Consider the following 72,089-nt stretch of genomic DNA (forward strand, 5'->3'; position numbering starts at 1 on the left):
ATAACGGCTAGGATTGGTCCTACAGTAAAGAATGACTTATTTATCTAAATTCTTAAATGAAGCGCTGCCACAGCGCCCAGTGTAATCGCTAAGTTCCGGCAATCATGTCAAATTAGGAAGAATGTTATTTCTTGGAGACCAATGGTCTCACTTATAACATTTTTAAGATCACAGTCCATAATCAGTTCAATTAAGTCCCACAGTCAATTGTTTCACTGTTAAAAGCCATACAACCTAGTAGTACCGGAAAAATATCGCTAAATACATGTTGGTACGAATATGTAACTCAACCGTTGTAACTCAAAAGGATTGATACTGTTAGAAAGACAATGAAATGTAGTTTTTGAAGCTGTCGCTATTTCTTCAGCGCGCTACAACAGCTAGGATTGGTCCCACAGTAAAGAATGACTTTTTTATCTAAATTCTTAAATGAAGCGCTACCACAGCGCCCAGTGTAATCGCTAAGATCCGGCAATCATGTCAAATTAGGAAGAATGTTATTTCTTGGAGACCAATTGTCTCATTTTAACATTTATAAGTTCCGGCAATCATGTCAAATTAAAAAGAATGTTATTTCTTGGAGTCCACTTGTCTCACTTATAACATTTTCAAGATCACCGTCCATAATAAGTTCAATTAAGTACCACAGTCAATTGTTTTACTGTTAAAAGCCATACAACCTAGTAATACCGGAAAAATAGCACGAAATACATGTTGGTACGAATATGTAACTCAACCGTTGTAACTCAAACGGATTGATACTGTTAGAAAGACAATGAAATGCAGTTTTTGAAGCTGTCGCTATTTCTTCAGCGCGCTATAACGGCTAGGATTGGTCCCACAGTAAAGAATGACTTATTTATCTAAATTCTTAAATGAAGCGCTGCCACAGCGCCCAGTGTAATCGCTAAGTTCCGGCAATCATGTCAAATTAGGAAGAATGTTATTTCTTGGAGACCAATTGTCTCATTTTAACATTTATAAGGTCACAGACCATAATCATTTTAATTAAGTCCCACATTCAATCGTTTCACTGTTAAAAGCCATACAACCTAGTAGTACCGGAAAAATATCGCTAAATACATGTTGGTACGAATATGTGACGCAACCGTTGTAACTGAAGTGGATTGATACCGTTAGAAAGTCAATGAAATGTACTTTTTGAAACTTTCACTATTTCTTCAGCGCGCGATAACGGCTAGGATTGGTCCCACAGTAAAGAATGACTCATTTATCTAAATTCTTAAATGAAGCGCTACCATAGCGCCCAATGTAATCGCTGAGTTCCGGCAATCATGTCAAATTAAAAAGAATGTTATTTCTTGGAGTCCACTTGTCTCACTTTTAACATTTTCAATATCACAGTCCATAATCAGTTCAATTAAGTACCACAGTCAATTGTTTCACTGTTAAAAGCCATACAACCTAGTAATACCGGAAAAATAGCACTAAATACATGTTGGTACGAATATGTAACTCAACCGTTGTAACTTAAACGTATTGATACTGTTAGAAAGACAATGAAATGTAGTTTCTGAAGCTGTCGCTATTTTTTCAGCGCGCGATAACGGCTAGGATTGGTCCCACAGTAAAGAATGACTTATTTATATAAATTCTTAAATGAAGCGCTACCACAGCGCCTAGTGTAATCGCTGAGTTCCGGCAATCATGTCAAATTGAGAAGAATGTCCGTTCTTGGAGTCCAATTTTCTCATTTATCACATTTATTAGATCACAGTCCAAAGTTTGTTCAAATAAGTCCCACAGTCAAACGTTTCAATGTTTAAAGCGATGCAGCCTAGTAATATCAGAAAAATATCGCTAAAAACATGTTGGTACGAATAGTTGACACAACCGTTGTAACTCAAAGGGACTGACACCGTTAGAAAGTCAATGAAATGTAGTTTTTGAAACTGTCGCTATTTCTTCAGCGCGCGATAACGGCTACGATTGGTCCCGCAGTAAAAAATGACTTTTTTATCTTAATTTTTATGTGAAGCGCTACAACAGTGCCCAGTGTAATCGCTGAGCTTCAGCAATCATTTCAAATTAAGAAGAATGCTATTTCTTGGAGTCCACTTGTCTCACTTATAACATTTATAAGGTCAAAGTCCAAAATCAGTTCAATTTAGTACCACAGTCAATCGTTTCACTGTTAAAAGCGATGCAACCTAGTATTATCAAAACAATATCGCAAAATACATGTTGGTACAAATATGTGACCCAACCGTTGTAACTTAAACGGACTGACACCGTTAGAATCTTAATGAAATGTAGTTTTTGAAACTGTCAATATTTCTTCAGCGCGCGATAACGGCTAGGATTGGTCCCGCGATAACGGCTAGGATTGGTCCCGCAGTAAAGAATGAATCATTTATGTAAATTCTTAAATGAAGCGCTACCACAGCGCCCAGTGTAGTCGCTGAGTTTCGGCAATCATGTCAAATTAGAAAGAATGTTATTTCTTGGAGTCCAATTGTCTCATTTTAACATGTATCAGGTCACAGACCATAATCATTTTAATTAAGTCCCACATTCAATCGTTTCACTGTTAAAAGCCATACAACCTAGTAGTACCGGAAAAATATCGCTAAATACATGTTGGTACAATTATGTGACGCAACCGTTGTAACTAAAGTGGATTGATACCGTTAGAAAGTCAATGAAATGTAGTTTTTGAAACTGTCGCTATTTCTTCAGCACGCGATAACGGCTAGGATTGGTCCCACAGTAAAGAATGACTCATTTATCTAAATTCTTAAATGAAGCGCTACCACAGCGCCCAGTGTAATCGCTGAGTTCCGGCAATCATGTCAAATTAGAAAGAATGTTATTTCTTGGAGTCCACTTGTCTCACTTATCACATTTATCAGGTCACAGTCCAAAGTTAGTTCAATTAAGTCCCACAGTCAAACGTTTAATTGTTAAAAGCGATGCAGCCTAGTAATATCAGAAAAATATCGCTAAAAATATGTTGGTACGAATAGGTGACCCAACCGTTGTAACTCAAAGGGACTTACACCGTTAGAAAGTCAAAAAAATGTAGTTTTTGAAACTGTCGCTATTTCTTCAGCGCGCGCTAACGGCTAGGATTGGTCCCACAGTAAAGAATGACTCAATTATCTAAATTCTTAAATGAAGCGCTACCACAGCGCCCAGTGTAATCGCTAAGTTCCGGCAATCATGTCAAATTAGGAAGAATGTTATTTCTTGGAGACCAATTGTCTCATTTTAACATTTATAAGGTCACAGACCATAATCATTTTAATTAAGTCCCACATTCAATCGTTTTACTGTTAAAAGCCATACAACCTAGTATTATCAAAACAATATCGCAAAATACATGTTGGTACAAATATGTGACCCAACCGTTGTAACTTAAACGGAATGACACCGTTAGAATCTTAATGAAATGTAGTTTTTGAAACTGTCAATATTTCTTCAGCGCGCGATAACGGCTACGATTGGTCTAGGAGTAAAAAATGACTTTTTTATCTTAATTTTTATGTGAAGCGCTACCCCAGCGCCCAGTGTAATCGCTGAGCTTCGGCAATCATGTCAAATTAGAAAGAATGTTATTTCTTGGAGTCCACTTGTCTCACTTATCACATTTATCAGGTCACAGTCCAAAGTTAGTTCAATTAAGTCCCACAGTCAAACGTTTCATTGTTAAAAGCGATGCAGCCTAGTAATATCAGAAAAATATCGCTAAAAATATGTTGGTACGAATAGGTGACCCAACCGTTGTAACTCAAAGGGACTGACACCGTTAGAAAGTCAATAAAATGTAGTTTTTGAAACTGTCGCTATTTCTTCAGCGCGCGCTAACGGCTAGGATTGGTCCCACAGTAAAGAATGACTCATTTATCTAAATTCTTAAATGAAGCGCTACCACAGCGCCCAGTGTAATCGCTGAGTTCCGGCAATCATGTCAAATTGAAAAGAATGTTATTTATTGGAGTCCACTTGTCTCACTTATAACATTTTTAAGGTCACAGTCCATTATCAGTTCAATTAAGTCCCACAGTCAATTGTTTCACTGTTAAAAGCCATACAACCTAGTAATACCGGGAAAATAGCACGAAATACATGTTGGTACGAATAGGTGACCCAACCGTTGTAACTCAAAGGGACTGACACCGTTAGAAAGTCAATAAAATGTAGTTTTTGAAACTGTCGCTATTTCTTCAGCGCGCGCTAACGGCTAGGATTGGTCCCACAGTAAAGAATGACTCATTTATCTAAATTCTTAAATGAAGCGCTACCACAGCGCCCAGTGTAATCGCTAAGTTCCGGCAATCATGTCAAATTAGGAAGAATGTTATTTCTTGGAGACCAATTGTCTCTGTTAAAAGCCATACAACCGAGTAATACCGGAAAAATAGCACGAAATACATGTTGGTACGAATATGTAACTCAACCGTTGTAACTCAAACGGATTGATACTGTTAGAAAGACAATGAAATGTAGTTTTTGAAGCTGTCGCTATTTCTTCAGCGCGCGGTAACGGCTAGGATTGGTCCCACAGTAAAGAATGACTTATTTGTCTTAATTCTTAAATGAAGCGCTACCACAGCGCACAGTCTAATCGCTGAGTTCCGGCAATCATGTCAAATTGAGAAGAATGTTATTTCTTGGAGTCCAATTTTCTGATTTATCACATTTATGAGATTACAGTCCAAAGTTTGTTCAATTAAGTCCCACAGTCAATCGTTCCATCGCTAAAAGCGATGCAACCTAGTAATATCAAAACAATTGTCGCTAAATACATGTTGGTACGAATATGTGACCCAACCGTCGTTCTAACTCAAACGGACTGACACCGTTAAAAAGTCAATGAAATGTAGTTTTTGAAACTGTCTCTCTTTCTTCAGCGCGCGCTAACAGCTAGAATTGGTCCCACAGAAAAAAAATGACTTTTTGTTAGCCTAATTCTTAAATGAAGCGCTACCACAGCGCCCAGTGTAATCGCTGAGTTTCGGCAATCACGTCAAATTAAGAAGAATGTTATTTCTTGGAGACAAATTGTCTCCTTTATCACATTTCTCAGGTGACAGTCCAAAGTTAGTTCAATTAAGTTCCACAATCAATCGTTTTATAGTTAAAAGCGATGCAACCTAGTAATATCAGAAAGATATCCCTAAATACATGTTGGTACGAGTATGTGACCCAACCGTTGTAACTCAAACGGGCTGACACCGTTAGAAAGTTAATGAAATGTAGTTTTTGAAACTGTCGCTATTTCTTTAGCGCGCGATAACGGATAGGATTGGTCCCACAGTAAAGAATGACTTATTTATCTAAATTTTTAAATGAAGCGCTACCACAGCGACAAGTGTAATCGCTGAGTTTCGGTAATCCCGTCAAATTAAGAAGAATGTTATTTCTTAGAGTCCAATTGTCTCACTTATCACATTTATCAGGTCACAGTCCAAAGTTAGTTCAATTAAGTCAAACAGTCAAACGTTTCATAGTTAAAAGCGATGCAGCCTAGTAATATTAGAAAAATATCGCTAAAAACATGTTGGTACGAATAGGTGACCCAACCGTTGTAACTCAAAGGGACTGACACCGTTAGAAAGTCAATGAAATGTAGTTTTTGAAACTTTCGCTATTTCTTCAGCGCGCGATAACGGCTAGGATTGGTCCCACAGTAAAGAATGACTTATTTATCTAAATTTTTAAATGAAGCGCTACCATAGCGACAAGTGTAATCGCTGAGTTCCGGCAATCACGTCAAATTAAGAAGAATGTTATTTCTTGGAGACAAATTGTCTCCTTTATCACATTTCTCAGGTGACAGTCCAAAGTTAGTTCAATTAAGTTCCACAATCAATCGTTTCATAGTTAAAAGCGATGCAACCTAGTAATATCAGAAAGATATCCCTAAATACATGTTGGTACGAGTATGTGACCCAACCGTTGTAACTCAAACGGGCTGACACCGTTAGAAAGTTAATGAAATGTAGTTTTTGAAACTGTCGCTATTTCTTTAGCGCGCGATAACGGATAGGATTGGTCCCACAGTAAAGAATGACTTATTTATCTAAATTTTTAAATGAAGCGCTACCACAGCGACAAGTGTAATCGCTGAGTTCCGGTAATCCCGTCAAATTAAGAAGAATGTTATTTCTTAGAGTCCAATTGTCTCACTTATCACATTTATCAGGTCACAGTCCAAAGTTAGTTCAATTAAGTCCCACAGTCAAACGTTTCATAGTTAAAGCGATGCAGCCTAGTAATATTAGAAAAATATCGCTAAAAACATGTTGGTACGAATAGGTGACCCAACCGTTGTAACTCAAAGGGACTGACACCGTTAGAAAGTCAATGAAATGTAGTTTTTGAAACTTTCGCTATTTCTTCAGCGCGCGATAACGGCTAGGATTGGTCCCACAGTAAAGAATGACTTATTTATCTAAATTCTTAAATGAAGCGCTACCACAGCGCCCAGTGTAATCGCTGAGTTCCGGCAATCATGTCAAATTGAAAAGAATGTTGTTTCTTGGAGTCCAATTTTCTCATTTATCACATTTATTAGATCACAGTCCAAAGTTTGTTCAATTAAGTCCCACAGTCAATCGTTTCATTGCTAAAAGCGATGCAGCCTAGTAATATCAAAACAAATATCGCTAAATACATGTTGGTACGAATATGTGACCCAACCATTGTAACTCAAACGGACTGACACCGTTAGAAAGTCAATGAAATGTAGTTTTTGAAACTTTCGCTATTTCTTCAGCGCGCGCTAACGGCTAGGATTGGTCCCACAGTAAAAAAATGACTTTTTTTAGCCTAATTCTTAAATGAAGCGCTACCACAGCGCCCAGTGTAATCGCTGAGTTCCGGCAATCACGTCAAATTAAGAAGAATTTTATTTCTTGGAGACCAATTGTCTCCTTTATCACATTTATCAAGTGACAGTCCAAAGTTAGTTCAATTAAGTCCCACAGTCAAACGTTTCATTGTTAAAAGCGATGCAGCCTAGTAATATCAGAAAAATATCGCTAAAAACATGTTGGTACGAATATGTGACGCAACCGTTGTAACTAAAGTGGATTGATACCGTTAGAAAGTCAATGAAATGTAGTTTTTGAAACTGACGCTATTTCTTTGGCGCGCGATAACAGATAGGATTGGTCTCACAGTAAAGAATGACTTATTTATCTAACTTTTTAAATAAAGCGCTACCACAGCGCCCAGTGTAATCGCTGAGTTCCGGCAATCATGTCAAATTGAAAAGAATGTTATTTATTGGAGTCCACTTGTCTCACTTATAACATTTTTAAGGTCACAGTCCATAATCAGTTTAATTAAGTCCCACAGTCAATTGTTTCACTGTTAAAAGCCATACAACCTAGTAATACCGGAAAAATAGCACGAAATACATGTTGGTACGAATATGTAACTCAACCGTTGTAACTCAAACGGATTGATACTGTTAGAAAGACAATGAAATGTAGTTTTTGAAGCTGTCGCTATTTCTTCAGCGCGCTATAAAGGCTAGGATTGGTCCCACAGTAAAGAATGACTTATTTATCTAAATTCTTAAATGAAGCGCTACCACAGCGCCCAGTGTAATCGCTAAGTTCCGGCAATCATGTCAAATTAGGAAGAATGTTATTTCTTGGAGACCAATTGTCTCATTTTAACATTTATAAGGTCACAGACCAAAATCATTTTAATTAAGTCCCACATTCAATCGTTTCACTGTTAAAAGCCATACAACCTAGTAGTACCGGAAAAATATCGCTAAATACATGTTGGTACAAATATGTGACGAAACCGTTGTAACTGAAGTGGATTGATACCGTTAGAAAGTCAATGAAATGTACTTTTTGAAACTTTCGCTATTTCTTCAGCGCGCGATAACGGCTAGGATTGGTCCAACAGTAAAGAATGACTCATTTATCTAAATTCTTAAATGAAGCGCTACCACAGCGCCCAGTGTAATCGCTGAGTTCCGGCAATCATGTCAAATTAAAAAGAATGTTATTTCTTGGAGTCCACTTGTCTCACTTATAACATTTTCAAGATCACAGTCCATAATCAGTTCAATTAAGTACCACAGTCAATTGTTTCACTGTTAAAAGCCATACAACCTACTAATACCGGAAAAATAGCACGAAATACATGTTGGTACGAATATTTAACTCAACCGTTGTAACTCAAACGTATTGATACTGTTAGAAAGACAATGAAATGTAGTTTTTGAAGCTGTCGCTATTTCTTCAGCGCGCGATAACGGCTAGGATTGGTCCCACAGTAAAGAATGACTTATTTATCTAAATTCTTAAATGAAGCGCTACCACAGCGCCTAGTGTAATCGCTGAGTTCCGGCAATCATGTCAAATTGAGAAGAATGTTGTTTCTTGGAGTCCAATTTTCTCATTTATCACATTTATTAGATCACAGTCCAAAGTTTGTTCAAATAAGCCTCACAGTCAAACGTTTCATTGTTTAAAGCGATGCAGCCTAGTAATATCAGAAAAATATCGCTAAAAACATGTTGGTACGAATATGTGACGCAACCGTTGTAACTAAAGTGGATTGATACCGTTAGAAAGTCAATGAAATGTAGTTTTTGAAACTGTCGCTATTTTTTCACCGCGCGATAACGGCTAGGATTGGTCCCACAGTAAAGAATGACTCATTTATCTAAATTCTTAAATGAAGCGCTACCACAGCGCCCAGTGTAATCCTGAGTTCCGGCAATCATGTCAAATTGAAAAGAATGTTATTTCTTGGAGTCCATTTGTCTCACTTATAACATTTTTAAGGTCACAGTCCATAATCAGTCCAATTAAATCCCACAGTCAATTGTTTCACTGTTAAAAGCCATACAACCTAGTAATACCGGAAAAATAGCACGAAATACATGTTGGTACGAATATGTAACTCAACCGTTGTAACTCAAACGGATTGATACTGTTAGAAAGACAATGAAATGTAGTTTTTGAAGCTGTCGCTATTTCTTCAGCGCGCTATAACGGCTAGGATTGGTCCCACAGTAAAGAATGACTTATTTATCTAAATTCTTAAATGAAGCGCTACCACAGCGCCCAGTGTAATCGCTAAGTTCCGGCAATCATGTCAAATTAGGAAGAATGTTATTTCTTGGAGACCAATTGTCTCATTTTAACATTTATAAGGTCACAGACCATAATCATTTTAATTAAGTCCCACATTCAATCGTTTCACTGTTAAAAGCCATACAACCTAGTAGTACCGGAAAAATATCGCTAAATACATGTTGGTACGAAAATGTGACGCAACCGTTGTAACTGAAGTGGATTGATACCGTTAGAAAGTCAATGAAATGTAGTTTTTGAAGCTGTCGCTATTTCTTCAGCGCGCGATAACGGCTAGGATTGGTCCCACAGTAAAGAATGACTTATGTATCTAAATTCTTAAATGAAGCGCTACCACAGCGCCCAGTGTAATCGCTGAGTTCCGGCAATCATGTCAAATTAAAAAGAATGTTATTTCTTGGAGTCCACTTGTCTCACTTATCACATTTATCAGGTCACAGTCCAAAGTTAGTTCAATTAAGTCAAACAGTCAAACGTTTCATAGTTAAAAGCGATGCAACCTAGTAATATCAAAACAATTGTCGCTAAATACATGTTGGTACGAATATGTGACCCAACCGTCGTTCTAACTCAAACGGACTGACACCGTTAAAAAGTCAATGAAATGTAGTTTTTGAAACTGTCTCTCTTTCTTCAGCGCGCGCTAACAGCTAGAATTGGTCCCACAGAAAAAAAATGACTTTTTGTTAGCCTAATTCTTAAATGAAGCGCTACCACAGCGCCCAGTGTAATCGCTGAGTTTCGGCAATCACGTCAAATTAAGAAGAATGTTATTTCTTGGAGACAAATTGTCTCCTTTATCACATTTCTCAGGTGACAGTCCAAAGTTAGTTCAATTAAGTTCCACAATCAATCGTTTTATAGTTAAAAGCGATGCAACCTAGTAATATCAGAAAGATATCCCTAAATACATGTTGGTACGAGTATGTGACCCAACCGTTGTAACTCAAACGGGCTGACACCGTTAGAAAGTTAATGAAATGTAGTTTTTGAAACTGTCGCTATTTCTTTAGCGCGCGATAACGGATAGGATTGGTCCCACAGTAAAGAATGACTTATTTATCTAAATTTTTAAATGAAGCGCTACCACAGCGACAAGTGTAATCGCTGAGTTTCGGTAATCCCGTCAAATTAAGAAGAATGTTATTTCTTAGAGTCCAATTGTCTCACTTATCACATTTATCAGGTCACAGTCCAAAGTTAGTTCAATTAAGTCAAACAGTCAAACGTTTCATAGTTAAAAGCGATGCAGCCTAGTAATATTAGAAAAATATCGCTAAAAACATGTTGGTACGAATAGGTGACCCAACCGTTGTAACTCGAAGGGACTGACACCGTTAGAAAGTCAATGAAATGTAGTTTTTGAAACTTTCGCTATTTCTTCAGCGCGCGATAACGGCTAGGATTTGTCCCACAGTAAAGAATGACTTATTTATCTAAATTTTTAAATGAAGCGCTACCATAGCGACAAGTGTAATCGCTGAGTTCCGGCAATCACGTCAAATTAAGAAGAATGTTATTTCTTGGAGACAAATTGTCTCCTTTATCACATTTCTCAGGTGACAGTCCAAAGTTAGTTCAATTAAGTTCCACAATCAATCGTTTCATAGTTAAAAGCGATGCAACCTAGTAATATCAGAAAGATATCCCTAAATACATGTTGGTACGAGTATGTGACCCAACCGTTGTAACTCAAACGGGCTGACACCGTTAGAAAGTTAATGAAATGTAGTTTTTGAAACTGTCGCTATTTCTTTAGCGCGCGATAACGGATAGGATTGGTCCCACAGTAAAGAATGACTTATTTATCTAAATTTTTAAATGAAGCGCTACCACAGCGACAAGTGTAATCGCTGAGTTCCGGTAATCCCGTCAAATTAAGAAGAATGTTATTTCTTAGAGTCCAATTGTCTCACTTATCACATTTATCAGGTCACAGTCCAAAGTTAGTTCAATTAAGTCCCACAGTCAAACGTTTCATAGTTAAAGCGATGCAGCCTAGTAATATTAGAAAAATATCGCTAAAAACATGTTGGTACGAATAGGTGACCCAACCGTTGTAACTCAAAGGGACTGACACCGTTAGAAAGTCAATGAAATGTAGTTTTTGAAACTTTCGCTATTTCTTCAGCGCGCGATAACGGCTAGGATTGGTCCCACAGTAAAGAATGACTTATTTATCTAAATTCTTAAATGAAGCGCTACCACAGCGCCCAGTGTAATCGCTGAGTTCCGGCAATCATGTCAAATTGAAAAGAATGTTGTTTCTTTGAGTCCAATTTTCTCATTTATCACATTTATTAGATCACAGTCCAAAGTTTGTTCAATTAAGTCCCACAGTCAATCGTTTCATTGCTAAAAGCGATGCAGCCTAGTAATATCAAAACAAATATCGCTAAATACATGTTGGTACGAATATGTGACCCAACCATTGTAACTCAAACGGACTGACACCGTTAGAAAGTCAATGAAATGTAGTTTTTGAAACTTTCGCTATTTCTTCAGCGCGCGCTAACGGCTAGGATTGGTCCCACAGTAAAAAAATGACTTTTTTTAGCCTAATTCTTAAATGAAGCGCTACCACAGCGCCCAGTGTAATCGCTGAGTTCCGGCAATCACGTCAAATTAAGAAGAGTTTTATTTCTTGGAGACCAATTGTCTCCTTTATCACATTTATCAAGTGACAGTCCAAAGTTAGTTCAATTAAGTTGCACAATCAATCGTTTCATAGTTAAAAGCGATGCAACCTAGTAATATCAGGAAGATATCCCTAAATACATGTTGGTACGAGTATGTGACCCAACCGTTATAACTCAAACGGGCTGACACCGTTAGAAAGTCAATGAAATGTAGTTTTTGAAAGTGACGCTATTTCTTTGGCGCGCGATAACAGATAGGATTGGTCTCACAGTAAAGAATGACTTATTTATCTAACTTTTTAAATAAAGCGCTACCACAGCGCCCAGTGTAATCGCTGAGTTCCGGCAATCATGTCAAATTGAAAAGAATGTTATTTATTGGAGTCCACTTGTCTCACTTATAACATTTTTAAGGTCACAGTCCATAATCAGTTCAATTAAGTCCCACAGTCAATTGTTTCACTGTTAAAAGCCATACAACCTAGTAATACCGGAAAAATAGCACGAAATACATGTTGGTACGAATATGTAACTCAACCGTTGTAACTCAAACGGATTGATACTGTTAGAAAGACAATGAAATGTAGTTTTTGAAGCTGTCGCTATTTCTTCAGCGCGCTATAAAGGCTAGGATTGGTCCCACAGTAAAGAATGACTTATTTATCTAAATTCTTAAATGAAGCGCTACCACAGCGCCCAGTGTAATCGCTAAGTTCTGGCAATCATGTCAAATTAGGAAGAATGTTATTTCTTGGAGACCAATTGTCTCATTTTAACATTTATAAGGTCACAGACCAAAATCATTTTAATTAAGTCCCACATTCAATCGTTTCACTGTTAAAAGCCATACAACCTAGTAGTACCGGAAAAATATCGCTAAATACATGTTGGTACAAATATGTGACGAAACCGTTGTAACTGAAGTGGATTGATACCGTTAGAAAGTCAATGAAATGTACTTTTTGAAACTTTCGCTATTTCTTCAGCGCGCGATAACGGCTAGGATTGGTCCAACAGTAAAGAATGACTCATTTATCTAAATTCTTAAATGAAGCGCTACCACAGCGCCCAGTGTAATCGCTGAGTTCCGGCAATCATGTCAAATTAAAAAGAATGTTATTTCTTGGAGTCCACTTGTCTCACTTATAACATTTTCAAGATCACAGTCCATAATCAGTTCAATTAAGTACCACAGTCAATTGTTTCACTGTTAAAAGCCATACAACCTACTAATACCGGAAAAATAGCACGAAATACATGTTGGTACGAATATTTAACTCAACCGTTGTAACTCAAACGTATTGATACTGTTAGAAAGACAATGAAATGTAGTTTTTGAAGCTGTCGCTATTTCTTCAGCGCGCGATAACGGCTAGGATTGGTCCCACAGTAAAGAATGACTTATTTATCTAAATTCTTAAATGAAGCGCTACCACAGCGCCTAGTGTAATCGCTGAGTTCCGGCAATCATGTCAAATTGAGAAGAATGTTGTTTCTTGGAGTCCAATTTTCTCATTTATCACATTTATTAGATCACAGTCCAAAGTTTGTTCAAATAAGCCTCACAGTCAAACGTTTCATTGTTTAAAGCGATGCAGCCTAGTAATATCAGAAAGATATCGCTAAAAACATGTTGGTGCGAATAGGTGACACAACCGTTGTAACTCAAAGGGACTGACACCGTTAGAAAGTCAATGAAATGTAGTTTTTGAAACTGTCGCTATTTCTTTAGCACTCGATAACGGATAGGATTGGTCCCACAATAAAGAATGACTTATTTATCTAAATTTTTAAATGAAGCGCTACCACAGCGACAAGTGTAATCGCTGAGTTCCGGGAATTCCGTCAAATTAAGAAGAATGTTATTTCTTAGAGTCCAATTGTCTCACTTATCACATTTATCAGGTCACAGTCCAAAGTTAGTTCAATTAAGTCCCACAGTCAAACGTTTCATTGTTAAAAGCGATGCAGCCTAGTAATATCAGAAAAATATCGCTAAAAACATGTTGGTACGAATATGTGACGCAACCGTTGTAACTAAAGTGGATTGATACCGTTAGAAAGTCAATGAAATGTAGTTTTTGAAACTGTCGCTATTTTTTCACCGCGCGATAACGGCTAGGATTGGTCCCACAGTAAAGAATGACTCATTTATCTAAATTCTTAAATGAAGCGCTACCACAGCGCCCAGTGTAATCCTGAGTTCCGGCAATCATGTCAAATTGAAAAGAATGTTATTTCTTGGAGTCCATTTGTCTCACTTATAACATTTTTAAGGTCACAGTCCATAATCAGTCCAATTAAATCCCACAGTCAATTGTTTCACTGTTAAAAGCCATACAACCTAGTAATACCGGAAAAATAGCACGAAATACATGTTGGTACGAATATGTAACTCAACCGTTGTAACTCAAACGGATTGATACTGTTAGAAAGACAATGAAATGTAGTTTTTGAAGCTGTCGCTATTTCTTCAGCGCGCTATAACGGCTAGGATTGGTCCCACAGTAAAGAATGACTTATTTATCTAAATTCTTAAATGAAGCGCTGCCACAGCGCCCAGTGCAATCGCTAAGTTCCGGCAATCATGTCAAATTAGGAAGAATGTTATTTCTTGGAGACCAATTGTCTCATTTTAACATTTATAAGGTCACATACCATAATCATTTTAATTAAGTCCCACATTCAATCGTTTCACTGTTAAAAGCCATACAACCTAGTAGTACCGGAAAAATATCGCTAAATACATGTTGGTACGAATATGTGACGCAACCGTTGTAACTGAAGTGGATTGATACCGTTAGAAAGTCAATGAAATGTACTTTTTGAAACTTTTGCTATTTCTTCAGCGCGCGATAACGGCTAGGATTGGTCCCACAGTAAAGAATGACTCATTTATCTAAATTCTTAAATGAAGCGCTACCACAGCGTCCGATGTAATCGCTGAGTTCCGGCAATCATGTCAAATTAGGAAGAATGTTATTTCTTGGAGTCCACTTGTCTCACTTATAACATTTTCAATATCACAGTCCATAATCAGTTCAATTAAGTACCACAGTCAATTGTTTCACTGTTAAAAGCCATACAACCTAGTAATACCGGAAAAATAGCACGAAATACATGTTGGTACGAATATGTAACTCAACCGTTGTAACTCAAACGTATTGATACTGTTAGAAAGACAATGAAATGTAGTTTTTGAAGCTGTCGCTATTTCTTCAGCGCGCGATAACGGCTAGGATTGGTCCCACAGTAAAGAATGACTTATTTATATAAATTCTTAAATGAAGTGCTACCACAGCGCCTAGTGTAATCGCTGAGTTCCGGCAATCATGTCAAATTGAGAAGAATGTTCGTTCTTGGAGTCCAATTTTCTCATTTATCACATTTATTAGATCACAGTCCAAAGTTTGTTCAAATAAGTCCCACAGTCAAACGTTTCAATGTTTAAAGCGATGCAGCCTAGTAATATCAGAAAAATATCGCCCAGTGTAATCGCTGAGTTCCGGCAATCATGTCAAATTGAAAAGAATGTTATTTATTGGAGTCCACTTGTCTCACTTATAACATTTTTAAGGTCACAGTCCATTATCAGTTCAATTAAGTCCCACAGTGAATTGTTTCACTGTTAAAAGCCATACAACCTAGTAATACCGGAAAAATAGCACGAAATACATGTTGGTACGAAATTGTAACTCAACCGTTGTAACTCAAACGGATTGAGACTGTTAGAAAGACAATGAAATGTAGTTTTTGAAGCTGACGCTATTTCTTCAGCGCGCTATAACGGCTAGGATTGGTCCCACAGTAAAGAATGACTTATTTATCTAAATTCTTAAATGAAGCGCTACCACAGCGCCCAGTGTAATCGCTAAGTTCCGGCAATCATGTCAAATTAGGAAGAATGTTATTTCTTGGAGACCAATTGTCTCATTTTAACATTTATAAGGTCACAGACCATAATCATTTTAATTAAGTCCCACATTCAATCGTTTCACTGTTAAAAGCCATACAACCTAGCAGTACCGGAAAAATATCGCTAAATACATGTTGGTACGAATATGTGACGCAACCATTGTAACTGAAGTGGATTGATACTGTTAGAAAGTCAATGAAATGTACTTTTTCAAACTTTGGATATTTCTTCAGCGAGCGATAACGGCTAGGATTGGTCCCACAGTAAAGAATGACTCATTTATCTAAATTCTTAAATGAAGTGCTACCACAGCGCCCAGTGTAATCGCTGAGTTCCGGCAATCATGTCAAATTAGAAAGAATGTTATTTCTTGGAGTCCACTAGTCTCACTTATCACATTTATCAGGTCACAGTCCAAAGTTAGTTCAATTAAGTCCCACAGTCAAACGTTTCATTGTTAAAAGCGATGCAGCCTAGTAATATCAGAAAAATATCGCTAAAAATATGTTGGTACGAATAGGTGACCAAACCGTTGAAACTCAAAGGGACTGACACCGTTAGAAAGTCAATAAAATGTAATTTTTGAAACTGTCGCTATTTCTTCAGCGCGCGCTAACGGCTAGGATTGGTCCCACAGTAAAGAATGACTCATTTATCTAAATTCTTAAATGAAGCGCTACCACAGCGCCCAGTGTAATCGCTGAGTTCCGGCAATCATGTCAAATTGAAAAGAATGTTATTTATTGGAGTCCACTTGTCTCACTTATAACATTTTTAAGTTCACAGTCCATTATCAGTTCAATTAAGTCCCACAGTGAATTGTTTCACTGTTAAAAGCCATACAACCTAGTAATACCGGAAAAATAGCACGAAATACATGTTGGTACGAAATTGTAACTCAACTGTTGTAACTCAAACGGATTGATACTGTTAGAAAGACAATGAAATGTAGTTTTTGAAGCTGACGCTATTTCTTCAGCGCGCTATAACGGCTAGGATTGGTCCCACAGTAAAGAATGACTTATTTATCTAAATTCTTAAATGAAGCGCTACCACAGCGCCCAGTGTAATCGCTAAGTTCCGGCAATCATGTCAAATTAGGAAGAATGTTATTTCTTGGAGACCAATTGTCTCATTTTAACATTTATAAGGTCACAGACCATAATCATTTTAATTAAGTCCCACATTCAATCGTTTCACTGTTAAAAGCCATACAACCTAGCAGTACCGGAAAAATATCGCTAAATACATGTTGGTACGAATATGTGACGCAACCATTGTAACTGAAGTGGATTGATACTGTTAGAAAGTCAATGAAATGTACTTTTTGAAACTTTGGCTATTTCTTCAGCGAGCGATAACGGCTAGGATTGGTCCCACAGTAAAGAATGACTCATTTATCTAAATTCTTAAATGAAGCGCTACCACAGCGTCCAATGTAATCGCTGAGTTCCGGCAATCATGTCAAATTAAAAAGAATGTTATTTCTTGGAGTCCACTTGTCTCACTTATAACATTTTCAATATCACAGTCCATAATCAGTTCAATTAAGTACCACAGTCAATTGTTTCACTGTTAAAAGCCATACAACCTAGTAAAACCGGAAAAATAGCACGAAATACATGTTGGTACGAATATGTAACTCAACCGTTGTAACTCAAACGTATTGATACTGTTAGAAAGACAATGAAATGTAGTTTTTGAAGCTGTCGCTATTTCTTCAGCGCGCGATAACGGATAGGATTGGTCCCACAGTAAAGAATGACTTATTTATATAAATTCTTAAATGAAGCGCTACCACAGCGCCTAGTGTAATCGCTGAGTTCCGGCAATCATGTCAAATTGAGAAGAATGTTCGTTCTTGGAGTCCAATTTTCTCATTTATCACATTTATTAGATCACAGTCCAAAGTTTGTTCAAATAAGTCCCACAGTCAAACGTTTCAATGTTTAAAGCGATGCAGCCTAGTAATATCAGAAAAATATCGCTAAAAACATGTTGGTACGAATAGGTGACACAACCGTTGTAACTCAAAGGGACTGACACCGTTAGAAAGTCAATGAAATGTAGTTTTTGAAACTGTCGCTATTTCTTCAGCGCGCGACAACGGCTACGATTGGTCCCGCAGTAAAAAATGACTTTTTTATCTTAATTTTTATGTGAAGCGCTACCACAGCGCCCAGTGTAATCGCTGAGCTTCGGCAATCATTTTAAATTAAGAAGAATGCTATTTCTTGGAGTCCACTTGTCTCACTTATAACATTTATAAGGTCAAAGTCCAAAATCAGTTCAATTTAGTACCACAGTCAATCGTTTCACTGTTAAAAGCGATGCAACCTAGTATTATCAAAACAGTATCGCAAAATACATGTTGGTACAAATATGTGACCCAACCGTTGTAACTTAAACGGACTGACACCGTTAGAATCTTAATGAAATGTAGTTTTTGAAACTGTCAATATTTCTTCAGCGCGCGATAACGGCTAGGATTGGTCCCGCAGTAAAGAATGACTCATTTATGTAAATTCTTAAATGAAGCGCTACCACAGCGCCCAGTGTAGTCGCTGAGTTTCAGCAATCATGTCAAATTAGAAAGAATGTTATTTCTTGGAGTCCAATTGTCTCATTTTAACATGTATAAGGTCACATACCATAATCATTTTAATTAAGTCCCACATTCAATCGTTTCACTGTTAAAAGCCATACAACCTAGTAGTACCGGAAAAATATCGCTAAATACATGTTGGTACGAATATGTGACGCAACCGTTGTAACTAAAGTGGATTGATACCGTTAGAAAGTCACGGAAATGTAGTTTTTGAAACTGTCGCTATTTCTTCAGCACGCGATAACGGCTAGGATTGGTCCCACAGTAAAGAATGACTCATTTATCTAAATTCTTAAATGAAGCGCTACCACAGCGCCAAGTGTAATCGCTGAGTTCCGGCAATCATGTCAAATTAGAAAGAATGTTATTTCTTGGAGTCCACTTGTCTCACTTATCACATTTATCAGGTCACAGTCCAAAGTTAGTTCAATTAAGTCCCACAGTCAAACGTTTCATTGTTAAAAGCGATGCAGCCTAGTAATATCAGAAAAATATCGCTAAAAATATGTTGGTACGAATAGGTGACCCAACCGTTGTAACTCAAAGGGACTGACACCGTTAGAAAGTCAATAAAATGTAGTTTTTGAAACTGTCGCTATTTCTTCAGCGCGCGCTAACGGCTAGGATTGGTCCCACAGTAAAGAATGACTCATTTATCTAAATTCTTAAATGAAGCGCTACCACAGCGCCCAGTGTAATCGCTGAGTTCCGGCAATCATGTCAAATTGAAAAGAATGTTATTTATTGGAGTCCACTTGTCTCACTTATAACATTTTTAAGGTCACAGTCCATTATCAGTTCAATTAAGTCCCACAGTGAATTGTTTCACTGTTAAAAGCCAAACAACCTAGTAATACCGGAAAAATATCGCTAAATACATGTTGGTACGAATATGTGACGCAACCATTGTAACTGAAGTGGATTGATACCGTTAGAAAGTCAATGAAATGTAGTTTTTGAAACTTTCGCTATTTCTTCAGCGCGCGCTAACGGCTAGGATTGGTCCCACAATAAAAAAATGACTTTTTTTAGCCTAATTCTTAAATGAAGCGCTACCACAGCGCCCAGTGTAATCGCTGAGTTCCGGCAATCACGTCAAATTAAGAAGAATGTTATTTCTCGGAGACAAATTGTCTCCTTTATCACATTTATCAGGTGACAGTCCAAAGTTAGTTCAATTAAGTTCCACAATCAATCGTTTCATAGTTAAAAGCGATGCAACCTAGTAATATCAGAAGGATATCCCTAAATACATGTTGGTACGAGTATGTGACCCAACCGTTGTAACTCAAACGGGCTGACACCGTTAGAATGTCAATGAAATGTAGTTTTTGAAACTGACGCTATTTCTATGGCGCGCGAAAACGGATAGGATTGGTCTCACAGTAAAGAATGACTTATTTATCTAACTTTTTAAATGAAGCGCTACGACAGCGCCCAGTGTAATGGCTGAGTTTCGGCAATCCCGTCAAAATAAGAAGAATGTTATTTCTTGGAGTCCAATTGTCTCATTTATAACATTTTCAAGATCACAGTCCATAATCAGTTGAATTAAGTACCACAGTCAAATGTTTCACTGTTAACAGCCATACAACCTAGTAATACCGGAAAAATAGCACGAAATACATGTTGGTACGAATATGTAACTCAACCGTTGTAACTCAAACGTATTGATACTGTTAGAAAGACAATGAAATGAAGTTTTTGAAGCTGTCGCTATTTCTTCAGCGCGCGATAACGGCTAGGATTGGTCCCACAGTAAAGAATGACTTATTTATCTAAATTCTTAAATGAAGCGCTACCACAGCGCCCAGTGTAATCGCTGAGTTCCGCCAATCATGTCAAATTGAAAAGAATGTTGTTTCTTGGAGTCCAATGTTCTCATTTATCACATTTATTAGATCACAGTCCAAAGTTTGTTCAATTAAGTCCCACAGTCAATCGTTTCATTGCTAAAAGTGATGCAGCCTAGTAATATCAAAACAAATATCGCTAAATACATGTTGGTACGAATATGTGACCCAACCCTTGTAACTCAAATGGACTGACACCGTTAGAAAGTCAATGAAATGTAGTTTTTGAAACTGACGCTATTTTTTTGGCGCGCGATAACGGATAGGATTGATCTCACAGTAAAGAATGACTTATTTATCTAACTTTTTAAATGAAGAGCTACCACAGCGCCCAGTGTAATCGCGAGTTCCGGCAATCCCGTCAAAATAAGAAGAATGTTATTTCTTGGATTCCAATTGTCTCATTTATCACATTTATCAGGTCGCAGTCCAAAGTTAGTTCAATTAACGCCCACAGTCAATCGTTTGATTGTTAAAAGCGATGCAACCTAGTAATATCAGAAATATATTGCTAAACACATGTTGTTATGAATGGGTGACCCAACCGTTGTAACTCAAAAGGGCTGACACCGTTAAAAAGTCAATGAAATGTAGTTTTTGAAACTGTCGCTATTTCTTCAGCGCGCGATAATGGCTAGGATTGGTCCCGCAGTAAAAAATTACTTTTTTATCCTAATTTTTAATTGAAGCGCTACCACAGCGCCCAGTGTAATCGCTGAGTTCCGGCAATCTCGTCAAATTAAGAAGAATGTTATTTCTCGGAGACCAATTGTCTCCTTTATCACATTCATCAGGTGACAGTCCAAAGTTAGTTCTATTAAGTTCCACAATCAATCGTTTCATAGTTAAAAGCGATGCAACCTAGTAATATCAGAAAGATATCCCTAAATACATGTTGGTACGAGTATGTGACCCAACCGTTGTAACTCAAACGGGCTGACACCGTTAGAAAGTCAATGAAATGTAGTTTTTGAAACTGACGCTATTTCTTTGGCGCGCGATAACGGATAGGATTGGTCTCACAGTAAAGAATGACTAATTTATCTAAGTTTTTAAATGAAGCGCTACGACAGCGCCCAGTGTAATCGCTGAGTTCCGGCAATCCCGTCAAAACAAGAAGAATGTTATTTCTTGGAGTCCAATTGTCTCATTTATCACATTTTCAAGATCACAGTCCATAATCAGTTCAATTAAGTACCACAGTAAAATGTTTCACTGTTAAAAGCCATACAACCTAGTAATACCGGAACAATAGCACGAAATATATGTTGGTACAAATATGTAACTCAACCGTTGTAACTCAAACGTATTGATACTGTTAGAAAGACAATGAAATGTAGTTTTTGAAGCTGTCGCTATTTCTTCAGCGCGCGATAACGGCTAGGATTGGTCCCACAGTAAAGAATGACTTATTTATCTAAATTCTTAAATGAAGCGCTACCACAGCGCCCAGTGTAATCGCTGAGTTCCGGCAATCATGTCAAATTGAAAAGAATGTTGATTCTTGGAGTCCAATTTTATCATTTATCACATTTATCAGATCACAGTCCAAAGTTTGTTCAATTAAGTCCCACAGTCAATTGTTTCATTGCTAAAAGCGATGCAGCCTAGTAATATCAAAACAAATATCGCTAAATTAATGTTGGTACGAATATGTGACCCAACCATTGTAACTCAAACGGACTGACACCGTTAGAAAGTCAATGAAATGTAGTTTTTGAAACTGTCTCTCTTTCTTCAGCGCGCGCTAACGGCTAGGATTGGTCCCACAGTAAAAAAATGACTTTTTTTAGCCTAATTCTTAAATGAAGCGCTACCACAGCGCCCAGTGTAATCGCTGAGTTCCGGCAATCACGTCAAATTAAGAAGAATGTTATTTCTTGGAGACCTATTGTCTCCTTTATCACATTTATCAAGTGACAGTCCAATGTTAGTTCAATTAAGTTGCACAGTCAATTGTTTCACTGTTAAAAGCCATACAACCTAGTAATACCAGAATAATAGCACGAAATACATGTTGGTACGAATATGTAACTCAACCGTTGTAACTCAAACGGATTGATACTGTTAGAAAGACAATGAAATGTAGTTTTTGAAACTGTCGCTATTTCTTCAGCGCGCGCTAACGGCTAGGATTGGTCCAACAGTAAAGAATGACTCATTTATCTAAATTCTTAAATGAAGCGCTACCACAGCGCCCAGTGTAATCGCTGAGTTCCGGCAATCATGTCAAATTGAAAAGAATGTTATTTATTGGAGTCCACTTGTCTCACTTATAACATTTTTAAGGTCACAGTCCATTATCAGTTCAATTAAGTCCCACAGTCAATTGTTTCACTGTTAAAAGCCATACAACCTAGTAATGCCGGAAAAATAGCACGAAATACATGTTGGTACGAATATGTAACTCAACCGTTGTAACTCAAACGGATTGATACTGTTAGAAAGACAATGAAATGTAGTTTTTGAAGCTGTCGCTATTTCTTCAGCGCGCTATAACGGCTAGGATTGGTCCCACAGTAAAGAATGACTTATTTATCTAAATTCTTAATGGAAGCGCTACCACAGCGCCCAGTGTAATCGCTAAGTTCCGGCAATCATGTCAAATTAGAAAGAATGTTATTTCTTGGAGACCAATTGTCTCATTTTAACATTTATAAGGTCACAGACCATAATCATTTTAATTAAGTCCCACATTCAATCGTTTCATTGCTAAAAGCGATGCAGCGTAGTAATATCAAAACAAATATCGCTAAATACATGTTGGTACAAATATGTGACCCAACCGTTGTAACTCAAACGGACTGACACCGTTAAAAAGTCAATGAAATGTAGTTTTTGAAACTGACTCTCTTTCTTCAGCGCGCGCTAACGGCTAGGATTGGTCCCACAGTAAAAAAATGACTTTTTTTTAGCCTAATGCTTAAATGAAGCGCTACCACAGCGCCCAGTGTAATCGCTGAGTTCCGGCAATCTCGTCAAATTAAGAAGAATGTTATTTCTCGGAGACAAATTGTCTCCTTTATCACATTTATCAGGTGACAGTCCAAAGTTAGTTCAATTAAGTTCCACAATCAATCGTTTCATAGTTAAAAGCGATGCAACCTAGTAATATCAGAAAGATATCCCTAAATACATGTTGGTACGAGTATGTGACACAACCGTTGTAACTCAAACGGACTGACACCGTTAGAATGTCAATGAAATGTACCTTTTGAAACTGACGCTATTTCTTTGGCGCGCGATAACGGATAGGATTGGTCTCACAGTAAAGAATGACTTATTTATCTAACTTTTTAAATGAAGCGCTACGAAGGCGCCCAGTGTAATCGCTGAGTTTCGGCAATCCCGTCAAAATAAGAAGAATGTTATTTATTGGAGTCCAATTGTCTCATTTATCAAATTGTCAAGATCACAGTCCATAATCAGTTGAATTAAGTACCACAGTCAAATGTTTCACTGTTAAAAGCCATACAACCTAGTAATACCGGAAAAATAGCACGAAATACATGTTGGTACGAATATGTAACTCAACCGTTGTAACTCAAACGTATTGATACTGTTAGAAAGACAATGAAATGTAGTTTTTGAAGCTGTCGCTATTTCTTCAACGCGCGATAACGGTTAGGATTGGTCCCACAGTAAAGAATGACTTATTTATCTAAATTCTTAAATGAAGCGCTACCACAGCGCCCAGTGTAATCGCTGAGTTCCGGCAATCATGTCAAATTGAAAAGAATGTTGTTTCTTGGAGTCCAATATTCTCATTTATCACATTTATTAGATCACAGTCCAAAGTTTGTTCAATTAAGTCCCACAGTCAATCGTTTCATTGCTAAAAGCGATGCAGCCTAGTAATATCAAAACAAATATCGCTAAATACATGTTGGTACGAATATGTGACCCAACCATTGTAACTCAAATGGACTGACACCGTTACAAAGTCAATGAAATGTAGTTTTTGAAACTGACGCTATTTCTTTGGCGCGCGATAACGGATAGGATTGATCTCACAGTAAAGAATGACTTTTTTTTAGCCTAATGCTTAAATGAAGCGCTACCACAGCGCCCAGTGTAATCGCTGAGTTCCGGCAATCTCGTCAAATTAAGAAGAATGTTATTTCTCGGAGACAAATTGTCTCCTTTATCACATTTATCAGGTGACAGTCCAAAGTTAGTTCAATTAAGTTCCACAATCAATCGTTCCATAGTTAAAAGCGATGCAACCTAGTAATATCAGAAAGATATCCCTAAATACATGTTGGTACGAGTATGTGACACAACCGTTGTAACTCAAACGGACTGACACCGTTAGAATGTCAATGAAATGTACCTTTTGAAACTGACGCTATTTCTTTGGCGCGCGATAACGGATAGGATTGGTCTCACAGCAAAGAATTACTTATTTATCTAACTTTTTAAATGAAGCGCTACGAAGGCGCCCAGTGTAATCGCTGAGTTTCGGCAATCCCGTCAAAATAAGAAGAATGTTATTTATTGGAGTCCAATTGTCTCATTTATCAAATTGTCAAGATCACAGTCCATAATCAGTTGAATTAAGTACCACAGTCAAATGTTTCACTGTTAAAAGCCATACAACCTAGTAATACCGGAAAAATAGCACGAAATACATGTTGGTACGAATACGTAACTCAACCGTTGTAACTCAAACGTATTGATACTGTTAGAAAGACAATGAAATGTAGTTTTTGAAGCTGTCGCTATTTCTTCAACGCGCGATAACGGTTAGGATTGGTCCCACAGTAAAGAATGACTTATTTATCTAAATTCTTAAATGAAGCGCTACCACAGCGCCCAGTGTAATCGCTGAGTTCCGGCAATCATGTCAAATTGAAAAGAATGTTGTTTCTTGGAGTCCAATATTCTCATTTATCACATTTATTAGATCACAGTCCAAAGTTTGTTCAATTAAGTCCCACAGTCAATCGTTTCATTGCTAAAAGCGATGCAGCCTAGTAATATCAAAACAAATATCGCTAAATACATGTTGGTACGAATATGTGACCCAACCATTGTAACTCAAATGGACTGACACCGTTAGAAAGTCAATGAAATGTAGTTTTTGAAACTGACGCTATTTCTTTGGCGCGCGATAACGGATAGGATTGATCTCACAGTAAAGAATGACTTTTTTTTAGCCTAATGCTTAAATGAAGCGCTACCACAGCGCCCAGTGTAATCGCTGAGTTCCGGCAATCTCGTCAAATTAAGAAGAATGTTTTTTCTCGGAGACAAATTGTCTCCTTTATCACATTTATCAGGTGACAGTCCAAAGTTAGTTCAATTAAGTTCCACAATCAATCGTTTCATAGTTAAAAGCGATGCAACCTAGTAATATCAGAAAGATATCCCTACGTACATGTTGGTACGAGTATGTGACACAACCGTTGTAACTCAAACGGACTGACACCGTTAGAATGTCAATGAAATGTAGTTTTTGAAACTGACGCTATTTCTTTGGCGCGCGATAACGGATAGGATTGGTCTAACAGTAAAGAATGACTTATTTATCTAACTTTTTAAATGAAGCGCTACGACAGCGCCCAGTGTAATCGCTGAGTTTCGGCAATCCCGTCAAAATAAGAAGAATGTTATTTCTTGGAGTCCAATTGTCTCATTTATCACATTGTCAAGATCACAGTCCATAATCAGTTGAATTAAGTACCACAGTCAAATATTTCACTGTTAAAAGCCATACAACCTAGTAATACCGGAAAAATAGCACGAAATACATGTTGGTACGAATATGTAACTCAACCGTTGTAACTCAAACGTATTGATACTGTTAGAAAGACAATGAAATGTAGTTTTTGAAGCTGTCGCTATTTCTTCAGCGCGCGATAACGGTTAGGATTGGTCCCACAGTAAAGAATGACTTATTTATCTAAATTCTTAAATGAAGCGCTACCACAGCGCCCAGTGTAATCGCTGAGTTCCGGCAATCATGTCAAATTGAAAAGAATGTTGTTTCTTGGAGTCCAATATTCTCATTTATCACATTTATTAGATCACAGTCCAAAGTTTGTTCAATTAAGTCCCACAGTCAATCGTTTCATTGCTAAAAGCGATGCAGCCTAGTAATATCAAAACAAATATCGCTAAATACATGTTGGTACGAATATGTGACCCAACCAATGTAACTCAAATGGACTGACACCGTTAGAAAGTCAATGAAATGTAGTTTTTGAAACTGACGCTATTTTTTTGGCGCGCGATAACGGATAGGATTGATCTCACAGTAAAGAATGACTTATTTATCTAACTTTTTAAATGAAGCGCTACCACAGCGCCCAGTGCAATCGCTGAGTTCCGGCAATCCCGTCAAAATAAGAAGAATGTTATTTCTTGGATTCCAATTGTCTCATTTATCACATTTATCAGGTCACAGTCCAAAGTTAGTTCAATTAACTCCCACAGTCAATCGTTTCATTGTTAAAAGCGATGCAACCTAGTAATATCAGAAATATATTGCTAAACACATGTTGGTATGAATGGGTTACCCAACCGTTGTAACTCAAAAGGGCTGACACCGTTAAAAAGTCAATGAAATGTAGTTTTTGAAACTGTCGCTATTTTTTCAGCGCGCGATAATGGCTAGGATTGGTCTCGCAGTAAAAAATGACTTTTTTATCCTAAATTTTAATTGAAGCGCTACCACAGCGCCCAGTGTAATCGCTGAGTTCCGGCAATCTCGTCAAATTAAGAAGAATGTTATTTCTCGGAGACCAATTGTCTCCTTTATCACATTTATCAGGTGACAGTCCAAAGTTAGTTCTATTAAGTTCCACAATCAATCGTTTCATAGTTAAAAGCGATGCAACCTAGTAATATCAGAAAGATATCCCTAAATACATGTTGGTACGAATATGTGACCCAACCATTTTAACTCAAACAGAATGACACCGTTAGAAAGTCAATGAAATGTAGTTTTTGAAATTGTCTCTCTTTCTTCAGCGCGCGCTAACGGCTAGGATTGGTGCCACAGTAAAAAAATGACTTTTTTTAGCCTAATTCTTAAATAAAGCGCTACCACAGCGCCCAGTGTAATCGCTGAGTTCCGGCAATCACGTTAAATTAAGAAAAATGTTATTTCTTGGAGACCTATTGTCTCCTTTATCACATTTATCAAGTGACAGTCCAAAGTTAGTTCAATTAAGTTGCACAGTCAAATGTTTCACTGTTAAAAGCCATACAACCTAGTAATACCGGAAAAATAGCACGAAATACAAGTTGGTACAAATATGTGACCCAACCATTGTAACTCAAACGGACTGACACCGTTAGAAAGTCAATGAAATGTAGTTTTTGAAACTGTCTCTCTTTCTTCAGCGCGCGCTAACGGCTGGGATTGGTCCCACAGTAAAAAAATGACTTTTTTTAGCCTAATTCTTAAATGAAGCGCTACCACAGCGCCCAGTGTAATCGCTGAGTTCCGGCAATCACGTCAAATTAAGAAGAATTTTATTTCTTGGAGACCAATTGTCTCCTTTATCACATTTATCAAGTGACAGTCCAAAGTTAGTTCAATTAAGTTGCACAATCAATCGTTTCATAGTTAAAAGCGATGCAACCTAGTAATTTCAGAAAGATATCCCTAAATACATGTTGGTACGAGTATGTGACACAACCGTTGTAACTCAAACGGACTGACACCGTTAGAATGTCAATGAAATGTAGTTTTTGAAACTGACGCTATTTCTTTGGCGCGCGATAACGGATAGGATTGGTCTAACAGTAAAGAATGACTTATTTATCTAACTTTTTAAATGAAGCGCTACGACAGCGCCCAGTGTAATCGCTGAGTTTCGGCAATCCCGTCAAAATAAGAAGAATGTTATTTCTTGGAGTCCAATTGTCTCATTTATCACATTGTCAAGATCACAGTCCATAATCAGTTGAATTAAGTACCACAGTCAAATATTTCACTGTTAAAAGCCATACAACCTAGTAATACCGGAAAAATAGCACGAAATACATGTTGGTACGAATATGTAACTCAACCGTTGTAACTCAAACGTATTGATACTGTTAGAAAGACAATGAAATGTAGTTTTTGAAGCTGTCGCTATTTCTTCAGCGCGCGATAACGGTTAGGATTGGTCCCACAGTAAAGAATGACTTATTTATCTAAATTCTTAAATGAAGCGCTACCACAGCGCCCAGTGTAATCGCTGAGTTCCGGCAATCATGTCAAATTGAAAAGAATGTTGTTTCTTGGAGTCCAATATTCTCATTTATCACATTTATTAGATCACAGTCCAAAGTTTGTTCAATTAAGTCCCACAGTCAATCGTTTCATTGCTAAAAGCGATGCAGCCTAGTAATATCAAAACAAATATCGCTAAATACATGTTGGTACGAATATGTGACCCAACCAATGTAACTCAAACCAAAAGTTAACCAAACCCAAAGTTAGTTCAATTAAGTTGCACAGTCAAATGTGTCTCTGTTAAAAGCCATACAACCTAGTAATACCGGAAAAATAGCACGAAATACAAGTTGGTACAAATATGTGACCCAACCATTGTAACTCAAACGGACTGACACCGTTAGAAAGTCAATGAAATGTAGTTTTTGAAACTGTCTCTCTTTCTTCAGCGCGCGCTAACGGCTGGGATTGGTCCCACAGTAAAAAAATGACTTTTTTTAGCCTAATTCTTAAATGAAGCGCTACCACAGCGCCCAGTGTAATCGCTGAGTTCCGGCAATCACGTCAAATTAAGAAGAATTTTATTTCTTGGAGACCAATTGTCTCCTTTATCACATTTATCAAGTGACAGTCCAAAGTTAGTTCAATTAAGTTGCACAATCAATCGTTTCATAGTTAAAAGCGATGCAACCTAGTAATTTCAGAAAGATATCCCTAAATACATGTTGGTACGAGTATGTGACCCAACCTTTATAACTCAAACGGGCTGACACCGTTAGAAAGCCAATGAAATGTAGTTTTTGAAACTGTCTCTCTTTCTTCAGCGCGCGCTAACGGCTAGGATTGGTCCCACAGTAAAAAAATGACTTTTTTTAGCCTAATTCTTAAATGAAGCGCTACCACAGCGCCCAGTGTAATCGCTGAGTTCCGGCAATCATGTCAAATTAGGAAGAATGTTATTTCTTGGAGTCCAATTGTCTCATTTTAACATTTATAACGTCACAGACCATAATCATTTAATTAAGTCCCACATTCAATCGTTTCACTGTTAAAAGCCATACAACCTAGTAGTACCGGAAAAATATCGCTAAATACATGTCGGTACGAATATGTGACGCAACCGTTGTAACTGAAGTGGATTGATACCGTTAGAAAGTCAATGAAATGTACTTTTTGAAACTTTCGCTATTTCTTCAGCGCGCGATAACGGCTAGGATTGGTCCCACTGTAAAGAATGACTCATTTATCTAAATTCTTAAATGAAGCGCTACCACAGCGCCCAGTGTAATCGCTGAGTTCCGGCAATCATGTCAAATTAAAAAGAATGTTATTTCTTGGAGTCCACTTGTCTCACTTATAACATTTTCAAGATCACAGTCCATAATCAGTTCAATTAAGTACCACAGTCAATTGTTTCACTGTTAAAAGCAATACAACCTAGTAATACCGGAAAAATAGCACGAAATACATGTTGGTACGAATATGTAACTCAACCGTTGTAACTCAAACGTATTGATACTGTTAGAAAGACAATGAAATGTAGTTTTCGAAGCTGTCGCTATTTCTTCAGCGCGCGATAACGGCTAGGATTGGTCCCACAGTAAAAAATGACTTATGTATCTAAATTCTTAAATAAAGCGCTACTACAGCGCAAAGTGTAATCGCTGATTTCGGGCAATCATGTCAAATTGAGGAGAATGTTGTTTCTTGGAGTCCAATTTTCTCATTTATCACATTTATCAGGTGACAGTCCAAAGTTAGTTCAATTAAGTCCCACATTCAATCGTTTCACTGTTAAAAGCCATACAACCTAGTAGTACCGGAAAAATATCGCTAAATACATGTTGGTACGAGCATGTAACTCAACCGTTGTAACTCAAACGTATTGATTCTGTTAGAAAGACAAAGAAATGTAGTTTTTGAAGCTGTCGCTATTTCTTCACCGCGCGATAACGGCTAGGATTGGTCCCACAGTAAAGAAGGACTTATGTATCTAAATTCTTAAATGAAGCGCTACCACAGCGCCCAGTGTAATCGCTGAGTTCCGGCAATCATGTCAAATTAAAAAGAATGTTATTTCTTGGAGTCCACTTGTCTCACTTATAACATTTTCAAGATCACAGTCCATAATCAGTTCAATTAAGTACCACAGTCAATTGTTTCACTGTTAAAAGCCATACAACCTAGTAATACCGGAAAAATAGCACGAAATACATGTTGGTACGATTATGTAACTCAACCGTTGTAACTCAAACGTATTGATACTGTTAGAAAGACAATGAAATGTAGTTTTGAAGCTGTGGCTATTTCTTCAGCGCGCGATAACGGCTAGGATTGGTCCCGCAGTAAAAAATGACTTTTTTATCCTTATTTTTAATTGAAGCGCTCCCACAGCCCCCAGTGTAATTGCTGAGATTCGGCAATCATGTCAAATTAGGAAGAATGTTATTTTTTGGAGACCAATTGTCTCTTTTATCACATTTATCAAGTGACAGTCCAAAGTTAGTTCAATTAAGTTGCACAGTCAATCGTTTCTTAGTTAAAAGCGATGCAACCTAGTAATATCAGAAAGATAACCCTAAATACATGTTGGTACGAGTATGTGACCCAACCGTTATAACTCAAACGGGCTTACACCGTTAGAAAGTCAATGAAATGTAGTTTTTGAAACTGACGCTATTTCTTTGGCGCGCGATAACGGATAGGATTGGTCTCACAGTAAAGAATGACTTATTTATCTAACTTTTTAAATAAAGCGCTACCACAACGCCCAGTGTAATCGCTGAGTTCCGGCAATCCCGTCAAAATAAGAAGAATGTTATTTCTTGGAGTCCAATTGTCTCATTTATCACATTTATCAGGTCACAGTCCAAAGTTAGTTCAATTAACTCCCACAGTCAATCGTTTCATTATTAAAGCAGTGCAACTTAGTAATATCAGAAAAATATTGCTAAACACATGTTGGTATGAATGGGTGACCCAACCGTTGTAACTCAAAAGGGCTGACACCGTTAAAAAGTCAATGAAATGTAGTTTTTGAAACTGTCGCTATTTCTTCAGCGCGCGATAACGGCTAGGATTGGTCCCGCAGTAAAAAATGACTTTTTTATCCTAATTTTTAATTGAAGCGCTCCCACAGCGCCCAGTGTAATGGCTGAGATTCGGCAATCATGTCAAATTAAGAAGAATGTTATTTCTTGGAGTCCAATTGTCTCATTTTAACATTTATAACGTCACAGACCATAATCATTTTAATTAAGTCCCACATTCAATCGTTTCACTGTTAAAAGCCATACAACCTAGTAGTACCGGAAAAATATCGCTAAATACATGTTGGTACGAATATGTGACGCAACCGTTGTAACTGAAGTGGATTGATACCGTTAGAAAGTCAATGAAATGTAATTTTTGAAACTTTCGCTATTTCTTCAGCGCGCGATAAAGGCTAGGATTGGTCCCACAGTAAAGAATGACTCATTTATCTAAATTCTTAAATGAAGCGCTACCACAGCGCCCAGTGTAATCGCTGAGTTCCGGCAATCATGTCAAATTAAAAAGAATGTTACTTCTTGGAGTCCACTTGTCTCACTGATAACATTTTCAAGATCACAGTCCATAATCAGTTCAATTAAGTACCACAGTCAATTGTTTCACTGTTAAAAGCCATACAACCTAGTAATACCGGAAAAGTAGCACGAAATACATGTTGGTACGAATATGTAACTCAACCGTTGTAACTCAAACGTATTGATACTGTTAGAAAGACGATGAAATGTAGTTTTTGAAGCTGTCGCTATTTCTTCAGCGCGCGATAACGGCTAGGATTAGTCCCACAGTAAAGAATTACTTATGTATCTAAATTCTTAAATGAAGCGCTACCACAGCGCCCAGTGTAATCGCTGAGTTCCGGCAATCATGTCAAATTGAGAAGAATGTTGTTTCTTGGAGTCCAATTTTCTCATTCATCACATTTATTAGATCACAGTCCAAAGTTTGTTCAATTAAGTCCCACATTCAATCGTTTCATTGCTAAAAGCGATGCAGCCTAGTAATATCAAAACAAATATCGCTAAATACATGTTGGTAAGAATATGTGACCCAACCGTTGTAACTCAAACGGACTGACACCGTTAAAAAGTCAATGAAATGTAGTTTTTAAAACTGTCTCTCTTTCTTCAGCGCGCGCTAACGGCTAGGATTGGTCCCACAGTAAAAAAATGACTTTTCTTTAGCCTAATTCTTAAATGAAGCGCTACCACAGCGCCCAGTGTAATCGCTGAGTTCCGGCAATCTCGTCAAATTAAGAAGAATGTTATTTCTCGGAGACCAATTGTCTCCTTTATCACATTTATCAGGTGACAGTCCAAAGTTAGTTCAATTAAGTCCCACATTCAATCGTTTCACTGTTAAAAGCCATACAACCTAGTAGTACCGGAAAAATATCGCTAAATACATGTTGGTACGAATATGTGACGCAACCGTTGTAACTGAAGTGGATTGATACCGTTAGAAAGTCAATGAAATGTACTTTTTGAAACTTTGGCTATTTTTTCAGCGCGCGATAACGGCTAGGATTGGTCCCACAGTAAAGAATGACTCATTTATCTCAATTCTTAAATGAAGCGCTACCACAGCGCCCAGTGTAATCGCTGAGTTCCGGCAATCATGTCAAATTAAAAAGAATGTAATTTCTTGGAGTCCACTTGTCTCACTTATAACATTTTCAAGATCACAGTCCATAATCAGTTCACTTAAGTACCACAGTCAATTGTTTCACTGTTAAAAGCCATACAACCTAGTAATACCGGAAAAACAGCACGAAATACATGTTGGTACGAATATGTAACTCAACCGTTGTAACTCAAACGGATTGATACTGTTAGAAAGACAATGAAATGTAGTTTTTGAAGCTGTCGCTATTTCTTCAGCGCGCGATAACGGCTAGGATTGGTCCCACAGTAAAGAATGACTTATGTATCTAAATTCTTAAATGAAGCGCTACCACAGCGCCCAGTGTAATCGCTGAGTTCCGGCAATCATGTCAAATTGAGAAAAATGTTGTTTCTTGGAGTCCAATTTTCTCATTTGTCACATTTATTAGATCACAGTCCAAAGTTTGTTCAATTAAGTCCCACAGTCAATCGTTTCATTGCTAAAAGCCATGCAAGCTAGTAATATCAGAAAAATATCGCTAAATACATGTTGGTACGAATAGGTGCCCAATCGTTGTAGCTTAAACGGACTGACACCGTTAGAAAGTCAATGAAATGTAGTTTTTGAAACTGTCTCTCTTTCTTCAGCGCGCTCTAACGGCTAGGATTGGTCCCACAGTAAAAAAATGACTTTTTTTAGCCTAATTCTTAAATGAAGCGCTACCACAGCGCCCAGTGTAATCGCTGAGTTCCGGCAATCACGTCAAATTAAGAAGAATGTTATTTCTCGGAGACCATTTGTCTCCTTTATCACATTTATCAAGTGACAGTCCAAAGTTAGTTCAATTAAGTTCCACAATCAATCGTTTCATAGTTAAAAGCGATGCAACCTAGTAATATCAGAAAGATATCCCTAAATACATGTTGGTACGAGTATGTGACCCAACCGTTGTAACTCAAACGGATTGATACTGTTAGAAAGACAATGAAATGTAGTTTTTGAAGCTGTCGCTATTTCTTCAGCGCGCGATAACGGCTAGGATTGGTCCCACAGTAAAGAATGACTTATGTATCTAAATTCTTAAATGAAGCGCTACCACAGCGCCCAGTGTAATCGCTGAGTTCCGGCAATCTGGTCAAATTAAGAAGAATGTTATTTCTCGGAGACCAGTTGTCTCCTTTATCACATTTATCAGGTGACAGTCCAAAGTTAGTTCAATTAAGTCCCACATTTAATCGTTTCACTGTTAAAAGCCATACAACCTAGTAGTACCGGAAAAATATCGCTAAATACATGTTGGTACGAATATGTGACGCAACCGTTGTAACTGAAGTGGATTGATACCGTTAGAAAGTCAATGAAATGTACTTTTTGAAACTTTCGCTATTTCTTCAGCGCGCGATAACGGCTAGGATTGGTCCCACAGTAAAGAATGACTCATTTATCTCAATTCTTAAATGAAGCGCTACCACAGCGCCCAGTGTAATCGCTGAGTTCCGGCAATCATGTCAAATTAAAAAGAATGTTATTTCTTGGAGTCGACTTGTCTCACTTATAACATTTTCAAGATCACAGTCCATAATCAGTTCAATTAAGTACCACAGTCAATTGTTTCACTGTTAAAAGCCATACAATCTAGTAATACCGGAAAAAAAGCACGAAATACATGTTGGTACGAATATGTAACTCAACCGTTGTAACTCAAACGGATTGATACTGTTAGAAAGTCAATGAAATGTAGTTTTTGAAGCTGTCGCTATTTCTTCAGCGCGCGATAACGGCTAGGATTGGTCCCACAGTAAAGAATGACTTATGTATCTAAATTCTTAAATGAAGCGCTACCACAGCGCCCAGTGTAATCGCTGAGTTCCGGCAATCATGTCAAATTGAGAAAAATGTTGTTTCTTGGAGTCCAATTTTCTCATTTATCACATTTATTAGATCACAGTCCAAAGTTTGTTCAATTAAGTCCCACAGTCAATCGTTTCATTGCTAAAAGCGATGCAGCCTAGTAATATCAAAACAAATATCGCTAAATACATGTTGGCACGAATATGTGACCCAACCGTTGTAACTCAAACGGACTGACACCGTTAAAAAGTCAATGAAATGTAGTTTTTGAAACTGTCTCTATTTCTTCAGCGCGCTATAACGGCTAGGATTGGTCCCACAGTAAAAAAATGACTTTTTTTTAGCCTAATTCTTAAATGAAGCGCTACCACAGCGCCCAGTGTAATCGCTGAGTTCCGGCAATCTCGTCAAATTAAGAAGAATGTTATTTCTCGGAGACCATTTGTCTCCTTTATCACATTTATCAGGTGACAGTCCAAAGTTAGTTCAATTAAGTTCCACAATCAATCGTTTCATAGTTAAAAGCGATGCAACCTAGTAATATCAGAAAGATATCACTAAATACATGTTGGTACGAGTATGTGACCCAACCGTTGTAACACAAACGGGCTGACACCATTAGAAAGTCAATGAAATGTAGTTTTTGAAACTGACGCTATTTCTTTGGCGCGCGATAACGGATAGGATTGGTCTCACAGTAAAGAATGACTTATTTATCTATCTTTTTAAATGAAGCGCTACGACAGCGCCCAGTGTAATCGCTGAGTTCCGGCAATCCCGTCAAAATAAGAAGAATGTTATATCTTGTAATCCAATTGTCTCATTTATAACATTTTCAAGATCACAGTCCAAAGTTTGTTCAATTAAGTCCCACAGTCAATCGTTTCATTGCTAAAAGCGATGCAGCCTAGTAATATCAAAACAAATATCGCTAAATACATGTTGGTACGAATATGTGACACAACCGTTGTAACTCAAACGAACTGACACTGTTAGAAAGTCAATGAAATGTAGTTTTTGAAACTGTCTCTCTTTCTTCAGCGCGCGCTAACGGCTAGGATTGGTACCACAGTAAAAAAATGACTTTTTTTTAGCCTAATTCTTAAATGAAGCGCTACCACAGCGCCCAGTGTAATCGCTGAGTTCCGGAATCACGTCAAACTAGGAAGAATGTTATTTCTTGGAGACCAATTGTCTCCTTTATCACATTTATCAGGTGACAGTCCAAAGTTAGTTCAATTAAGTTCCACAATCAATCGTTTCATAGTTAAAGGCCATGCAACCTAGTAATATCAGAAAAATATTGGTAAACACATGTTGGTATGAATGGGTGACCCAACCGTTGTAACTCAAAAGGACTGACACCGTTAAAAAGTCAATGAAATGTAGTTTTTGAAACTGTCGCTATTTCTTCAGCGCGCGATAACGGCTAGGATTGGTCCCGCAGTGAAAAATGACTTTTTTATCCTAATTTTTAAATTGAAGCGCTCCCACAGCGCCCAGTGTAATCGCTGAGATTCGGCAATCATGTCAAATTAGGAAGAATGTTATTTCTTGGAGTCCAATTGTCTCATTTTAACATTTATAAGGTCACAGACCATAATCATTTTAATTAAGTCCCACATTCAATCGTTTCACTGTTAAAAGCCATACAACCTAGTAGTACCGGAAAAACATCGCTAAATACATGTTGGTACAAATATGTGACGCAGCCGTTGTAACTGAAGTGGATTGATACCGTTAGAAAGTCAATGAAATGTAGTTTTTGAAACTGTCGCTATTTCTTCAGAGCGCGATAACGGCTAGTATTGGTCCCACAGTAAAGAATGACTTATTTATCTAAATTCTTAAATGAAGCGCTACCACAGCGCCCAGTGTAATCGCTGAATTCCGGCAATCATGTCAAATTAAAAAGAATGTTATTTCTTGGAGACCAATTGTCTTCTTTATCACATTTATCAGGTGACAGTCCAAAGTTAGTTCAATTAAGTTCCACAACCAATCGTTTCATAGTTAAAAGCGATGCAACCTAGTAATATCAGAAAGATATCCCTAAATACATATTGGTATGAGTATGTGACCCAACCGTTGTAACTCCAACGGGCTGACACCGTTAGAAAGACAATGAAATGTAGTTTCTGAAACAGACGCTATTTCTTTGGCGCCCGATAACGGATAGGATTGGTCTAACAGTAAAGAATGACTTATTTATCTAACTTTTTAAATGAAGCGCTACAACAGCGCCCAGTGTAATCGCCGAGTTCCGGCAATCCCGTAAAAATAAGAAGAATGTTATTTCTTGGAGTCCACTTGTCTCACTTATAACATTTTTAAGGTCACAGTCCATAATCAGTTCAATTAAGTACCACAGTCAATTGTTTCACTGTTAAAAGCCATACAACCTAGTAATACCGGAAAAATAGCACGAAATACATGTTGGTACGAATATGTGACCCAACCGTTGTAACTCAAACGGACTGACACCGTTAGAAAGTCAATGAAATGTAGTTTTTGAAACTGTCTCTCTTTCTTTAGCGCGCGATAACGGATAGGATTGGTCCCACAGTAAAGAATGACTGATTTATCTAACTTTTTAAATGAAGCGCTACCACAGCGCCCAGTGATATCGCTGAGTTCCGGCAATCCCGTCAAAATTAAAAGAATGTTATTTCTTGGAGTCCAATTGTCTCATTTTAACATTTATAAGTTCACAGACCATAATCCTTTTAATTAAGTCCCACATTCAATCATTTCACTGTTAAAAGTCGTACAACCTAGTAGTACCGAAAAAAATATTGCTAAATACATGTTGGTACGAATATGTGTCGCAACCGTTGTAACTGAAGCGGATTGATACCGTTAGAAAGTCAATGAAATGTAGTTTTTGAAACTGTCGCTATTTCTTCAGCGCGCGATAGCGGCTAGGATTGGCCCCACAGTAAAGAATGACTCATTTATCTAAATTCTTAAATGAAGCGCTACCACAGCGCCCAGTGTAATCGCTGAGTTCCGGCAATCCCGTCAAAATAAGAAGAATGTTATATCTTGTAGTCCAATTGTCTCATTTATAACATTTTCAAGATCACAGTCCATAATCAGTTCAATTAAGTACCACAGTCAAATGTTTCACTGTTAAAAGCCATACAACCTAGTAATACCGGAAAAATAGCACGAAATACATGTTGGTACGAATATGTAACTCCACCGTTGTAACTCAAACGTATTGATACTGTTAGAAAGACAATGAAATGTAGTTTTTGAAGCTGTCGCTATTTCTTCAGTGCGCGATAACGGCTAGGATTGGTCCCACAGTAAAGAATGACTTATTTATCTAAATTCTTAAATGAAGCGATACCACAGCGCCCAGTGTAATCGCTGAGTTCCGGCAATCATGTCAAATTGAGATGAATGTTGTTTCTTGGAGTCCAATTTTCTCATTTATCACATTTATTAGATCACAGTCCAAAAGTTTGTTCAATTAAGTCCCACAGTTAATCGTTTCATTGCTAAAAGCGATGCAGCCTAGTAATATCAAAACAAATATCGCTAAATACATGTTGGTACGAATATGTGACCCAACCGTTGTAACTCAAACGGAATGACACCGTTAGAAAGTCAATGAAATGTAGTTTTTGAAACTGTCTCTCTTTCTTCAGCGCGCGCTAACGGCTAGGATTGGTCCCACAGTAAAGAATGACTTATTTATCTAAATTTTTGAATGAAGCGCTACACCAGCGTCCAGTGTAATCGCTGTGTTCCGGTAATCACGTCAAATTAAGAAGAATGTTATTTCTCGGAGACCATTTGTCTCCTTTATCACATTTATCAGGTGACAGTCCAAAGTTAGTTCAATTAAGTTCCACAATCAATCGTTTCATAGTTAAAAGCGATGCAACCTAGTAATATCAGAAAGATATCCCTAAATACATGTTGGTACGAGTATGTGACCCAACCGTTGTAACTCAAACGGGCTGACACCATTAGAAAGTCAATGAAATGTAGTTTTTGAAACTGACGCTAATTCTTTGGCGCGCGATAACGGAGGGGATTGATCTCACAGTAAAGAATGACTTATTTATCTATCTTTTTAAATGAAGCGCTACGACAGCGCCCAGTGTAATCGCTGAGTTCCGGAATCACGTCAAACTAGGAAGAATGTTATTTCTTGGAGACCAATTGTCTCCTTTATCACATTTATCAGGTGACAGTCCAAAGTTAGTTCAATTAAGTTCCACAATCAATCGTTTCATAGTTAAAGGCCATGCAACCTAGTAATATCAGAAAAATATTGGTAAACACATGTTGGTATGAATGGGTGACCCAACCGTTGTAACTCAAAAGGACTGACACCGTTAAAAAGTCAATGTAATGTAGTTTTTGAAACTGTCGCTATTTCTTCAGCGCGCGATAACGGCTAGGATTGGTCCCGCAGTGAAAAATGACTTTTTTATCCTAATTTTTAATTGAAGCGCTCCCACAGCGCCCAGTGTAATCGCTGAGATTCGGCAATCATGTCAAATTAGGAAGAATGTTATTTCTTGGAGTCCAATTGTCTCATTTTAACATTTATAAGGTCACAGACCATAATCATTTTAATTAAGTCTCACATTCAATCGTTTCACTGTTAAAAGCCATACAACCTAGCAGTACCGGAAAAACATCGCTAAATACATGTTGGTACAAATATGTGACGCAGCCGTTGTAACTGAAGTGGATTGATACCGTTAGAAAGTCAATGAAATGTAGTTTTTGAAACTGTCGCTATTTCTTCAGAGCGCGATAACGGCTAGTATTGGTCCCACAGTAAAGAATGACTTATTTATCTAAATTCTTAAATGAAGCGCTACAACAGCGCCCAGTGTAATCGCTGAGTTCCGGCAATCATGTCAAATTAAAAAGAATGTTATTTCTTGGAGACCAATTGTCTCATTTTAACATTTATAAGGTCACAGACAATAATCCTTTTAATTAAGTCCCACATTCAATCATTTCACTGTTAAAAGTCGTACAACCTAGTAGTACCGAAAAAAATATTGCTAAATACATGTTGGTACGAATATGTGACGCAACGGTTGTAACTGAAGCGGATTGATACCGTTAGAAAGTCAATGAAATGTAGTTTTTGAAACTGTCGCTATTTCTTCAGCGCGCGATAGCGGCTAGGATTGGTCCCACAGTAAAGTATGACTCATTTATCTAAATTCTTAAATAAAGCGCTACCACAGCGCCCAGTGTAATCGCTGAGTTCCGGCAATCATGTCAAAATAAAAAGAATGTTATTTCTTGGAGTCCACTTGTATCACTTATAACATTTTTAGGGTCACAGTCCATAATCAGTTCAATTAAGTACCACAGTCAATTCTTTCAATGTTAAAAGCCATACAACCTAGTAATACCGGAAAAATAGCACGAAATACATGTCGGTACGAATATGTAACTCAACCGTTGTAACTCAAACGGATTGATACTGTTAAAAAGACAAGGAAATGTAGTTTTTGAAGCTGTCGCTATTTCTTCAGCGCGCAATAACAGCTAGGATTGGTCCCACAGTAAAGAATGACTTATTTATCTAAATTCTTAAATGAAGCGCTACCACAGCGCCCAGTGTAATCGCTGAGTTCCGGCAATCATGTCAAATTGAGAAGAATGTTATTTCTTGGAGTCCAATTTTCTCATTTATCACATTTATTAGATCACAATCCAAAGTTTGTTCAATTAAGTCCCACAGTCAATCGTTTCATTGCTAAAAGCGATGCAACCTAGTAAAATCAAAACAAATATCGCTAAATACATGTTGGTACGAATATGTGACCCAACCGTTGTAACTTAAACGGACTGACACCGTTAGAAAGTTAATGATATGTAGTTTTCGAAACTGTCTTTCTTTCTTTAGTGCGCGCTAACGGCTAGGATTGGTCCCACAGTAAAAAATGACTTCTTTTAGACTAATTCTTAAATGAAGCGCTACCACAGCGCCCAGTGTAGTCGCTGAGTTCCGGCCATCACGTCAAATTAAGAAGAATGTTATTTCTTGGAGACCAATTGTCTCATTTTAACATTTATAAGGTCACAGACCATAATCATTTTAATTAAGTCCCACATTCAATCGTTTCACTGTTAAAAGCCATACAACCTAGTAGTACCGGAAAAACATCGCTAAATACATGTTGGTACAAATATGTGACGCAACCGTTGTAACTGAAGTGGATTGATACCGTTAGAAAGTCAATGAAATGTAGTTTTTGAAACTGTCGCTATTTCTTCAGAGCGCGATAACGGCTAGTATTGGTCCCACAGTAAAGAATGACTTATTTATCTAAATTCTTAAATGAAGCGCTACCACAGCGCCCAGTGTAATCGCTGAGTTCCGGCAATCATGTCAAATTAAAAAGAATGTTATTTCTTGGAGACCAATTGTCTGCTTTATCCCATTTATCAGGTGACAGTCCAAAGTTAGTTCAATTAAGTTCCACAATCAATCGTTTCATAGTTAAAAGCGATGCAACCTAGTAATATCAGAAAGATATCCCTAAATACATGTTGGTACGAGTATGTGACCCAGCCGTTGTAACTCCAACGGGCTGACACCGTTAGAAAGACAATGAAATGTAGTTTCTGAAACAGACGCTATTTCTTTGGCGCGCGATAACGGATAGGATTGGTCTAACAGTAAAGAATGACTTATTTATCTAACTTTTTAAATGAAGCGCTACCACAGCGCCCAGTGTAATCGCCGAGTTCCGGCAATCCCGTCAAAATAAGAAGAATGTTATTTCTTGGAGTCCAATTGTCTCATTTTAACATTTATAAGGTCACAGACCATAATCATTTTAATTTATTCCCACATTCAATCATTTCACTGTTAAAAGTCGTACAACCTGGTAGTACCGAAAAAAATATTGCTAAATACATGTTGGTACGAATATGTGACGCAGCCTTTGTAACTGAAGCGGATTGATACCGTTAGAAAGTCAATGAAATGTAGTTTTTGAAACTGTCGCTATTTCTTCAGCGCGCGATAACGGCTAGGATTGGTCCCACAGTAAAGAATGACTTATTTATCTAAATTCTTAAATGAAGCGCTACCACAGCGCCCAGTGTAATCGCTGAGTTCCGGCAATCATGTCAAATTGAGAAGAATGTTATTTCTTGGAGTCCAATTTTCTCATTTATCACATTTATTAGATCACAATCCAAAGTTTGTTCAATTAAGTCCCACAGTCAATCGTTTCATTGCTAAAAGCGATGCAACCTAGTAATACCGGAAAAATAGCACGAAATACATGTCGGTACGAATATGTAACTCAACCGTTGTAACTCAAACGGATTGATACTGTTAAAAAGACAAGGAAATGTAGTTTTTGAAGCTGTCGCTATTTCTTCAGCGCGCAATAACAGCTAGGATTGGTCCCACAGTAAAGAATGACTTATTTATCTAAATTCTTAAATGAAGCGCTACCACAGCGCCCAGTGTAATCGCTGAGTTCCGGCAATCATGTCAAATTGAGAAGAATGTTATTTCTTGGAGTCCAATTTTCTCATTTATCACATTTATTAGATCACAATCCAAAGTTTGTTCAATTAAGTCCCACATTCAATCGTTTCATTGCTAAAAGCGATGCAACCTAGTAATATCAAAAAGATATCCCTAAATACATGTTGGTACGAGTATGTGACCCAACCGTTGTAACTCAAACGGGCTGACACCGTTAGAAAGTCAATGAAATGTAGTTTTTGAAACTGTCGCTATTTCTTTAGCGCGCAATAACGGATAGGATTGGTCCCACAGTAAAGAATGACTAATTTATCTCAATTTTTAAATGAAGCGCTACCACAGCGCCCAGTGTAATCGCTGGGTTCCGGCAATCATGTCAAAATAAAAAGAATGTTATTTCTTGGAGTCCACCTTTCTCACTTATAACATTTTTAAGGTCACAGTCCATAATCAGTTCAATTAAGTACCACAGTCAATTGTTTCACTGTTAAAAGCCATACAACCTATTAATACCGGAAAAATAGCACGAAATACATGTTGGTACGAATATGTAACTCAACCGTTGTAACTCAAACGCATTGATACTGTTAGAAAGACAATGAAATGTAGTTCTTGAAGCTGTCACTATTTCTTCAGCGCGCAATAACGGCTAGGATTGGTCCCACAGTAAAGAATGACTTATTTATCTAAATTCTTAAATGAAGCGCTACCACAGCGCCCAGTGTAATCGCTGAGTTCCGGCAATCATGTCAAATTAAAAAGAATGTTATTTCTTGGAGACCAATTGTCTGCTTTATCACATTTATCAGGTGACAGTCCAAAGTTAGTTCAATTAAGTTCCACAACCAATCGTTTCATAGTTAAAAGCGATGCAACCTAGTAATATCAGAAAGATATCCCTAAATACATGTTGGTACGAGTATGTGACCCAGCCGTTGTAACTCCAACGGGCTGACACCGTTAGAAAGACAATGAAATGTAGTTTCTGAAACAGACGCTATTTCTTTGGCGCGCGATAACGGATAGGATTGGTCTAACAGTAAAGAATGACTTATTTATCTAACTTTTTAAATGAAGCGCTACCACAGCGCCCAGTGTAATCGCCGAGTTCCGGCAATCCCGTCAAAATAAGAAGAATGTTATTTCTTGGAGTCCAATTGTCTCATTTTAACATTTATAAGGTCACAGACCATAATCATTTTAATTTATTCCCACATTCAATCATTTCACTGTTAAAAGTCGTACAACCTGGTAGTACCGAAAAAAATATTGCTAAATACATGTTGGTACGAATATGTGACGCAGCCTTTGTAACTGAAGCGGATTGATACCGTTAGAAAGTCAATGAAATGTAGTTTTTGAAACAGTCGCTATTTCTTCAGCGCGCGATAACGGCTAGGATTGGTCCCACAGTAAAGAATGACTTATTTATCTAAATTCTTAAATGAAGCGCTACCACAGCGCCCAGTGTAATCGCTGAGTTCCGGCAATCATGTCAAATTGAGAAGAATGTTATTTCTTGGAGTCCAATTTTCTCATTTATCACATTTATTAGATCACAATCCAAAGTTTGTTCAATTAAGTCCCACAGTCAATCGTTTCATTGCTAAAAGCGATGCAACCTAGTAATACCGGAAAAATAGCACGAAATACATGTCGGTACGAATATTTAACTCAACCGTTGTAACTCAAACGGATTGATACTGTTAAAAAGACAAGGAAATGTAGTTTTTGAAGCTGTCGCTATTTCTTCAGCGCGCAATAACAGCTAGGATTGGTCCCACAGTAAAGAATGACTTATTTATCTAAATTCTTAAATGAAGCGCTACCACAGCGCCCAGTGTAATCGCTGAGTTCCGGCAATCATGTCAAATTGAGAAGAATGTTATTTCTTGGAGTCCAATTTTCTCATTTATCACATTTATTAGATCACAATCCAAAGTTTGTTCAATTAAGTCCCACAGTCAATCGTTTCATTGCTAAAAGCGATGCAACCTAGTAATATCAAAAAGATATCCCTAAATACATGTTGGTACGAGTATGTGACCCAACCGTTGTAACTCAAACGGGCTGACACCGTTAGAAAGTCAATGAAATGTAGTTTTTGAAACTGTCGCTATTTCTTTAGCGCGCAATAACGGATAGGATTGGTCCCACAGTAAAGAATGACTAATTTATCTCAATTTTTAAATGAAGCGCTACCACAGCGCCCAGTGTAATCGCTGGGTTCCGGCAATCATGTCAAAATAAAAAGAATGTTATTTCTTGGAGTCCACCTTTCTCACTTATAACATTTTTAAGGTCACAGTCCATAATCAGTTCAATTAAGTACTACAGTCAATTGTTTCACTGTTAAAAGCCATACAACCTATTAATACCGGAAAAATAGCACGAAATACATGTTGGTACGAATATGTAACTCAACCGTTGTAACTCAAACGCATTGATACTGTTAGAAAGACAATGAAATGTAGTTCTTGAAGCTGTCACTATTTCTTCAGCGCGCAATAACGGCTAGGATTGGTCCCACAGTAAAGAATGACTTATTTATCTAAATTCTTAAATGAAACGCTACCACAGCGCCCAGTGTAATCGCTGAGTTCCGGCAATCATGTCAAATTACAAAGAATGTTTTTTCTTGGAGTCCACTTGTCTCACTTATACCATTTATAAGGTCACAGTCCAAAATCAGTTCAATTTAGTCCCACAGTCAATCGTTTCACTGTCAAAAGCGATGCAACCTAGTAATATGAGAAAAATGTCGCTAAATACAAGTTGGTACGAATATGTGACGCAACCGTTGTAACTGAAGCGGATTGATACCGTTAGAAAGTCAATAAAATGTAGTTTTTGAAACTGTCGCTGTTTCTTCAGCGCGCGATAACGGCTAGGAATGGTCCCACAGTAAAAAATGACTTATTAATCAAACTTTCTGAATGAAGCGCTACCACAGCGCCCAGTGTAATCGCTGAGTTCCGGAAATCCCGTCAAATTAAGAAGAATGTTATTTCTTGGAGTCCAATTGTCTCATTTATCACATTTATCAGGTCACAGTCCAAAGTTAATTCAATTAAGTCCCACAGTCCTTCGTTTCATTGTTAAAAGCGATGCAACCTAGTAATATCAGAAAAATACCGCTAAATACATGTTGGTACGAGTATGTGACCCAAACGTCTCAAACGGACTGACACCGTTAGAAAGTCAATGAAATGTAGTTTATGAAACTGTCGATAGTTCTTCACCGCGCGATAACGGCTAGGAGTGGTCCCACAGTGAAGAATGACTAATTTATCTAAATTTTTAAATGAAGCGCTACCACAGCGCCCAGTGTAATCGCTGAGTTCCGGAAATCCCGTCAAATTAATAAGATTGTTATTTCTTGTAGTTCAATTGTCTCCTTTATTACATTTATCAGGTAACAGTCCAAAGTTAGTTCAATTAAATTCCACACTCAATCGTTTCATAGTTAAAAGCGATGCAACCTAGTAATATCAGAAAGATATCCCTAAATACATGTTGGTACGAGTATGTGACCCAACCATGGTAACTCAAACGGCCTGACACCGTTAGAAAGTCAATGAAATGTTGTTTTTGAAACTGTCGCTATTTCTTTAGCGCGCGATAACGGATAGGATTGGTCCCACAGTAAAGAATGACAAATTTATCTAAATTTTTAAATGAAGCGCTACCACAGCGACAAGTGTAATCGCTGAGTTCCGGTAATCCCGTCAAATTAAGAAGAATGTCATTTCTTAGTGTCCAATTGTCTCACTTATCACATTTATCAAGTCACAGCGCAAAGTTAGTTCAATTAAGTCCCACAGTCAATCGTTTCATTGTTAAAAGCGATGCAGCCTAGTAATATCAGAAAAATATCGCTAAAAACATGTTGGTACGAATAGGTGACCCAACCGTTGTAACTCAAAGAGACTGACACCGTTAGAAAGTCAATGAAATGTTGTTTTTGAAACTGTCGCTATTTTTTTAGCGCGCGATAACGGATAGGATTGGTCCCACAGTAAAGAATGACTAATTTATCTAAATTTTTAAATGAAGCGCTACCACAGCGCCCAGTGTAATCGCTGAGTTCCGGAAATCCCGTCAAATTAATAAGATTGTTATTTCTTGTAGTTCAATTGTCTCCTTTATTACATTTATCAGGTAACAGTCCAAAGTTAGTTCAATTAAATTCCACAATCAATCGTTTCATAGTTAAAAGCGATGCAACCTAGTAATATCAGAAAGATATCCCTAAATACATGTTGGTACGAGTATGTGACCCAACCGTAGTAACTCAAACGGCCTGACACCGTTAAAAAGTCAATGAAATGTTGTTTTTGAAACTGTCGCTATTTCTTTAGCGCGCGATAACGGATAGGATTGGTCCCACAGTAAAGAATGACAAATTTATCTAAATTTTTAAATGAAGCGCTACCACAGCGACAAGTGTAATCGCTGAGTTCCGGTAGTCCCGTCAAATTAAGAAGAATGTTATTTCTTAGTGTCCAATTGTCTCACTTATCACATTTATCAGGTCACAGCGCAAAGTTAGTTCAATTAAGTCCCACAGTCAATCGTTTCATTGTTAAAAGCGATGCAGCCTAGTAATATCAGAAAAATATCGCTAAAAACATGTTGGTACGAATAGGTGACCCAACCGTTGTAACTCAAAGAGACCGACACCGTTAGAAAGTCAATGAAATGTTGTTTTTGAAACTGTCGCTATTTCTTTAGCGCACGATAACGGATAGGATTGGTCCCACAGTAAAGAATGACTAATTTATCTAAATTTTTAAATGAAGCGCTACCACAGCGACAAGTGTAATCGCTGAGTTCCGGTAATCCCGTCAAATTAAGAAGAATGTTATTTCTTAGTGTCCAATTGTCTCACTTATCACATTTATCAGGTCACAGCGCAAAGTTAGTTCAATTAAGTCCCACAGTCAATCGTTTCATTGTTAAAAGCGATGCAGCCTAGTAATATCAGAAAAATATCGCTAAAAACATGTTGGTACGAATAGGTGACCCAACCGTTGTAACTCAAAGAGACTGACACCGTTAGAAAGTCAATGAAATGTTGTTTTTGAAACTGTCGCTATTTCTTTAGCGCGCGATAACGGATAGGATTGGTCCCACAGTAAAGAATGACTAATTTATCTAAATTTTTAAATAAAGCGCTACCACAGCGCCCAGTGTAATCGCTGAGTTCCGGAAATCCCGTCAAATTAATAAGAATGTTATTTCTTGTAGTTCAATTGTCTCCTTTATTACATTTATCAGGTAACAGTCCAAAGTTAGTTCAATTAAATTCCACAATCAATCGTTTCATAGTTAAAAGCGATGCAACCTAGTAATATCAGAAAGATATCCCTAAATACATGTTGGTACGAGTATGTGACCCAACCGTAGTAACTCAAACGGCCTGACACCGTTAGAAAGTCAATGAAATGTTGTTTTTGAAACTGTCGCTATTTCTTTAGCGCGCGATAACGGATAGGATTGGTCCCACAGTAAAGAATGACAAATTTATCTAAATTTTTAAATGAAGCGCTACCACAGCGACAAGTGTAATCGCTGAGTTCCGGTAATCCTGTCAAATTAAGAAGAATGTTATTTCTTGGAGTCCAATTGTCTCATTTATCACATTTATCAGGTCACAGTCCAAATTTAATACAATTAAGTCCCACAGTCCTTCGTTTCATTGTTAAAAGCGATGCAACCTAGTAATATCAGAAAAATACCGCTAAATACATGTTGGTACGAGTATGTGACCCAAACGTTGTAACTCAAACGGACTGACACCGTTGGAAAGTCAATGAAATGTAGTTTATGAAACTGTCGATAGTTCTTCACTGCGCGATAACGGCTAGGAGTTGTCCCACAGTAAAGAATGACTTATTTATCTAAATTTTTAAATGAAGCGCTACCACAGCGCCCAGTGTAATCGCTGAGTTCCGGCAATCATGTCAAATTGAGAAGAATGTTATTTCTTGGAGTCTAATTTTCTCATTTATCACATTTATTAGGTCACAGTCCAAAGTTAGTTCAATTAAGTCCCGCAGGCAATCGTTTCATAGTTAAAAGCGATGCAACCTAGTAATATCAGAAAAATATCGCTAAATACATGTTGGTACGAGTATGTGACCCAACTGTTGTAACTCAAACGGACTGACACCGTTAGAAAGTCAATGAAATGTAGTTTTTGAAACTGTTGCTATTTTTTCAGCGCGCGTTAACGGCTAGGATTGGTCCCATAGTAAAAAAATGACTTTCTTTAGCTTAATTCTTAAATGAAGCGCTACCACAGCGCCCAGTGTAATCGCTGAAGTTCGGCAATCATGTCAAATTAAGAAGAAAGTTATTTTTTGAAGTCCAATTGTCTCATTTATCACATTTATCAGGTCACAGTCCAAGGTTAGTTCAATTAAGTCCCACAGTCATTCGTTTCATTGTTAAAAGCGATGCAACCTAGTAATATCAAAAAAAATGTCGCTAAATACATGTTGGTACGAATATGTGACCCAACCGTTGTAACTCAAACGGACTCACACCGTTAGTAAGTCAATGAGATATAGTTTTTGAAACTGCCGATATTTCTTCAGCGCGCGATAACGGATAGGATTGGTCCCACTGTAAAGAATGACTTATTTATCTAAATTTTTGAATGAAGCGCTACACCAGCATCCAGTGTAATCGCTGTGTTCTGGAAATCACGTCAAATTAAGAAGAATGTTATTTCGTGGAGTCCAATTGTCTCATTTATCACATTTATCAGGTCACAGTCCAAAGTTGGTTCAATTAAGTCCCACAGTCATTCGTTTTATTGTTAAAAGCGATGCAACCTAGTAATATCAAAACCAATATCGCTAAATACATGTTGGTACGAATATGTGACCCAACCGTTGTAACTCAAACGGACTGACACCGTTAGAAAGTCAATGAAATGTAGTTTATGAAACTGCTGATATTTCTTCAGCGCGCGATAACGGCTAGGATTGGTCTCACAGTAAAGAATGACTTATTTATCTAAATTTTTAAATGAAGCGTTACCACAGCGCCCAGTGTAATCGCTGAAGTCCGGCAATCCCGTCTAATTAAGAAGAATGTTATTTCTTAGAGTCCAAATGTCTCATTTATCACATTTATCAGGTCACAGTCCAAGGTTAGTTCAATTAAGTCCCACAGTCATTCGTTTCATTGTTAAAATCTATGCAACCTAGTAATATCAAAAAAAATGTCGCTAAATACATGTTGGTACGAATATGTGACCCAACCGATCTAACTCAAACGGACTGACACCGTTAGAAAGTCACTGAAATGTAGTTTTTGAAACTGTCGATATTTCTTCGGCGCGCGATAACGGATAGGTTTGGTCTCACAGTAAAGAATGACTTATTTATCTAAATTTTTGAATGAAGCGCTACACCAGCATCCAGTGTAATCGCTGTGTTCCGGAAATCACGTCAAATTAAGAAGAATGTTATTTCGTGGAGTCCAATTGTCTCATTTATCACATTTATCAGGTCACAGTCCAAAGTTGGTTCAATTAAGTCCCACAGTCATTCGTTTTATTGTTAAAAGCGATGCAACCTAGTAATATCAAAACAAATATCGCTAAATACAAGTTGGTACGAATATGTGACCCAACCGTTGTAACTCAAACGGACTGACACCGTTAGAAAGTCAATGAAATGTAGTTTATGAAACTGCTGATATTTCTTCAGCGCACGATAACGGCTAGGATTGGTCTCACAGTAAAGAATGACTTATTTATCTAAATTTTTAAATGAAGCGCCACCACAGCGCCCAGTGTAATCGCTGAAGTCCGGCAATCATGTCAAATTAAGAAGAATGTTATTTGTTGGAGTCCAGTTGGCTCACTTATAGCATTTATAAGGTCACAGTCAAAAATCAGTTCAATTTAGTCCCACAGTCAATCGTTTCACTGTTAAAATCGATGCAACCTAGTAATATGAAAAAAACATCGCTAAATACATGTTGGTACGATTATGTAACCCAACCGTTGAAACTCAAACGGACTGACATCGTTAGAAAGTCAGTGAAAGGTAGCATTTGAAACTGTCTCTATTTCTTTAGCGCGCGCTAACGACTAGGATTGGTCCCACAGTAAAAAAAAGACTTTTTTTAGCCTAATTTTTAAATGAAGCGGCACCACAGCGCCCAGTGTAATCGCTGAAGTCCGGCAATCCCGTCTAATTAAGAAGAATGTTATTTCTTAGAGTCCAATTGTCTCATTTATCACATTTATCAGGTCACAGTCCAAGGTTAGTTCAATTAAGTCCCACAGTCAATCGTTTCTTTGTTAAAAGCAATGCAACCTAGTAATATCAGAAAAATATCGCTAAATACATGTTGGTACGAACAGGTGGCCCAACCTTTGTAACTCAAACGGACTGACACCGTTAGAAAGTTAATGAAATGTAGTTTTTGAAACTGTCGCTATTTCTTCAGCGCGCGATAACGGCTAGGATTGTTCCCACAATAAAAAAAGACTTATTAATCTAAATTTTTAAATGAAGCGCTACCACAGCGCTCAGTGTAATCGCAGAGTTCCGGCAATCATGTCAAATTAAGAAGAATGTTATTTCTTGGAGTCCAATTGTCTCATTTATCACATTTATCAGGTCACAGTGCAAGGTTAGTTCAATTAAATCCTACAGTCATTCGTTTCATTGTTAAAATCGATGCAACCTAGTAATATCAACAAAAATGTCGCTAAACACATGTTGGTACGAATATGTGACCCAACCGTTGTAACTCAAACGGACTGACACCGTTAGAAAGTCAATGAAATGTAGTTTTTGAAACTGTCGTTATTTCTTCAACGCGCAATAACGGCAAAGATTGGTCCCACAGTAAAAAATAACTTATTAATCTAAATTTTTAAAAGAAGCGCTATCACAGCGCCCAGTGTAAACGCTGAGTTCCGGCAATCATGTCAAATTAAGAAGAATGTTATTTCTTGGAGTCCAATTGTCTCATTTATCACATTTATCAGGTCACAGTCCAAAGTTAGTTCAATTAAGTCCCACAGTCAATCGTTTCATTGTTAAAAGCGATGCAACCTAGTAATATCAAAAAAATATCGCTAAATACATGTTGGTACAAATATTTGAGCCAACCTTTATAACTCAAACGGACTGACACCATTAGAAATTCAATAAAATGTAGTTTTTGATACTGTCGCTATTTCTTTGGCGCGCGATAACGGAGGGGATTGGTCTCACAGTAAAGAATGACTTATTTATCTATCTTTTTAAATGAAGCGCTACGACAGCGCCCAGTGTAATCGCTGAGTTCCGGCAATCCCGTCAAAATAAGAAGAATGTTATATCTTGTAGTCCAATTGTCTCATTTATAACATTTTCAAGATCACAGTCCAAAGTTTGTTCAATTAAGTCCCACAGTCAATCGTTTCATTGTTAAAAGCGATGCAGCCTAGTAATATCAAAACAAATATCGTTAAATACATGTTGGTACGAATATGTGACACAACCGTTGTAACTCAAACGAACTGACACCGTTAGAAAGTCAATGAAATGTAGTTTTTGAAACTGTCTCTCTTTCTTCAGCGCGCGCTAACGGCTAGGATTGGTACCACAGTAAAAAAATGACTTTTTTTTAGCCTAATTCTTAAATGAAGCGCTACCACAGCGCCCAGTGTAATCGCTGAGTTCCGGAATCACGTCAAACTAGGAAGAATGTTATTTCTTGGAGACCAATTGTCTCCTTTATCACATTTATCAGGTGACAGTCCAAAGTTAGTTCAATTAAGTTCCACAATCAATCGTTTCATAGTTAAAGGCCATGCAACCTAGTAATATCAAAAAAATATCGCTAAATACATGTTGGTACGAATATTTGACCCAACCTTTGTAACTCAAACGGACTGACACCATTAGAAATTCAATAAAATGTAGTTTTTGAAACTGTTGCTATTACTTCAGCGCGCAATAACGGCTAGGATTGGTCCCACAGTAAAAAATGACTTATTAATCTAAATTTTTAAAAGAAGCGCTATCACAGCGCCCAGTGTAAACGCTGAGTTCCGGCAATCATGTCAAATTAAGAAGAATGTTTTTTCTTGGAGACCAATTTTCTCATTTATCACTCTTATTATGTCACAGTCCAAAGTTAGTTCAATTAATTCCACAGTCAATCGTTTCATTGTTAAAAGCAATGCAACCTAGTAATATCAGAAAAATATCGCTAAATACATGTTGGTACGAACAGGTGGCCCAACCTTTGTAACTCAAACGGACTGACACCGTTAGAAAGTTAATGAAATGTAGTTTTTGAAACTGTCGCTATTTCTTCAGCGCGCGATAACGGCTAGGATTGGTCCCACAATAAAAAATGACTTATTAATCTAAATTTTTAAATGAAGCGCTACCACAGCGCTCAGTGTAATCGCAGAGTTCCGGCAATCATGTCAAATTAAGAAGAATGTTATTTCTTGGAGTCCAATTGTCTCATTTATCACATTTATCAGGTCACAGTGCAAGGTTAGTTCAATTAAATCCTACAGTCATTCGTTTCATTGTTAAAATCTTTGCAACCTAGTAATATCAACAAAAATGTCGCTAAACACATGTTGGTACGAATATGTGACCCAACCATTGTAACTCAAACGGACTGACACCGTTAGAAAGTCAATGAAATGTAGTTTTTAAAACTGTCGTTATTTCTTCAACGCGCAATAACAACTAAGATTGGTCCCACAGTAAAAAATAACTTATTAATCTAAATTTTTAAAAGAAGCGCTATCACAGCGCCCAGTGTAAACGCTGAGTTCCGGCAATCATGTCAAATTAAGAAGAATGTTATTTCTTGGAGTCCAATTGTCTCATTTATCACATTTTCAAGATCACAGTCCAAAGTTTGTTCAATTAAGTCCCACAGTCAATCGTTTCATTGTTAAAAGCGATGCAGCCTAGTAATATCAAAACAAATATCGCTAAATACATGTTGGTACGAATATGTGACACAACCGTTGTAACTCAAACGAACTGACACCGTTAGAAAGTCAATGAAATGTAGTTTTTGAAACTGTCTCTCTTTCTTCTGTGCGCGCTAACGGCTAGGATTGGTACCACAGTAAAAAAATGACTTTTTTTTAGCCTAATTCTTAAATGAAGCGCTACCACAGCGCCCAGTGTAATCGCTGAGTTCCGGAATCACGTCAAACTAGGAAGAATGTTATTTCTTGGAGACCAATTGTCTCCTTTATCACATTTATCAGGTGACAGTCCAAAGTTAGTTCAATTAAGTTCCACAATCAATCGTTTCATAGTTAAAGGCCATGCAACCTAGTAATATCAGAAAAATATTGGTAAACACATGTTGGTATGAATGGGTGACCCAACCGTTGTAACTCCAACGGGCTGACACCGTTAGAAAGACAATGAAATGTAGTTTCTGAAACAGACGCTATTTCTTTGGCGCGCGATAACGGATAGGATTGGTCTAACAGTAAAGAATGACTTATTTATCTAACTTTTTAAATGAAGCGCTACCACAGCGCCCAGTGTAATCGCCGAGTTCCGGCAATCCCGTCAAAATAAGAAGAATGTTATTTCTTGGAGTCCACTTGTCTCACTTATAACATTTTTAAGGTCACAGTCCATAATCAGTTCAATTAAGTACCACAGTCAATTGTTGCACTGTTAAAAGCCATACAACCTAGTAATACCGGAAAAATAGCACGAAATACATGTTGGTACAAATATGTGACCCAACCGTTGTAACTCAAACGGACTGACACCGTTAGAAAGTCAATGAAATGTAGTTTTTGAAACTGTCTCCCTTTCTTTAGCGCGCGATAACGGATAGGATTGGTCCCACAGTAAAGAATGACTGATTTATCTAACTTTTTAAATGAAGCGCTACCACAGCGCCCAGTGATATCGCTGAGGTCCGGCAATCCCGTCAAAATTAAAAGAATGTTATTTCTTGGAGTCCAATTGTCTTATTTTAACATTTATAAGGTCACAGACAATAATCCTTTTAATTAAGTCCCACATTCAATCATTTCACTGTTAAAAGTCGTACAACCTAGTAGTACCGAAAAAAATATTGCTAAATACATGTTGGTACGAATATGTGACGCAACCGTTGTAACTGAAGCGGATTGATACAGTTAGAAAGTCAATGAAATGTAGTTTTTGAAACTGTCGCTATTTCTTCAGCGCGCGATAGCGGCTAGGATTGGTCCCACAGTAAAGAATGACTCATTTATCTAAATTCTTAAATGAGGCGCTACCACAGCGCCCAGTGTAATCGCTGAGTTCCGGCAATCATGTCAAAATAAAAAGAATGTTATTTCTTGGAGTCCACTTGTATCACTTATAACATTTTTAAGGTCACAGTCCATAATCAGTTCAATTAAGTACCACAGTCAATTCTTTCAATGTTAAAAGCCATACAACCTAGTAATACCGGAAAAATAGCACGAAATACATGTCGGTACGAATATGTAACTCAACCGTTGTAACTCAAACGGATTGATACTGTTAAAAAGACAAGGAAATGTAGTTTTTGAAGCTGTCGCTATTTCTTCAGCGCGCAATAACAGCTAGGATTGGTCCCACAGTAAAGAATGACTTATTTATCTAAATTCTTAAATGAAGCGCTACCACAGCGCCCAGTGTAATCGCTGAGTTCCGGCAATCATGTCAAATTGAGAAGAATGTTATTTCTTGGAGTCCAATTTTCTCATTTATCACATTTATTAGATCACAATCCAAAGTTTGTTCAATTAAGTCCCACAGTCAATCGTTTCATTGCTAAAAGCGATGCAACCCAGTAAAATCAAAACAAATATCGCTAAATACATGTTGGTACGAATATGTGACTCAGCCGTTGTAACTTAAACGGACTGACACCGTTAGAAAGTCAATGAAATGTAGTTTTCGAAACTGTCTTTCTTTCTTTAGTGCGCGCTAACGGCTAGGATTGGTCCCACAGTAAAAAATGACTTCTTTTAGACTAATTCTTAAATGAAGCGCTACCACAGCGCCCAGTGTAGTCGCTGAGTTCCGGCCATCACGTCAAATTAAGAAGAATGTTATTTCTTGGAGACCAATTGTCTCATTTTAACATTTATAAGGTCACAGACCATAATCATTTTAATTAAGTCCCACATTCAATCGTTTCACTGTTAAAAGCCATACAACCTAGTAGTACCGGAAAAACATCGCTAAATACATGTTGGTACAAATATGTGACGCAGCCGTTGTAACTGAAGTGGATTGATACCGTTAGAAAGTCAATGAAATGTAGTTTTCGAAACTGTCGCTATTTCTTCAGAGCGCGATAACGGCTAGTATTGGTCCCACAGTAAAGAATGACTTATTTATCTAAATTCTTAAATGAAGCGCTACCACAGCGCCCAGTGTAATCGCTGAGTTCCAGCAATCATGTCAAATTAAAAAGAATGTTATTTCTTGGAGACCAACTGTCTTATTTATCACATTTATCAGGTGACAGTCCAAAGTTAGTTCAATTAAGTTCCACAACCAATCGTTTCATAGTTAAAAGCGATGCAACCTAATAATATCAGAAAGATATCCCTAAATACATGTTGGTACGAATATGTGACCCAACCGTTGTAACTTAAACGGACTGACACCGTTAGAAAGTCAATGAAATGTAGTTTTCGAAACTGTCTTTCTTTCTTTAGTGCGCGCTAACGGCTAGGATTGGTCCCACAGTAAAAAATGACTTCTTTTAGACTAATTCTTAAATGAAGCGCTACCACAGCGCCCAGTGTAGTCGCTGAGTTCCGGCCATCACGTCAAATTAAGAAGAATGTTATTTCTTGGAGACCAATTGTCTCATTTTAACATTTATAAGGTCACAGACCATAATCATTTTAATTAAGTCCCACATTCAATCTTTTCACTGTTAAAAGCCATACAACCTAGTAGTACCGGAAAAACATCGCTAAATACATGTTGGTACAAATATGTGACGCAGCCGTTGTAACTGAAGTGGATTGATACCGTTAGAAAGTCAATGAAATGTAGTTTTCGAAACTGTCGCTATTTCTTCAGAGCGCGATAACGGCTAGTATTGGTCCCACAGTAAAGAATGACTTATTTATCTAAATTCTTAAATGAAGCGCTACCACAGCGCCCAGTGTAATCGCTGAGTTCCGGCAATCATGTCAAATTAAAAAGAATGTTATTTCTTGGAGACCAACTGTCTTATTTATCACATTTATCAGGTGACAGTCCAAAGTTAGTTCAATTAAGTTCCACAACCAATCGTTTCATAGTTAAAAGCGATGCAACCTAATAATATCAGAAAGATATCCCTAAATACATGTTGGTACGAGTATGTGACCCAGCCGTTGTAACTCCATCGGGCTGACACCGTTAGAAAGAAAATGAAATGTAGTTTCTGAAACAGACGCTATTTCTTTGGCGCGCGATAACGGATAGGATTGGTCTAACAGTAAAGAATGACTTATTTATCTAACTTTTTAAATGAAGCGCTACCACAGCGCCCAGTGTAATCGCCGAGTTCCGGCAATCCCGTCAAAATAAGAAGAATGTTATTTCTTGGAGTCCACTTGTCTCACTTATAACATTTTTAAGGTCACAGTCCATAATCAGTTCAATTAAGTACCACAGTCAATTGTTTCACTGTTAAAAGCCATACAACCTAGTAATACCGGAAAAATAGCACGAAATACATGTTGGTACGAATATGTGACCCGACCGTTGTAACTCAAACGGACTGACACCGTTAGAAAGTCAATGAAATGTAGTTTTTGAAACTGTCTCTCTTTCTTTAGCGCGCGATAACGGATAGGATTGGTCCCACAGTAAAGAATGACTGATTTATCTAACTTTTTAAATGAAGCGCTACCACAGCGACCAGTGATATCGCTGGGTTCCGGCAATCCCGTCAAAATTAAAAGAATGTTATTTCTTGGAGTCCAATTGTCTCATTTTAGCATTTATAAGGTCACAGACCATAATCATTTTAATTTATTCCAACATTCAATCATTTCACTGTTAAAAGTCGTACAACCTGGTAGTACCGAAAAAAATATTGCTAAATACATGTTGGTACGAATATGTGACGCAGCCTTTGTAACTGAAGCGGATTGATACCGTTAGAAAGTCAATGAAATGTAGTTTTTGAAACTGTCGCTATTTCTTCAGCGCGCGATAACGGCTAGGATTGGTCCCACAGTAAAGAATAACTCATTTATCTAAATTCTTAAATGAAGCGCTACCACAGCGCCCAGTGTAATCTCTGAGTTCCGGCAATCATGTCAAAATAAAAAGAATGTTATTTCTTGGAGTCCACTTGTCTCACTTATAACATTTTTAAGGTCACAGTCCATAATCAGTTCAATTAAGTACCACAGTCAATTCTTTCAATGTTAAAAGCCATACAACCTAGTAATACCGGAAAAATAGCACGAAATACATGTCGGTACGAATATGTAACTCAACCGTTGTAACTCAAACGGATTGATACTGTTAAAAAGACAAGGAAATGTAGTTTTTGAAGCTGTCGCTATTTCTTCAGCGCGCAATAACAGCTAGGATTGGTCCCACAGTAAAGAATGACTTATTTATCTAAATTCTTAAATGAAGCGCTACCACAGCGCCCAGTGTAATCGCTGAGTTCCGGCAATCATGTCAAATTGAGAAGAATGTCATTTCTTAGTGTCCAATTGTCTCACTTATCACATTTATCAAGTCACAGCGCAAAGTTAGTTCAATTAAGTCCCACAGTCAATCGTTTCATTGTTAAAAGCGATGCAGCCTAGTAATATCAGAAAAATATCGCTAAAAACATGTTGGTACGAATAGGTGACCCAACCGTTGTAACTCAAAGAGACCGACACCGTTAGAAAGTCAATGAAATGTTGTTTTTGAAACTGTCGCTATTTCTTTAGCGCGCGATAACGGATAGGATTGGTCCCACAGTAAAGAATGACTAATTTATCTAAATTTTTAAATGAAGCGCTACCACAGCGACAAGTGTAATCGCTGAGTTCCGGTAATCCCGTCAAATTAAGAAGAATGTTATTTCTTAGTGTCCAATTGTCTCACTTATCACATTTATCAGGTCACAGCGCAAAGTTAGTTCAATTAAGTCCCACAGTCAATCGTTTCATTGTTAAAAGCGATGCAACCTAGTAATATGAGAAAAATGTCACCAAATACAAGTTGGTACGAATATGTGACGCAACCGTTGTAACTGAAGCGGATTGATACCGTTAGAAAGTCAATGAAATTTAGTTTTTGAAACTGTCGCTGCTTCTTTAGCGCGCGATAACGGCTAGGAATGGTGCCACAGTAAAAAATGACTTATTAATCAAAATTTTTGAATGAAGCGCTACCACAGCGCCCAGTGTAATCGCTGAGTCCCGGAAATCCCGTCAAATTAAGAAGAATGTTATTTCTTGGAGTAAAATTGTCTCATTTATCACATTTATCAGGTCACAGTCCAAAGTTAGTTCAATTAAGTCCCACAGTCCTTAGTTTCATTGTTGAAAGCGATGCAACGTAGTAATATCAGAAAAATACCGCTAAATACATGTTGGTACGAGTATGTGACCCAACCGTTGAAACTCAAGCGGACTGAAATCGTTAGAAAGTCAGTGAAAGGTAGCATTTGAAACTGTCTCTATTTCTTCAGCGCGCTAACGGCTAGGATTAGTCCCACAGTAAAAAAATGACTTTTTTTAGCCTAATTCTTAAATAAAGCGCCACCACAGCGCCCAGTGTAATCGCTGAAGTCCGGCAATCCCGTCTAATTAAGAAGAATGTTATTTCTTAGAGTCCAATTATCTCATTTATCACATTTATCAGGTCACAGTCCAAGGTTAGTTCAATTAAGTCCCACAGTCATTCGTTTCATTGTTAAAATCTATGCAACCTAGTAATATCAAAAAAAATGTCGCTAAATACATGTTGGTACGAATATGTGACCCAACAGATCTAACTCAAACGGACTGACACCGTTAGAAAGTCACTGAAATGTAGTTTTTGAAACTGTCGATATTTCTTCGGCGCGCGATAACGGATAGGTTTGGTCTCACAGTAAAGAATGACTTATTTATCTAAATTTTTGAATGAAGCGCTACACCAGCATCCAGTGTAATCGCTGTGTTCCGGAAATCACGTCAAATTAAGAAGAATGTTATTTCGTGGAGTCCAATTGTCTCATTTATCACATTTATCAGGTCACAGTCCAAAGTTGGTTCAATTAAGTCCCACAGTCATTCGTTTTATTGTTAAAAGCGATGCAACCTAGTAATATCAAAACAAATATCGCTAAATACAAGTTGGTACGAATATGTGACCCAACCGTTGTAACTCAAACGGACTGACACCGTTAGAAAGTCAATGAAATGTAGTTTATGAAACTGCTGATATTTCTTCAGCGCGCGATAACGGCTAGGATTGGTCTCACAGTAAAGAATGACTTATTTATCTAAATTTTTAAATGAAGCGCCACCACAGCGCCCATTGTAATCGCTGAAGTCCGGCAATCATGTCAAATTAAGAAGAATGTTATTTGTTGGAGTCCAGTTGGCTCACTTATAGCATTTATAAGGTCACAGTCAAAAATCAGTTCAATTTAGTCCCACAGTCAATCGTTTCACTGTTAAAATCGATGCAACCTAGTAATATGAAAAAAACATCGCTAAATACATGTTGGTACGATTATGTAACCCAACCGTTGAAACTCAAACGGACTGACATCGTTAGAAATTCAGTGAAAGGTAGCATTTGAAACTGTCTCTATTTCTTTAGCGCGCGCTAACGGCTAGGACTGGTCCCACAGTAAAAAAATGACTTTTTTTAGCCTAATTCTTAAATGAAGCGCCACCACAGCGCCCAGTGTAATCGCTGAAGTCCGGCAATCCCGTCTAATTAAGAAGAATGTTATTTCTTAGAGTCCAATTGTCTCATTTATCACATTTATCAGGTCACAGTCCAAGGTTAGTTCAATTAAGTCCCACAGTCAATCGTTTCATTGTTAAAAGCGATGCAACCTAGTAATATCAAAAAAATATCGCTAAAAACATGTTGGTACGAATATTTGACCCAACCTTTGTAACTCAAACGGACTGACACCATTAGAAATTCAATAAAATGTAGTTTTTGAAACTGTTGCTATTACTTCAGCGCGCAATAACGGCTAGGATTGGTCCCACAGTAAAAAATGACTTATTAATCTAAATTTTTAAAAGAAGCGCTATCACAGCGCCCAGTGTAAACGCTGAGTTACGGCAATCATGTCAAATTAAGAAGAATGTTTTTTCTTGGAGACCAATTTTTTCATTTATCACTCTTATTATGTCACAGTCCAAAGTTAGTTCAATTAATTCCACAGTCAATCGTTTCATTGTTAAAAGCAATGCAACCTAGTATTATCAGAAAAATATCGCTAAATACATGTTGGTACGAACAGGTGGCACAACCTTTGTAACTCAAACGGACTGACACCGTTAGAAAGTTAATGAAATGTAGTTTTTGAAACTGTCGCTATTTCTTCAGCGCGCGATAACGGCTAGGATTGGTCCCACAATAAAAAATGACTTATTAATCTAAATTTTTAAATGAAGCGCTACCACAGCGCTCAGTGTAATCGCAGAGTTCCGGCAATCATGTCAAATTAAGAAGAATGTTATTTCTTGGAGTCCAATTGTCTCATTTATCACATTTATCAGGTCACAGTGCAAGGTTAGTTCAATTAAATCCTACAGTCATTCGTTTCATTGTTAAAATCGATGCAACCTAGTAATATCAACAAAAATGTCGCTAAACACATGTTGGTACGAATATGTGACCCAACCGTTGTAACTCAAACAGACTGACACCGTTAGAAAGTTAATCAAATGTAGTTTTTGAAACTGTCGTTATTTCTTCAACGCGCAATAACGGCTAGGATTGGTCCCACAGTAAAAAATAACTTATTAATCTAAATTTTTAAAAGAAGCGCTATCACAGCGCCCAGTGTAAACGCTGAGTTCCGGCAATCATGTCAAATTAAGAAGAATGTTATTTCTTGGAGTCCAATTGTCTCATTTATCACATTTATCAGGTCACAGTCCAAAGTTAGTTCAATTAAGTCCCACAGTCAATCGTTTCATTGTTAAAAGCGATGCAACCTAGTAATATCAAAAAAATATCGCTAAATACATGTTGGTACAAATATTTGAGCCAACCTTTATAACTCAAACGGACTGACACCATTAGAAATTCAATAAAATGTAGTTTTTGATACTGTCGCTATTTCTTCAGCGCGCAATAACGGCTAGGATTGGTCCCACAGTAAAAAATGACTTACTAATCTAAATTCTTAAAAGAAGCGCTATCACAGCGCCCAGTGTAAACGCTGAGTTCCGGCAATCATGTCAAATTAAGAAGAATGTTATTTCTTGGAGTCCAATTGTCTCATTTATCACATTTATCAAGTCACAGTCCAAAGTTAGTTCAATTAAGTCCTGCAGTCAATCGTTTCATTGTTAAAAGCGATGCAACCTAGTAATATCAGAAAAATATCGCTAAATACATGTTGGTACGGATGGGTGATCCAACCGTTGTAACTCAAACGGACTGACACCATTAGAAATTCAATAAAATGTAGTTTTTGAAACTGTCGCTATTTCTTCAGCGCGCAATAACGGCTAGGATTGGTCCCACAGTAAAAAATGACTTATTAATCTAAATTTTTAAAAGAAGCGCTATCACAGCGCCCAGTGTAAACGCTGAGTTCCGGCAATCATGTCAAATTAAGAAGAATGTTATTTCTTGGAGTCCAATTGTCTCATTTATCACATTTATCAGGTCACAGTCCAAAGTTAGTTCAAGTAAGTCCCACAGTCATTCGTTTCATTGTTAAAAGCGATGCAACCTAGAAATATCAAAACAAATATCGCTAAATACATGTTGGTACGAATATGTGACCCAACCGTTGTAACTTAAACGGACTGACGTCGTTAGAAAGTCAGTGAAATGTAGCATCTGAAACTTTCTCTATTTCGTCAGCGCGCGCTAACAGCTAGGATTGGTCCCACAGTAAAGAAATGACTTTTTTCAGCTTAATTCTTAAATGAAGCGCTACCACAGCGCCCAGTGTAATCGCTGAAGTTCGGCAATCATGTCAAATTAAGAAGAATGTTATTTCTTGGAGTCCAATTGTCTCATTTATCACATTTATCAGGTCACAGTGCAAGGTTAGTTCAATTAAATCCTACAGTCATTCGTTTCATTGTTAAAATCGATGCAACCTAGTAATATCAACAAAAATGTCGCTAAACACATGTTGGTACGAGTATGTGACCCAACCGTTGTAACTCAAACGGACTGACACCGTTACAAAGTCAATGAAATGTAGTTTTGAAACTGTCGATATTTCTTCAGCGCGCGATAACGGCCAGGATTGGTTCCACAGTAAAAAATGACTTATAAATCTAAATTTTTAAATGAAGTGCTACCACAGCGGCCAGTGTTATCGCTGAGTTCCGGCAATCATGTCAAATTGAGAAGAATGTTATTTCTTGGAGTCAAATTTTCTCATTTATCACATTTATTAGGTCACAGTCCAAAGTTAGTTCAATTAAGTCCCACAGTCAATCGTTTCATTGTTAAAAGCGATGCAACCTAGTAATATCAAAATCATATCGCTAAATACATGTTGGTACGAATATTTGAGCCAACATTTATAACTCAAACGGACTGACACCATTAGAAATTTAATAAAATGTAGTTTTTGAAACTGTCGCTATTTCTTCAGCGCGCAATAACGGCTAGGATTGGTCCCACAGTAAAAAATGACTTATTAATCTAAATTTTTAAAAGAAGCGCTATCACAGCGCCCAGTGCAATCGCTGAGTTCCGGCAATCATGTCAAATTAGGAAGAATGTTTTTTCTTGGAGTCCAACTTTCTCATTTATCACTCTTATTAGGTCACAGTCCAAAGTTAGTTCAATTAATTCCACAGTCAATCGTTTCATTGTTAAAAGCAATGCAACCTAGTAATATCAGAAAAATATCGCTAAATACATGTTGGTACGAATAGGTGACCCAACCTTTGTAACTCAAACGGACTGACACCGTTAGAAAGTCAATGAAATGTAGTTTTTGAAGCTGTTGCTATTTCTTCAGCGCGCGATAACGGCTAGGATTGGTCCCCCATTAAAAAATGACTTATTATTCTAAATTTTTAAATGAAGCGCTACCACGGCGCCCAGTGTAATCGCTGAGTTCCGGCAATCTTGTCAAATTAAGAAGAATGTTATTTCTTAGAGTCCAATTGTCTCATTTATCACATTTATCAGGTCACAGTCCAAAGTTAGTTCAATTAAGTCCCACAGTCAATCGTTTCATTGTTAAAAGCGATGCAACCTAGTAATATCAGAAAAATATGGCTAAATACATGTTGGTACGAATAGGTGACCCAACCGTTGTAACTCAAACGGACTGACACCGTTAGAAAGTTAGTGAAATGTAGTTTTTGAAACTGTCGCTATTTCTTCAGCGCGCGATAACGGCTAGGATTGGTCCCACAATAAAAAATGGCTTATTAATCTAAATTTTTAAATGAAGCGCTACCACAGCGCTCAGTGTAATCGCAGAGTTCCGGCAATCATGTCAAATTAGGAAGAATGTTTTTTCTTGGAGTCCAATTTTCTCATTTATCACATTTATCAGGTCACAGTTTAAAGTTAGTTCAATTAAGTCCCACGGTCAATCGTTTCACTGTTAAAAGTGATGCAACCTAGTAATATCAGATAATTATCGCTAAATACATGTTGGTACGAATATGTGACCCAACCGTTGTAACTCAAACGGACTGACACCGCTACAAAGTCAATGAAATGTAGTTTTTGAAACTGTCGCTATTTCTTCAGCGCGCGATAACGGCTAGGATTGGTCCCCCAGTAAAAAATGACTAATTATTCTAAATTTTTAAATGAAGCGCTACCACGGCGCCCAGTGTAATCGCTGAGTTCCGGCAATCTTGTCAAATTAAGAAGAATGTTATTTCTTAGAGTCCAATTGTTTCATTTATCACATTTATCAGGTCACAGTCCAAAGTTAGTTCAATTAAGTCCCACAGTCAATCGTTTCATTGTTAAAAGCGATGCAACCTAGTCATATCAGAAAAATATGGCTAAATACATGTTGGTACGAATAGGTGACCCAACCGTTGTAACTCAAACGGACTGACACCGTTAGAAAGTTAATGAAATGTAGTTTTTGAAACTGTCGCTATTTCTTCAGCGCGCGATAACGGCTAGGATTGGTCCCACAATAAAAAATGGCTTATTAATCTAAATTTTTAAATGAAGCGCTACCACAGCGCTCAGTGTAATCGCAGAGTTTCGGCAATCATGTCAAATTAGGAAGAATGTTTTTTCTTGGAGTCCAATTTTCTCATTTATCACATTTATCAGGTCACAGTTTAAAGTTAGTTCAATTAAGTCCCACGGTCAATCGTTTCACTGTTAAAAGCGATGCAACCTAGTAATATCAGATAATTATCGCTAAATACATGCTGGTACGAATATGTGACCCAACCGTTGTAACTCAAACGGACTGACACCGCTACAAAGTCAATGAAATGTAGTTTTTGAAACTGTCGCTATTTCTTCAGCGCGCGATAACGGCTAGGATTGGTCCCACAGTAAAAATGACTTATTAATCTAAATTTTTAAATGAAGCGCTACCACAGCGCCCAGTGTAATCGCTGAGTTCCGGCAATCATGTCAAATTAGGAAGAATGTTTTTTCTTGGAGTCCAATTTTCTCATTTATCACTCTTATTAGGTCACAGTCCAAAGTTAGTTCAATTAAGTCCCACAGTCAATCGTTTCATTGGTAAAAGCGATGCAACCTAGTAATATCAGAAAAATATCGCTAAATACATGTTGGTACGAATAGGTGACCCAACCGTTGTAATTCAAACGGACTGACACCGTTAGAAAGTCAATGAAATGTAGTTTTTGAAACTGTCGCTATTTCTTCAGCGCACGATAACATCTAGGATTGGTCCCACAATAAAAAATGACTTATTAATCTAAATTTTTAAATGAAGCGCTACCACAGCGCCCAGTGTAATCGCTGAGTTCCAGCAATCATGTCAAATTAGGAAGAATGTTTTTTCTTGGAGTCCAATTTTCTCATTTATCACTCTTATTAGGTCACAGTCCAAAGATAGTTCAATTAAGTCCCACAGTCAATCGTTTCGCTTTTAAAAGCGATGCAACCTAGTAATATCAGATAAATATCGCTAAATACATGTTGGTACGAATATGTGACCCAACCGTTGTAACTCAAACGGACTGACAAAGCTACAAAGTCAATGAAATATAGTTTTTGAAACTATCGCTATTACTTCAACGCGCAATAAAGGCTAGGATTGCTCCCACAGTAAAAAATGACTTATTAATCTAAATTTTTAAATGAAGCGCTACCACAGCGCCCAGCGTAATCGCTGAATTCCGGCAATCATGTCAAATTAGGAAGAATGTTTTTTATTGCAGTCCAATTTTCTCATTTAGCACTCTTATTAGGTCACAGTCCACAGTTAGTTCAATTAAGTCCCACAGTCAATCGTTTCATTGTTAAAAGCGATGCAACCTAGTAATATCAGAAAAATATCGCTAAATACATGTTGGTACGAATATGTGACCCAACCGTTGTAACTCAAACGGACTGACAACGCTACAAAGTCAATGAAATATAGTTTTTGAAACTATCGCTATTTCTTCAACGCGCAATAACGGCTAGGATTGCTCCCACAGTAAAAAATGACTTATTAATCTAAATTTTTAAATGAAGCGCTACCACAGCGCCCAGCGTAATCGCTGAGTTCCGGCAATCATGTCAAATTAGGAAGAATGTTTTTTCTTGGAGTCCAATTTTCTCATTTATCACTCTTATTAGGTCACAGTCCAAAGTTAGTTCAATTAAGTCCCACAGTCAATCGTTTCATTGTTAAAAGCGATGCAACCTAGTAATATCAGAAAAATATCGCTAAATACATGTTGGTACGAATAGGTGACCCAACCGTTGTAACTCAAACGGACTGACACCGTTAGAATGTCAATGAAATGTAGTTTTTGAAACTGTCGCTATTTCTTCAGCGCGCGATAACGGCTAGGATTGGTCCCCGAATAAAAAATGACTTATTAATCTAAATTTTTAAATGAAGCGCTACCACAGCGCCCAGTGTAATCGCTGAGTTCCGGCAATCATGTGAAATTAGGAAGAATGTTTTTTCTTGGAGTCCAATTTTCCCATTTCTCACTCTTATTAAGTCACAGTCCAAAGTTAGTTCAATTAAGTCCCACAGTCAATCGTTTCATTGTTAAAAGCGATGCAACCTAGTAATATCAGAAAAATATCGCTAAATACATGTTGGTACGAATAGGTGACCCAACCGTTGTAACTCAAACCGACTGACAACGCTACAAAATCAATGAAATGTAGTTTTTGAAACTATCGCTATTTCTTCAACGCACAATAACGGATAGGTTTGGTCCCACATTAAAAAATGACTTATTTCTCTAAATTTTTAAATGAAGCGCTACCACAGCGCCCAGTGTAATCGCTGAGTTTTGGCAATCATGTCAAATTAAAAATAATGTTATTTCTTGGAGTCCAATTCTCTCACTTTCACATTTATCAGGTCACAGTCCAAAGTTAGTTCAATTAAGTCCCACAGTCAATCGTTTCACTGTTAAAAGTGATGCAACCTAGTAATATCAGAAAAATATCGCTAAATACATGTTGGTACGAATAGGTGACCCAACCGTTGTAACTCAAACGGACTAACAACGCTACAAAGTCAATGAAATGTAGTTTTTGAAACTATCGCTATTTTTTCAGCGCGCGATAACGGCTAGGATTGGTCCCACAGTAAAAAGTGACTTATTAATCTAAATTTTTAAATGAACCGCTACCACAGCGCCCAGTGTAATCGCTGAGTTCCGGCAAACATGTCAAATTAGAAAGAATGTTTTTTCTTAGAGTCCAATTCTCTCATGTATCACTCTTATTAGGTCACAGTCCAAAGTTAGTCCAATTAAGTCCCACAGTCAATCGTTTCACTGTTAAAAGCGATGCAACCTAGTAATATCAGATAAATATCGCTAAATACATGTTGGTACGAATATGTGACACAACCGTTGTAACTCAAACGGACTGACAACGCTACAAAGTCAATGAAATGTAGTTTTTGAAACTATCGCTATTTCTTCAAGGTGCAATAACGGATAGGATTGGTCCCACAATAAAAAATGACTGATTAATCTAAATTTTTAAATGAAGCGCTACCACAGCGCCCAGTGTAATCGCTGAGTTCCGGCAATCATGTCAAATTAGGAAGAATGTTTTTTCTTGGAGTCCAATTTTCTTATTTATCACTCTTATTAGGTCACAGTCCAAATTTAGTTCAATTAAGTCCCACAGTCAATTGTTTCATTGTTAAAAGCGATGCAACCTAGTAATATCAGAAAAATATCGCTAAATACAAGTTGGTACAAATAGGTGACCCAACCGTTGTAACTCAAACGGACTGACAACGCTACAAAGTCAATAAAATGTAGTTGTTGAAACTATCGCTATTTCTTCAGCGCGCGATAACGGCTAGGATTGGTCCCACAATAAAAAATGACTTATTAATCTAAATTTTTAAATGAAGCGCTACCACAGCGCCCAGTGTAATCGCTGAGTTCCGGCAATCATGTCAAATTAGGAAGAATGTTTTTTCTTGGAGTCCAATTTTCTCATTTATCACTCTTATTAAGTCACAGTCCAAAGTTAGTTCAATTAAGTCCCACAGTCAATCGTTTCGCTTTTAAAAGCGATGCAACCTAGTAATATCAGATAAATATCGCTAAATACATGTTGGTACGAATATGTGACCCAATCGTTGTAACTCAAACGGACTGACAACGCTACAAAGTCAATGAAATGTAGTTTTTGAAACTATCGCTATTTCTTCAACGCACAATAACGGATAGGTTTGGTCCCACAGTAAAAAATGACTTATTTCTCTAAATTTTTAAATGAAGCGCTACCACAGCGCCCAGTGTAATCGCTGAGTTTTGGCAATCATGTCAAATTAAGAATAATGTTATTTCTTGGAGTCCAATTCTCTCACTTTCACATTTATCAGGTCACAGTCCAAAGTTAGTTCAATTAAGTCCCACAGTCAATCGTTTCACTGTTAAAAGCGATGCAACCTAGTAATATCAGAAAAATATTGCTAAATACATGTTGGTACGAATAGGTGACCCAACCGTTGTAACTCAAACGGACTGACAACGCTACAAAGTCAATAAAATGTAGTTTTTGAAACTATCGCTATTTCTTCAGCGCGCGATAACGGCTAGGATTGGTACCACAATAAAAAATGACTTATTAATCTAAATTTTTAAATGAAGCGCTACCACAGCGCCCAGTGTAATCGCTGAGTTCCGGCAATCATGTCAAATTAGGAAGAATGTTTTTTCTTGGAGTCCAATTTTCTCATTTATCACTCTTATTAGTTCACAGTCCAAAGTTAGTTCAATTAAGTCCCACAGTCAATCGTTTCGCTTTTAAAAGCGATGCAACCTAGTAATATCAGATAAATATCGCTAAATACATGTGTGTACGAATATGTGACCCAATCGTTGTAACTCAAACGGACTGACAACGCTACAAAGTCAATGAAATGTAGTTTTTGAAACTATCGCTATTTCTTCAACGCACAATAACGGATAGGTTTGGTCCTACAGTAAAAAATGACTTATTTCTCTAAATTTTTAAATGAAGCGCTACCACAGCGCCCAGTGTAATCGCTGAGTTCCGGCATTCATGTCAAATTAGGAAGAATGTTTTTTCTTGGAGTCCAATTTTCTCATTTATCACTCTTATTAGGTCACAGTCCAAAGTTAGTTCAATTAAGTCTGACAGTCAATCGTTTCTCTGTTAAAAGCGATGCAACCTAGTAATATCAGATAAATATCGCTAAATACATGTTGGTACGAATATGTGACCCAACCGTTGTAACTCAAACGGACTGACAACACTACAAAGTCAATGAAATGTAGTTTTTGAAACTATCGCTATTTCTTCAACGCGCAATAACGGATAGGATTGGTCCCACAGTAAAGAATGACTTATTTCTCTAAATTTTTAAATGAAGCGCTACCACAGCGCCCAGTATATTCGCTGAGTTCCGGCAATCACGTCAAAATAAGAAGAATGTTATTTCTTGGAGTCCAATTGTCTCATTTAACATATTTATCATGTCGCAGTCCAAAGTTAGTTCAATTAAGTCCCACAGACAATCGTTTCATTGTTAAAAGCGATGCAACCTAGTAATATCAGAAAAATATCGCTAAATACATGTTGGTACGAATAGGTGACCCAACCCTTGTAACTCAAACGGACTGAAACCGTTAGAAAGTCAATGAAATGTATTTTTGAAACTGTCGCTATTTTTTCAGCGCGCGATAACGGCTAGGACTGGTCCCCCAGTAAAAAATGACTTATTAATCTAAATTTTTAAATGAAGCGCTACCACGGCGCCCAGTGTAATCGCTGAGATCCGGCAATCATGTCAAATTAAGAAGAATGTTATTTCTTGGAGTCCAATTTTTTTCATTTATCACATTTATCAGGTCACAGTCCAAAGTTAGTTCAATTAAGTTCCACAGTCAATCGTTTCATTGTTAAAAGTGATGCAACCTAGTAATATCAGATAAATATCGCTAAGTACATGTTGGTACGAATAGGTGACCCAACCGTTGTAAGTCAAACGGACTGACACCGCTAGAAAGTCAATGAAATGTAGTTTTTGAAACTGTGGCTATCTTTTCAGCGCGTGATAAAGGCTAGGATTGGTCCCACAGTAAAGAATGACTTAATAATCTACGTTTTTAAATGAAGCGCTACCACAGCGTTCAGTGTATTCGATGAGTTCCGGCCATCATGTCAAATTAAGAAGAATGTTATTTCTCGGAGTCCAATTTTTTTCACTTATCACATTTATCAGGTCACAGTCCAAAGTTAGTTCAATGAAGTCCCACAGTCAATCGTTTCACTGCTAAAAGCGATGCAACCTAGTAATATCAAATAAATATCGCTAAATACATGTTGGTACGAGTATGTGACCCAACCGTTGAAACTCAAACGGACTGAAACCGTTAGAAAGTCACTGAAATGTAGTATTTGAAATCTGTCTCTATTACTTCAACGCGCGCTAACGGCTAGGATTGGTCCCACAGTAAAAAATGACTTTTTTATCTTAATTTTTAATTGAAGCGCTACCACAGCGCCTAGTGTAATCGCTGAGTTTCGGCAGTCATGTCAAAGTAAAAAGAATGTTATTTTTTGGAGTCCAATTGTCTCACTTTCACATTTTTAAGGTCACAGTCCATAATCAGTTCAATTAAGTCCCACAGTCAATCGTTTCATTGTTAAAAGCGATGCAACCTAGTAATATCAGAAAAAAATCGCTAAATTCATGTTGGTACGAATATGTGACCCAACCGTTATAACTCAAACGGACTGACACCATTAGAATGTCAATGAAATGTAGTTTTTGAAACTGTCGCTATTTCTTCAGCGCGCGATAACGGCTAGGATTGGTCCCACAGTAAAAATTGACTTATTTATCGAAATTTTTAAATGAGGCGCTACCACAGCACCCTGTATATTCGCTGAGTTTCGGCAATCACGTCAAAATAAGAAGAATGTTATTTCTTGGAGTCCAATTGTCTCATTTAACATATTTATCATGTCGCAGTCCAAAGTTAGTTCAATTAAGTCCCACAGTCAATCGTTTCATTGTTAAAAGCGATGCAACCTAGTAATATCAGAAAAATATCGCTAAATACATGTTGGTACGAATAGGTGACCCAACCGTTGTAACTCAAACGGACTGAAACCGTTAGAAAGTCAATGAGATGTATTTTTGAAACTGTCGCTATTTTTTCAGCGCGCGATAACGGCTAGGATTGGTCACCCAGTAAAAAATGACTTTTTAATCTAAATTTTTAAATGAAGCGCTACCACGGCGCCCAGTGTAATCGCTGAGATCCGGCAATCATGTCAAATTAAGAAGAATGTTATTTCTTGGAGTCCAATTTTTTTCATTTATCACATTTTTAAGGTCACAGTCCATAATCAGTTCAATTAAGTCCCACAGTCAATCATTTCATTGTTAAAAGCGATGCAACCTAGTAATATCAGAAAAAAATTGCTAAATACATGTTGGTACGAATATGTGACCCAACCGTTATAACTCAAACGGACTAACACCGTTAGAAAGTCAATGAAACGTAGTTTTTGAAACTGTCGCTATTTCTTCAGCGCGCGATAACGGCTAGGATTGGTCCTACAGTAAAAATTTACTTATTTATCTAAATTTTTAAATGAAGCGATACCACAGCGCCTACTGTAATCGCTGAGTTTCGGCAATCATGTCAAATTAAGGAGAATGTTATTTCTTGGAGTCCAATTTTCTCATTTATCACATTTATCAGGTCACAGTCCAAAGTTAGTTCAGTTAAGTCCCACAGTAAATCGTTTCACTGTTAAAAACGATGCAACTTAGTAATATCAGATAAATATCGCTAAAGACATGTTCGTACGAATATGTGACCCAACCGTTGTAACTCAAACGGTCTGACACCGCTACAAAGTCAATGAAATGTAGTTTTTGAAACTATCGCTATTTCTTCAGCGCACGATAACGGATAGGATTGGCCCCACTGTAAAGAATGACTTATTTTTCTAAATTTGTAAATGAA

This window comes from Hydractinia symbiolongicarpus, chromosome 7 (genome assembly GCF_029227915.1).
Source record: "Hydractinia symbiolongicarpus strain clone_291-10 chromosome 7, HSymV2.1, whole genome shotgun sequence".
NCBI lineage: Eukaryota > Metazoa > Cnidaria > Hydrozoa > Anthoathecata > Hydractiniidae > Hydractinia > Hydractinia symbiolongicarpus.